This window comes from Heterodontus francisci, unplaced genomic scaffold, assembly GCF_036365525.1.
Source record: "Heterodontus francisci isolate sHetFra1 unplaced genomic scaffold, sHetFra1.hap1 HAP1_SCAFFOLD_188, whole genome shotgun sequence".
NCBI lineage: Eukaryota > Metazoa > Chordata > Chondrichthyes > Heterodontiformes > Heterodontidae > Heterodontus > Heterodontus francisci.
This window is the reverse complement of record NW_027140635.1, coordinates 59272-131360: the sequence shown is the minus strand read 5'-3', so window position 1 is coordinate 131360 and position 72089 is coordinate 59272. Positions and strand designations below refer to the sequence as shown.

Below are 72089 nucleotides of genomic sequence, written 5' to 3'. Positions count from 1 at the left end.
TTAATTTAGATGTCATCACTTAGACACAGGGGATAATATTCCAGTTAATTGATACATTAGATGTTAGCACTAACACACAGGGGATAATATTCCGGATAATTGTTAATTTAGATGTCATCACGAATACACAGGGGATAATATTCCAATTAATTGTTTAATTAGATGTCATCAATAATACAGTGTGTAATATTCTGGTTAATTGTTACATTAGAAGCCATCACCCAGACACAGGGTAGAACCTGTTTCATTGATAAATTAGATGCCATCACAACTAAACAGGGTATAATATAATTGTTAATTGTTACACTTGATGCCATCACACAGAGACAAGGTATAAATTGTTTAATTGTTAAATTGGATGCCATCACTAATACACAGTGTATAATATTCCGGTTAATTGTTACATTAGTGGCCATCACACATACACTGGATATAACCTGTTTAATTGTAAAATTAGATGCCATCAAACTGCAGTGTGTGATATTCTTGTTATCTGTTCAGATCGATGTCATCACTAAGACACAGGGGATAATATTCTGCTTAATTGTTAAATTAGATGTCATCACTAATACACAGTGCATAGTATTCTGGAGAAATGATAAAATAGATGTCATCACGAATACACAGTGCATAATATGCTGGTTAATTGTTAAATTAGATGTCATCACTAATACACAGGGGATAATATTCTAGTTAATTTTTAAATATCATGTCTTCACGAATACACAGTGTAGTATTCCGCTTAATTCTTCAATTAGATGTCAGCACTAATACGTAGGGGTTAAACTTCCAGTTAATTGTTAAATTAGATGTCATCACCAATACACAGGGGATAATATTCCGATTATGTTTAAATTATATGTCATTACCAATACACAGGATATAATATTCCGTTTAATTGTCAAGTTGGACGTCATCGCTAATACACAGGGCATAATATTCCGTTTAATTGTTAATTTATATCTCTTCACTTATACACAGGGGATAATATTCCAGTTTTTTGTTAAATTAGATGTCATCACTAATGCCCAGGGGAGAATATTCCAGTTAATTGTTAAATTAGATATAATCACTCATTCACAGTGTATAATATAGCAGTTAATTGCTAAATTAGATGTCACCACTAATACACATGGGATAATATTCCAGTTAATTGTTAAATTAGATGTCATCGCTAACACATAGGGGATAATATTCCAGTTAATTGTTTCATTAGAGGCCATCACACATACACAGGGTACAACCAGTTGAATTGTTAAATTCGATGCCATTAATTTACAGTGTCTGATATTCTGTTTATCTGTTAAATTAGATGTAATCACTAATACACAGGGGAAAATATTCTGCTTAATTGTTAAATTAGATGCCATCACTAATGCACAGTGTATAAAATTCTGGTTAATTGTTGATATGGATGTCATCACTAACACACAGTGTGCAATATTCTGGTTAATTGTTCAAATATATGTCATCACTGACACACAGGGGATAATATACTCGTTAATTTTTAAATATGATGTATTCACTAATACACAGGGGATCGTATTCTGGTTAATTGTTAAATTAATTGTCATCACTAATACACAGGGTATAATATTTCAGTTAATTGTTCGATTAGATGTCATCACTAATACACAGGCGATAATATTCTGCTTAATTGTTTAATTAGATGTCATCACTAATGCACAGTGTATAAAAATCTGCTGAATTGTTAGATTAGATGTCATCACTAATCCACAGGCGATAGTATTCTGGTTCAATCTTAAATTAGATGATATCACTAAGACAGAGTGCACAATATTCTGGTTAATTGTTAAATTAGATGTCATCACTCACACACAGTGTATAATATTCTGGTTAATTGTTCAAATAGATGTCATCACTCATACACAGGGGATAATATTCTCGTTAATTTTTAAATATGATGTCTTCACTAATACACAGGGTATAATATTCTGTTTAATTGTTAAATTAGATGTCATCACTATTAAACAGGGTTTAATATTCTGGTTAATTGTCAAATTAGATATCAACACTTATGCACAGTGCATAGTATTCCGCTTAATTCTTCAATTAGATGTCATCACTAATACACAGGGGATAATCTGGTTAAAGGATAAATTTGATGTCATCGCTAATACACCGGGGATAATATTCCAGTGAATTGTTAAATTAGATGTCATCACTAGTACACAAGATATAATATTGTGGTTAAATGTCAAATTGGATGTCATCACCAAAACACAGGGGATAATATTCCTATTATTTTTGAAATTAGATGTCATTACGAATACACAGGATATAATATTTCGTTCAATTGTCAAGTTAGATGTTATCACCAGTACACAGGGCATAATATTCCGTTTAATTGTTAATTTACATCCCTTCACTTGTACACAAAGGATAATATTCCAGTTAATTGTTAAATTAGATGTCATCACTAATACACAGTGCATAATATTCTGGTTAATGGTTCAATTAAATTTCATCACTGATACAGAGGGGATAGTAATGTAGTTAATAAATAAGATGTCATCACTATTACACAGCATATAGTATTCTGGTTAATTGTCAAATTCGATGTCATCACTAATACACAGCTGATAATATTATGGTTAATTCTTGAATTCGATGTCACCACTAATGCACAGGGGATAACATTCCAGTTAATTGTTAAATTAGATGTCATCACGAATACAATGTATAATATTCCGGTTAATTGTTAAGTTAGATGTCATCACTATTAAACAGGGTTTAATTTTCTAGTTAATTGTTAAATTAGATGTCATCACTAACACACAGTGTATAATATTCTGGTTAATTGTTCAAATAAATGTCATCACTAATACACAGGGAATAATATTCAAGTTTATTATTAAATTAGATGTCATCACTAATACACAGGGTATAATATTCCAGTTAATTGTTAAATTAGATGTCATCACGAACACACACTGTATGATATTCTGGTTAATTGTTCAAATAAATGTCATCACTAATACACAGGGAATAATATTCCAGTTTATTATTAAATTATATGTCATCACTAATACACAGGGGATAATATTCCAGTTAATTTTTAAATATGATGTCTTCACTAATACACAGAGGATAATATTCTGGTGCATTGTTAAATCACATGTCATCGCTATTAAACAGGGATTAATGTTCTTGTTAATTGTCAAATTAGATGACAAAATTAATACACAGGGGATAATATTCCAATTCATTGTTAAATTAGATGTCATCACTTATACACAGGGGATAATATTCCAGTTAATTGTTAAATTAGATGTAATCACTAATATACAGGGGATAATATTCCTATTATTTTTTAAATTAGATGTCATTACTTATACACAGGATATAATATTCCGTTCAATTGTGAGGTTAGATGTCATCACCAGTACACAGGGCATAATATTCCGTTTAATTGTTAATTTAGATCTCTTCACTTATACACAGGTGATAATATTCCAGTTAATTGTTAAATTAGATGTCATCACTAATACACAGGGGATAATCTGGTTAATTGTTAAATTGATGTCATCACTAATACACAGGGGATAGTATTCCGATTATTTTTTAAATTAGATGTCATCACTAGTATACAAGATATAATCTAATGTTTAAATGTCAAATTAGATGCCATCACGAAAACACAGGGGATACTATTCCTATTATTTTTAAATTAGATGTCATTACTAATGCAGAGAATATAATAATCCGTCCAATTGTCAAGTTAGATGTCATCACTAATACACAGTGCTTAATATTCCGTTTAATTGTTAATTTAGACCTCTTTGCAAATACCCAGGTGACAATATTTAATTTAATTGTTAAATTAGATGAAATCACCAATACACAGCGTGTAGTATTCTGGATAAATGATAAATTAGATGTCATCACTGATACACAGGCGATACTATTCCTATTATTTTTAAATTAGATGTCATTACTAATACAGAGAATATAATAATCCGTTCAATTGTCAAGTTAGATGTCATCACCAGGACACAGGGCATAATATTCCGTTTAATTGTTAATTTAGATCTCTTCACTAATGTACAGAGGATAATATTCCAGTTAATTGTTAAATTAGATGTCATCACTAATACACAGGCGATAATATTCTGGTTAATTGTTAAATTAGATGTCATCACTCTCAAACAAGGTATAATATTCTCGTTAATTGTCAAATTAGATGTCTTCACTAATACACAGCTGATAATATTCCGGTTAATTGTTAAATTAGATGTCATCACAAATACACAGTGTATAATATTCTGGTTAATAGTTCAATTAAATTTCATCACTGGTACAGAGGGGATAATAATGTAGTTAATGAATAAGATGTCATCACTGATACACAGTGTACAATCTGGTTAATTGTTTCGTTAGTTATCATCTCTAATACGCAGTGCATAATATTCTGGTTAATTGTTAAATTAGATGCCATCAATAATACACATGGGCAATATTCTGGTTAATTGTTACATTAGATATGATCACTAATACACAGGGTATAATATTCTGGTTAATTGGTAAATTAGATGTCATCACTAATACACAGTGTATAATGTTCTGGTTAATTGGTAAATTAGCTGTCATCACCAATACCCAGTGTATAATATTCTGGTTAATTGGTAAATTAGATGGCATCACTAATACACAGTGTATAATATTCTTGTTAATTGGTAAATTAGATATCATCAATAATACGCAGAGCATAATATTCTGGTTAATTGTTAAATTAGAAGCCATCAATAATACACAGGGGCAATATTCTGGTTAATTGTTACATTAGATATGATCACTAATACACAGGGTATAATATTCTGGTTAATTGGTAAATAAGATGTCATCAGTAATACACAGTGTATAATGTTCTGGTTAATTGGTAAATTAGATGTCATCACCAATACCCAGTGTATAATATTCTGGTTAATTGGTAAATTAGATATCATCTCTAATATGCAGTGCATAATATTCCTTTTAATTGTTAAATTAGATGCCATCAATAATACACATGGGCAATATTCTGGTTAATTGTTACATTAGATATGATCACTGATACACAGGGTATAATATTCTGGTTAATTGGTAAATTAGATGTCATCACTAATACACAGTGTATAATGTTCTGGTTAATTGGTAAATTAGATGTCATCACCAATACCCAGTGTATAATATTCTGGTTAATTGGTAAATTAGATATCATCAATAATACGCAGAGCATAATATTCTGGTTAATTGTTAAATTAGATGCCATCAATAATACACATGGGCAATATTCTGGTTAATTGTTACATTGGATATGATCACTAATACACAGGGTATAATGTTCTGGTTAATTGGTAAATTAGATGGCATCACTAATACACAGTGTATAATATTCTTGTTAATTGGTAAATTAGATATCATCAATAATACGCAGAGCATAATATTCTGGTTAATTGTTAAATTAGATGCCATCAATAATACACAGGGGCAATATTCTGGTTAATTGTTACATTAGATATGATCACTAATACACAGGGTATAATATTCTGGTTAATTGGTAAATTAGATGTCAACACTAATACACAGTGCATAATATTCTGGTTAATTGTTGAATTAGATGCCATCAATATTACATAGGGGCAATATTCTGGTTAATTGTTACATTAGATATCATCACTAATACGCAGTGCATAATATTCTGGTTAATTGTTAAATTATATGCCATCACTAATCCACAGGGTATAATATTCTGGTTAATTGGTAAATTAGATGTCATTACTAATACCCAGGGTATAATATTCCGGTAAATTGTTTATTTAGATATCATCAATAATGCTCAGGGAATAATATTCTGGTTAATTGTCACATTAGATGTCATCACTAATACACAGGGTATAATATTCAATTTAATTGTCCAATTAGATGTCATCACTAATGCCCATGGGATAATCTAGTTAATTGTTAAATTAGATGTCATCACTAATACACGGGGGATAATCTGGTTAATTGTTAAATTAGATGTCATCACTGATACACAGGGGATAATATTCCGATTATTTTATAAATTAGATGTCATTACTAATACACAGGATATAATATTCTGGTTAATTGTTAAAATAGATGCCATGACTAATACACAGGGCATAATATTCCGATTATTTTTTAAATTAGATGGCATCACTAATACACAGGATATAATATTCCGGTTAATTGTTAAATTGGATGTCATCACTAATACACAGCGGATAATATTCCAGTTAATTGTTAAATAAGATGTCATCACTAATACACAGCGGATAATATTCCAGTTAATTGTTAAATAAGATGTCATCACTAATGCACAGGAGATAATATTCCAGTTGATTGTTATATTAGATGTCATCACTAATACAAAGGGTATAGCATTCGGGTTATTTATTAAATTAGATGTCATCACTAATACACAGTGAATAATATTCCAGTTAATTGTCAAATTAGATGTCATCACTGATACACAGTGTATAATATTCTGGTTAATTGTTAAATTAGATATGATCACTAATAATCGGTTTTTAATATTCTGGTTTATTTTTAAATTATATATCATCACTAATACACAGTGTATAATCTGGTTAATTGTTAAATTAGATTTCATCACTTGTACACTGAATAATATTCTGGTTAATTGTTTAATTAGATGTCATCACTCAGACACACGGGCAATATTCTGGTTAATTGTTACATTAGATATGATCACTAATACACAGGGTATAATATTCTGGTTAATTGGTAAATTAGATGTCATCACTAATACACAGTGTATAATGTTCTGGTTAATTGGTAAATTAGCTGTCATCACCAATACCCAGTGTATAATATTCTGGTTAATTGGTAAATTAGATGGCATCACTAATACACAGTGTATAATATTCTTGTTAATTGGTAAATTAGATATCATCAATAATACGCAGAGCATAATATTCTGGTTAATTGTTAAATTAGAAGCCATCAATAATACACAGGGGCAATATTCTGGTTAATTGTTACATTAGATATGATCACTAATACACAGGGTATAATATTCTGGTTAATTGGTAAATAAGATGTCATCAGTAATACACAGTGTATAATGTTCTGGTTAATTGGTAAATTAGATGTCATCACCAATACCCAGTGTATAATATTCTGGTTAATTGGTAAATTAGATATCATCTCTAATATGCAGTGCATAATATTCCTTTTAATTGTTAAATTAGATGCCATCAATAATACACATGGGCAATATTCTGGTTAATTGTTACATTAGATATGATCACTGATACACAGGGTATAATATTCTGGTTAATTGGTAAATTAGATGTCATCACTAATACACAGTGTATAATGTTCTGGTTAATTGGTAAATTAGATGTCATCACCAATACCCAGTGTATAATATTCTGGTTAATTGGTAAACTAGATATCATCAATAATACGCAGAGCATAATATTCTGGTTAATTGTTAAATTAGATGCCATCAATAACACACATGGGCAATATTCTGGTTAATTGTTACATTGGATATGATCACTAATACACAGGGTATAATGTTCTGGTTAATTGGTAAATTAGATGGCATCACTAATACACAGTGTATAATATTCTTGTTAATTGGTAAATTAGATATCATCAATAATACGCAGAGCATAATATTCTGGTTAATTGTTAAATTAGATGCCATCAATAATACACAGGGGCAATATTCTGGTTAATTGTTACATTAGATATGATCACTAATACACAGGATATAATATTCTGGTTAATTGGTAAATTAGATGTCAACACTAATACACAGTGCATAATATTCTGGTTAATTGTTGAATTAGATGCCATCAATATTACATAGGGGCAATATTCTGGTTAATTGTTACATTAGATATCATCACTAATACGCAGTGCATAATATTCTGGTTAATTGTTAAATTATATGCCATCACTAATCCACAGGGTATAATATTCTGGTTAATTGGTAAATTAGATGTCATTACTAATACCCAGGGTATAATATTCCGGTAAATTGTTTATTTAGATATCATCAATAATGCTCAGGGAATAATATTCTGGTTAATTGTCACATTAGATGTCATCACTAATACACAGGGTATAATATTCAATTTAATTGTCAAATTAGATGTCATCACTAATGCCCATGGGATAATCTAGTTAATTGTTAAATTAGATGTCATCACTAATACACGGGGGATAATCTGGTTAATTGTTAAATTAGATGTCATCACTGATACACAGGGGATAATATTCCGATTATTTTATAAATTAGATGTCATTACTAATACACAGGATATAATATTCTGGTTAATTGTTAAAATAGATGCCATGACTAATACACAGGGCATAATATTCCGATTATTTTTTAAATTAGATGGCATCACTAATACACAGGATATAATATTCCGGTTAATTGTTAAATTGGATGTCATCACTAATACACAGCGGATAATTTTCCAGTTAATTGTTAAATAAGATGTCATCACTAATACACAGCGGATAATATTCCAGTTAATTGTTAAATAAGATGTCATCACTAATGCACAGGAGATAATATTCCAGTTGATTGTTATATTAGATGTCATCACTAATACAAAGGGTATAGCATTCGGGTTATTTATTAAATTAGATGTCATCACTAATACACAGTGAATAATATTCCAGTTAATTGTCAAATTAGATGTCATCACTGATACACAGTGTATAATATTCTGGTTAATTGTTAAATTAGATATGATCACTAATAATCGGTTTTTAATATTCTGGTTTATTTTTAAATTATATATCATCACTAATATACAGTGTATAATCTGGTTAATTGTTAAATTAGATTTCATCTCTTGTACACTGAATAATATTCTGGTTAATTGTTTAAGGAGATTCAGTTCAAGATGGCTCCTGGGCTGGAAGCTCCCTAGGAAGCTCCCTTGCTGTTCAACTCTATCCATGGCCATCTGCTCCCATCCCTAACGTTTTCTCCCCCAATCTGCCCTCTTAAACTGTTTAAATTCCCCTGGCTCTTTAAATCAGTTCATTTTAGCCCTATCTAAAGGCTAACAGTTAGGTTAGTGTATGTTACCTGGGCCCACTGCCCTCCCCCAGCCACACCTGCTCTTTGTTTTCTCAATGAAATTGATCCGGATGAAACTGACGAGCACAGCTGTCGTTAGTTCAATCTCCGTTCCTGCTGTCTTCACCGCCCAGAGTGTCTGCAGCCACGGCGTGCGTTAAGTCCATTGAGGTGAAGAAGGAACAGCGGGACCCGAGAGAAGTCCTGAGAAAAGGTGCCCCGAACACCAAAAAAATCCACGAAAGGCCCCCCCGGCCGCAACCTCAAAGCGCCCGCAGGAGATGGCTCGGAGAGCATCTGCAGCGCACTGTCAGCATTGCTGCATGCCTTTATTTAAACCACTGCAAAAAAAAACCCTTAGCAAATGTAATCGCCTCTCAGTCTGCCAAATGATGCTTCACCTCCCGAAGGACGTGGATGAGCTTTCCGGACGTCGATGGAGGGCACCGAGGAAATGGCTTATTACCTGCACCAGCTTCCCCCCCTCCCCCCTTTACCCCTTTTCCACCCCCGTCCCCTTCACTGCTCCACCCTCTCAGCTCACCCCCTCACAACCCCGTCCCAGCCCGCCCCCCCTCGCACCATCTTCACCCTGCTTCCCCTTCCCCTGCATCCCCCCAAACCCTCCCTCCACCCCTCCCCCTTGCATCCCCTCCTCCCACCGGCACCATCCTACACCTGTGTAGGGACCCCAACAACCCCACTGCCTTGTGGGCGTCTCGGGAGAGACCAAGGCTAAGGGAGTAAACCCTAACAGATAATCCGGAGCGGAACCCCGTAGGCGGTCATGTGTCACCTTTGGCATGTTTCCGGCAGTTCCTGCAGCCAAACTGGTGCCAAACGTCGTGTCCTGCACTCCTTTGGACCCCACCAGAAAGGCCGAGAGGGGGGTTTTGACGACCGGGCAACTCTCAACCTCCATAAATTTGCCCAGGCATGCGCCATGGAGAGGTCACTCCATAGTTGCCTCACAGCGACTAAAACAACATGGAAGGCAGCAGTTACGGGTTATAAGTCCAGATAAATTAGCGTAGAAACTGGGCGCCACGGGTTGCCTTTGTTGGTGGGAGAGGTCATTGCACCTCACTGGACAGCTACCGCCCGCCTCAAACCGGGCAGCCCCCGGTCAATAAGGTTCTGTCCCGCCACAGTCTGCCTGCTTCAATGGGTGCTTGGAGCTCAGGGTCATTGCCCGAAAGGTGGACTGATACACCGCACCAAACAACATGAAAAAAGGAAAGAAGGTACCAGCCCTTCGCTTTGCAAGCTGGAACGTCAGAACTATGTGTCCTGGCCTGTCGGAAGACCTTACACAAATCAACGATTCTCGGAAGACCGCCATCATTAACAACGAGCTCAGTAGATTCAATGTGGACATTGCAGCACTTCAGGAGACTCGCCTCCCCGCGAGTGGCTCTCTAGCAGAGCAAGACTACACCTTCTTCTGGCAGGGCTGGGATCCTGAAGAACCAAGATAGCATGGAGTGGGCTTCGCCATCAGAAACTCCTTGCTCAGCATGATAGAGCCTCCATCAAATGGCTCGGAACGCATACTGTCCATCCGACTGCTCACCACCTCTGGTCCAGTACACCTACTCAGCATCTATGCTCCAACACTCTGCTCCCCACATGAAGCTAAAGACCAGTTCTATGAACAACTCCATAACATCATTAGCAGCATCCCCAACACCGAACACCTATTCCTGCTGGGGGACTTTAATGCCAGGGTTGGGGCCGACCATGACTCATGGCCCTCCTGCCTTGGGCGCTATGGCGTTGGAAGGATGAATGAGAACGGGCAGAGACTGCTTGAGTTGTGTACCTATCATAGCCTCTGCATCACCAACTCGTTCTTTCACACTAAACCTTGTCACCAGGTTTCATGGAGGCACCCAAGATCGCGTCGTTGGCACCAGCTAGACCTCATTGTCACAAGGCGAGCCGCCTTAAACAGTGTTCAAATCACACGCAGCTTCCACAGTGCGGACTGCGACACCGACCACTCCCTGGTGTGCAGCAAGGTTAGACTCAGACCAAAGCAGTTGCATCATTCCAAGCAGAAGGGCCACCCGTGCATCAACACGAGCAGAATTTCTCACCCACAGCTGTTACAAAAATTTCTAAATTCACTTGTAACAGCCCTTCAAAACACTCCCACAGGGGATGCTGAGACCAAGTGGGCCCACATCAGAGAAGCCATCTATGAGTCAGCTTTGACCACCTACGGCAAAAGTGCGAAGAGAAATGCAGACTGGTTTCAATCTCATTAATGAAGAGCTGGAACCTGTCATAGCCGCTAAGCGCATTGCAGTGTTGAACTACAAGAAAGCCCCCAGCGATTTAACATCCGCAGCACTTAAAGCAGCCAGAAGTACTGCACAAAAACAGCTGGGCGTTGCGCAAACGACTACTGGCAACACCTATGAAGTCATATTCAGCTGGCCTCAGACACCGGAAACATCAGAGGAATGTATGATGGCATGAAGAGAGCTCTTGGGCCAACCATCAAGAAGATCGCCCCCCTCAAATCGAAATCGGGGGACATAATCACTGACCAACGCAAACAGATGGATCGCAGGGTTGAGCTCTACCTGGAACTGTTCTCCAGGGAGAATGCTGTCACTGAGACTGCCCTCAATGCAGCCCAGCCTCTACCAGTCATGGATGAGCTGGACATACAGCCAACCAAATCGGAACTCAGTGATGCCATTGATTCTCTCGCCAGCGGAAAAGCCCCTGGGAAGGACAGGATTACCCCTGAAATAATCAAGAGTGCCAAGCCTGCTATACTCTCAGCACTCCATGAACTGCCATGCCTGTGCTGGGACGAGGGAGCAGTACCCCAGGTAATGCGTGATGCCAATATCATCACCCTCTATAAAAACAAATGTGACCGCGGTGACTGCAACAACTACCGTGGAATCTCCCTGCTCAGCATAGTGGGGAAAGTCTTTGCTCGAGTCGCTCTGAATAGGCTCCAGAAGCTGGCCGAGCGCGTCTACCCTGAGGCACAGTGTGGCTTTCGTGCAGAGAGATCGACCATTGACATGCTGTTCTCCCTTCGTCAGATACAGGAGAAATGCCATGAACAACAGATGCCCCTCTACATTGCTTTCATTGATCTCACCAAAGCTTTTGACCTCGTCAGCAGACGTGGTCTCTTCAGACTACTAGAAAAGATCGGATGTCCACCAAAGCTACCAGGTATCATCACCTCATTCCATGACAATATTAAAGGCACAATTCAACATGGTGGCTCCTCGTCAGAGCCCTTTCCTATCCTGAGTGGTGTGAAACAGGGCTGTGTTCTCGCACCCACACTTTTTGGGATTTTCTTCTCCCTGCTGCTTTCACATGCGTTCAAATACTCTGAAGAAGGAATTTTCCTCCACACAAGATCAGGGGGCAGGTTGTTCAACCTTGCCCGTCTAAGAGCGAAGTCCAAAGTACGGAAGTCCGCATCAGAGAACTCCTCTTTGCTGACGATGCTGCTTTAACATCTCACACTGAAGAGTGCCTGCAGAGTCTCATCGACAGGTTTGCGGCTGCCTGCAATGCATTTGGCCTAACCATCAGCCTCAAGAAAACGAACATCATGCGGCAGGACGTCAGAAATGCTCCATCCATCAATATTGGCGACCACGATCTGGATTGGTTCAAGAGTTCACCTACCTAGGCTCAACTATCACCAGTAACCTGTTCTAGATGCAGAAATCAACAAGCGCATGGGTAAGGCTTCCACTGCTATGTCCAGACTGGCCAAGAGAGTGTGGGAAAATGGCGCACTGACACGGAACACAAAAGTCCGAGTGTATCAGGCCTGTGTCCTCAGTACCTTGCTCTATGGCAGCGAGGCCTGGACAACGTATGCCAGCCAAGAGCGACGTCTCAATTCATTCCATCTTCGCTGCCTTCGGAGAATACTTGGCATCAGGTGGCATGACTATATCTCCAACACAGAAGTCCTTGAAGCGGCCAACACCCCCAGCTTATACACACTACTGAGTCAGCGGCGCTTGAGATGGCTTGGCCATGTGAGCCGCATGGAAGATGGCAGGATCCCCAAAGACACATTGTACAGCGAGCTCGCCACTGGTATCAGACCCACCGGCCGTCCATGTCTCCGCTATAAAGACGTCTGCAAACGCGACTTGAAATCGTGTGACATCGATCACAAGTCGTGGGAGTCAGTTGCCAGCATTCGCCAGAGCTGGCGGGCAGCCATAAAGACAGGGATAAATTGTGGCGAGTCGAAGAGACTTAGTAGTTGGCAGGAAACAAGACAGAGGCGCAAGGGGAGAGCCAACTGTGCAACAGCTCCGACAAACAAATTTCTCTGCAGCACCTGTGGAAGAGCCTGTCACTCAAGAATTGGCCTTTGTAGCCACTCCAGGCGCTGCTTCACAAACCACTGACCACCTCCAGGCGCGTATCCATTGTCTCTCGAGATAAGGCAGCCCTAAAGAAAGAAAAAAAATAAAGAATAACTGAAATATTAAAGGATCTTACAATCTACCCCTGGGTTTCCTTTGGGCAGAGAAGTAAGCCCCTAATTTGTGTTATTGAATGACATACTCAAAAGTCATTTTAAATAAAATTGCATTGGAAATGCAATTCATAAGAATTTCCAGGCTTAAAACCAGTCTGCAAAATAAAACATGTGCTCCCACAATTTAAAATGATTTATTTTAATCATAACATTGACAAGATGGTTTTAAAATGTCACACGTAAGTTTTAATGCACAGCAAGTATTTATATTAGGATTTTCACATAAGCAGACATGACAAGTGGCACCAAGACTGCCAAAGCTAAACAATACAATCCAGCCCGACCCCACCCAACCCAGAATGTATGACACAGAATATAGACCAGAACCGATCCGAAACCGACACATGTATTCGTGGTTGATTGGGTTCGGTTCGGCTAACAAGGCCGAAGCTGTCCAGGAAAAGCACATTTTGTGATGTTCCTGTGGGGTGAAATGTGTTCAGTGTATGACCCTGAGCTGTCCCAGTTAGGGGACAGTTTGTGATGTCCCTGTCAGGTGCAATTTGCTAACTGTCTGGGCCTGAGCTGCCCTGGGTAGGGTATAGTTTGTTATGTCCCTGTGGGGTGCAGTGTGTTGACTGTCTGACCCTGGGCTGTCCCAGGGAAAGGACTATTTGCGATGTACCTGTGCAGTGTAAAGTGTTCAATGACTGGCCGTGAGCTGTCCCAGCGAGAGTATAGTTTGTGATGTCCCTGAAGGGTGAAATGCATTCAGAAGATGAAGTTGAGCAGACCCAGCGATGGGACGAATTGTGATGTTCCTGTGGGGTGCAGTGTGTTCAGTGTCTGACCCTGAGCTATCCCCAAGGAGGAGAAGATTTGTGATGGCCCTCTGGGATGTAATGTGTTTAGTGTCTGATCCTGAGCAGCCCTGTGAGGGGACATTATGTGATAGCCATGTGATTCGCATTGTGTTCATCATCTGACCCTGAGCGGTCCCAGGGAGGTTGGAGTTTGTGGTTTCCCTGTGTGGTGCAGTCTGTTAACTGTCTGACTCTGAGCTACCCCAGGGAAGGGACAGTTTGTGGTGTCCCTGTGGGGTGCAGTCTGTTATCTGTCTGACTCTGAGCTATCCCAGGGAAGGGACAGTTTGTGATTTCCCTGTGGGTACAGTGTGTTCAGTTTCTCAGCCAGAGCTGTCCCAGGGAGTGGCCAGTTTGTGATGCCCCTGTGGGGTACAGTGTCTTCAGTATCAGACACTGAGCTTTCCCAGGAAAGGGACAGTTTGTGATGCCCCTGTGGGGGACAGTGTCTTCAGTATCAGACACTGAGCTGTCCCAGGAAAGGGACAGTTTGTGATGTTCCTTTGGGATGCAATATATTCAGTACCTTACCGTGAGAAGACCCAAGGAGGGGGCATTTTGTGTTGTCACTATGAGGTGCAGTGCGTTCAGTATCTGACACTGAGCGCGCCTCCGAGGAGGGGGAAGATGGCGATGTCGCTGTGGGGTGCACTGTTTTCCGTGTCTGTCCCTGAGCTGTCCCAGGGAGTGGACATATTATGAAGTCCCTTTGGGTTTGCAGTGTGTTCAGTGTGTGATTCTTAGATCTCCCATGGAGGGGACAGTTTGTAATGTCTCCGTGGGGTGCAGTGTGTTCAATGTCTGGCCCTGAGCTGTCGCAGAGAAGCTCTGTATGAGGTGTTCCTGTGTGGTGAAGTGTGTTCAGTGTCTGATCGTAAGCTGTGACAGGGACGGGGACAGCTTGTGATCTCCATGTGGAGTGCAGCGTGTTCAGTATCAGTTCCTGAGCAGTCCCGGGAGGGGTCAGTTAGTGATTTCCCTGCGTGGTTCAATGTGTTCACTGTCTGACCCTGAGCTGCATCGGGGAGGGGACATTTTGTCATGTCTCTCTGGGGTGCAGTGTGTTCAGTTTCGGGCACTGAAGTGCCCAAGGGAGGTGACAGATTATACGGTTTCTGTGGGGTGCAGTGTGTCTAATGACTGACCCTGTGCTTCCCCTGGGAGGGGACAGTTTTTGATGTTCCTGTGAGGTTCACTGTGTTCAGTGTCTGACCCTGAGCCGTACCAGTGAGGGGATAGTTTGTGATTTCCCTGTGGGCTGCAGTGACTTCAGTATCAGATCATGAGCTTTCCCTGGAAGTGGGCAGTTGGTGATGTCCCTGCGGGGTGCACTGTGCTCAATATCAGAACCTGAGATGTCCCAGGGAGGGCACATTTTGTGATTTCCCCGTGGCTTGCAGTGAGAGGTCAGATTGTGAGGTCCATGTGGGGTGCTGTGTGGTCAGTGTCTTACCTGGAGCTGTCCCTGGGAGGCGACAGTTTGTTATATCACTGTGGGTTGCAATGTGTTCAGTGTCTCATCCTGATCTGCCCCAGGGAGGGGACAGTTTGTGATATCCCTGTGAGGTACAGTGTGTTCAATGTCTGACCCTCAGCTGCCTCATGGAGGGGACAGATTGTGATGTCCCTGTGGGGTGCCCTGTGTTCAGGGTCTAACCATAAACTATCCCAGGGAGGGGACACATTGTGTTAAGCTTATGGGGTGCATTGTGTTCAGTGTCTGTCCCTGAGCTGCTCCAGGGAGGGGATAGTTTGTTTTAACCCTGTGGGGTGCTGTGTGTTCAGTGTCTGACCCTGAACAGCCCCAGGGAGGGGACAGTTTGTTTTAACCCTGCGGGGTGCAGTGTGTTCAGTGTCTGTCCCTGAGCTGCTCCAGGGAGGGGATAGTTTGTTTTAACCCTGTGGGGTGCTGTGTGTTCAGTGTCTGACCCTGAACAGCCCCAGGGAGTGGAAAGCTTGTTTTAACCCTGCGGGGTGCAGTGTGTTCAGTGTCTTATCCTGAGGCGTCAAGGAGGGGACATTTTGTGACGTCCCTGTGGAGTGTAGTGTGTTTCCCGTCTGACCCTGAGTTTTCCCAACAAGGGCACAATTGGTGATGTCCCTTTGCGGTGCATTGTGTTCAGTGTCTGACCAGGAGCTGTCCCAGGGAACAGACATATTGTGAGGTCCATGTGGGCTGCAGTGTGTTCCGTATCTGACAATGAGCTCTCCCAGGTCGGGGAGAGTTTGTGAGGCCCCTGTGGGGTGCAGTGAGTTCAATGTCTGACCCTCAGCTGTCTCAGGGAGGGTACAGATTGTGATGTCCCTGTGGGGTTCAGTGGGTTCAGTAACTGTCCCTGAGCTGTCCTAGGGAGGGGACAATTTGTGTTGTCCCCGTGGGGTGCAGCGTGCTCACTGTCTGACCCTAAGCTGTCCCGGTGAGGATGCGGTTTTTGAAGTCCCTGTGGCATGCAGCAGGTTTAGTATCTGTCCCTGAGCTGTCCCAGGAAGGGGAAAGTTTGTGATGTCCCTGTAGGATGTAGTGTGTTCAGTGTTTGACCCTGAGTTGTCCCTCAGAAGGGACATTTCCCTGGGAGTGTTCGGTGTTGACACTGTGTCAAAATTGGAAGCACATTTTCTGGCTAATCCAGAGGGAGTGCTGTATTGTAGCTGCCTTGGGATTGCTCAGTGTTGAAGCTGGGTATTAAATGTAGGTACAGTGTCAGAGTAATGTGGAATGAGCTCACTGTTTTACCTTCCCTGGCAGTGATCTGAACTGTCGCAAATGTGGGGGTATGCCATTAGGTTACATAGGCCGACCTTTGTATTCTCACTGTCTTGCTTCTGTTTGATGCTGTCATTTTGTGCAATGTGGAGTCACACCGTTCAGCTTATTTTGAGGGAGCATTGCATTGGACCTGCCCTGGGGGAGCTCGATGCTAAAAGCGGGCATAAAGTGGATATATAGTGTTAAGTTTAGTTTAGTTCAGTTTAGAGATACAACACTGAAACAGGCCCTTCGGCCCACCGAGTCTGTGCCGACCATCAACCACCCACTTATACTAATCGTACACTAATTCCATATTCCTACCACATCTCCACCTATCCCTATATTTCCCTACCACCTACCTATACTAGGGGCAATTTATAATGGCCAATTAACCTATCAACCAGCAAGTCTTTGGCATGTGAGAGGAAACCGGAGCACCCGGAGGAAACCCACGCAGACACAGGGAGAACTTGCAAACTCCACACAGGCAGTACCCGGAATTGAACCCGGGTCGCTGGAGCTGTGAGGCTGCGGTGCTAACCACTGCGCCACTGTGCCGCCCGTTAAGGTAATGTTGAGTGTGCTCTGTTCAGTACCTGCCCTGGGAGAGCTCGATACTGGCACTGCGTATCACGTTCAGGCAGGAACATAGGAACGGGAGAGGGCCATTCAACTCCTGGATACATTACACCACTCATTGAGTTCATGGCTGACTTGTATCCTAACTCCATTCACCTGTCTTGGCTGCATTGTACCCACTACTTTGTTTGGTGAAAATCTATCAGCAGCATATTTATATTATTTCTTGAGCTCGTTTCTACTGCTTTTGTGGGAGACAGTTCCACATTTAAAGCACAATTTGTGTGAAGGACTGTTTCCGATTTCCTCTCCTTCGTTGACTCGCTGTGATTATACGAATATGTCCCCTTATTTTTGACTCTCAGCACAGCTGATTAAAGTTTCTATCTGCAGTCTCAATACTTTCAAAGCCCTAAAACCTCACTCAGTTGGCATCACCTTTGCACCTTTGACATTCCAGAGAATACGAGCTACAAGGCTAATTTCTGTAGACTGGCCGCACAATTTAACCCTTGATGCCCTCATAATATTCGGGGGAATTAGCGTTGCACTCCTGTGATGGTCAATAAACATTTTCTAAGGTGCCCAGGATCTAGACACAGGCCTCCAAGTGTGATCTAACCAGTGTTTTGTATTGCTGCAGGAAAATATCCTCACCTTTATATTTTCTTGCCATATGTAAATGTACTAGGGCAGAGAGAATGTAATTTCAAACAACTGACAGGAGGAGTTGGCGCCACAAATACCCCATCCTCAAAGATGGAGGAGCCCGGCGCATCAGTTCAAAAGATACGGCTCAAGCATTGGCAACAATCTTCAGTCAGAAATGCCGAGTGGATGATCCTTTTCGGCCTCCTCCTGGAATCTCCAGCAACACAGATGCCAGTTTCACCCAATTCGAGTCACTCCGTGTGACATCAAGAAACGACTGAAGGCATTGGATATTGCAAAGACTATGGACCCTGACAACATTCCAGTAAATGTACTGAAGACCTGTGCTCCAGAACTTGCTTCATCCCGAGCCAAGCTGTTCCAGTACAGCTGCAGTACACTGGCAGCGACTCGGCATTTTGGAAAATTACCCAGGTATATTCCTGTGCACAGAAATAAACAGGACAAATCCATGCTGGTCAATTACCACCCTATCAATCTACTGTCGATCATTAGTAAATTGATGGAAGGTGTCATCGAGAGTGCCATCAAGCGGTACTTGCTCAGCAATAAACTGCTCAGTGACACTCAGTTTGGGTTCCACCAGGGTCACTCAGCTCCTAATCTCATTCCAGCCTTGGTTCAAACATGGACAAAAGTGCTGAACTCCAAAGGTGAGGTGAGAGACACTGACCTCGAAATCAAGACAGCATTTGACCGAGTTGGCATCAAGGAGCCCGAGAAAAACTGGAGTCAATGGGAAAAAGGTAGAAAACTCTCTGCTGGTTGCAGTTGTGGTTGTTGGATGTCAGTCATCTCAGTCACAGGAAATCACTGCAGGAGTTACTCAGGCTAGTGTCTTAGACACAACCATCTTCAGCTGCTTCATCAATGAGCATTCCTCCGTTATAAGGTCAGAAGTGGGGATATTCCTTGATCATTGTGATATGTTCAGCACCATTCGTGACTCCTCAGTTACTGAAGCAGCTCAAGTCCCGATGCAGCAAGAGCTGGGCAGCATCCAGGTTTTGGTTGATTTTCAGCAATTAACATTTGCCCCACACAAATGCCAGGCAATGACTATTTCAAACAAGACAGAATCTAACCATCTGCTCTTGATGTTCAATGGTAGGATCAACACTATCAACATCCTGGCGATAACCATGGGCCAGAAAGGGAACTGGAGCAGCCACATAAATACTGTGACTGAAAGAAGAGGACAGAGTCTGGGAATTCTGTGGCGACTAACTCACCTCCTGACTCCCCAAAGCAAGTCCATCATCTACAAGGCACAAGTCAGGAGTGTGATGCAAGACTCTCCACTTGCTTGGACGGGTCCAGTTGCAGCAGCACTCAAAAATTTGACACCATCCAGGACATAGAAGCCCGCTTGATTGGCACCCCATTCACCACATTCAACATTTACTCCCTTCAACACTGATGCACAGTGGCAGCAGTGTTTACCATCTAGAAGAAGCATGCAGCAACTTACCAAGGCTCCTTCGGTAGCAGTTTCCACACCTGCGACCTTTACCACATAGAAGGGCAAGGGCAGCAGATGTATGGGGACACCGACACCTGCAAGTTCTCCTCCAATTCACACACCATCCTGACTTGGAACTATATTGCAATTCTTCACTGTCACCAGGTCTAATTCCTGGAATTCCCTTACCAAAAATACTGTGAGCGGACCTAGACCCCACGGACAGCAGATGTTCCAGGAGGCAGCTCACCACAACCTTCTCAAAGCCAGTCAACCATGCTATCTGCATCAAACTTCGCTATTGCTTCATCAACAAAACTCAATCAAGGTTGCCTAACATTATTTGACATTACTACATCCATGCTGCTTGTCATTTTCCAAGCCACACAATTTTTGCCACAGATTATAGAATCTGAATTTTACAGCACGTGTCACCGAGATTAAACTAACAGACCTGTAACTACTGCGTTTAACTCCATCTCTTCTTGTTATGCAACATGTATAGCCAACCAGCTCTCTAAAACCATTCCTTTATCCAAGGTAGAATGACAGATTCTGTCCAGTGCTTTTGCTATTTGTATCTTTCCTTTCCTAAGCAACCCACATACATTCCATCTGGAGTAATTGGTGTACTGTAGTGAGGTGGAATGAGGCGGATAAGTAGTGGTATTATCACTGCACTAGTAACCCAGAGACACAGTGTGTTGATCTGGAGACTTGGGTTCGAATCCCACGACAGCAGAAGGTGGAATTGGATTGTAATTAACAAACCTGGAATTAAAAGCTATTCTAATGATGGCCATGAAACCATTGTCGATTGTTGTGAAAACTCATCTGGTTCACTAACGTCCTTTCGGGAAGGCAATCTGCTGTCCTTACCTGGTCTGGCCTACATGTGAGTCCAGACCCACAGCTGTGTGGTTAAATCTTACATGCCCTCTGAAAAGGTACAGCAAGCCAATCAGTTGTACCTAACCACTACGAAGACAATAAAAAGGAATGAAATCGGGATGCCCCACCCAGCATCGACCAAGGCACAGGAAACGACAACGGCAAACCCAGCACTGACGACCTTGCAAAGTCCTCCTTACTAACATCTGGGGGCTTGTGCCAACGTTGCGAGAGCTGTCCCACAGACTAGTCAAACAACAGCCTGACATAGTCATACTCACGGAATCATACCTTACAGACAATGTCCCAGAAACTGCAATCACTGTCCCTGGGGATGCCTTGTCACACCGAAAGGTCAGACCCAGCAGAGGTGGTGGGACTGTGGTCAACAGTAGGGAGGAAGCTGTTCTTGGAGTCCTGAACATCGACTCTGGGCCCCATGAATTCTCATGGCATCAGGTCAAACATGGACAAGGTAACCTCCTACTGATTACCACCTACCGCCATCCCTCAGCTGATGGGTCTGTATTTCTGCATGTTGAACACCACTTGGAGGAGGCACTGAGGGTGGCAAGTGCACAAAATGTACTCTGTGTGGGGGACTTCAATGTCTATCACCAAGTGCAGGACCACTACTGTCCGAGCTGGCCGAGTCCTAAAGGTCATAGCTGCTAAACTGGCTCTGCAGCAGGTGGTGAGGGAACGAACTAAAGGGAAAAACATACTTGACCTTGTCCTCAACAATCTGCCTGCCGCAGATGCTTCTGTTCATGAATGTATTGGTAGGAGTGACCACCGCACAGTCCTTATGGAGACGAAGTCCCGCCTTCACATTGAGGATAGCGCCCATCGTGTTTGTGGCACTATCACCGTGCTAAATGGGATAGATTTCGAACAGATCTAGCAATGCAAAACTGGGCATCCATGAGGAGCTGTGGGCCATTATCAGCAGCTGAATTGTACTCAACGACGATCTGTAACCTCATGGCAAACTGGCATATCCCCCACTCCAGTATTACTATCACGCCAGGAGTACAACACTGGTTCAATGAAGATTGCAGAAGGGCATGCCAGGAGCCGCACCAGACATACCTCAAAATGAGTTGTCAACTGGGTGAATCTACAACACAGGACGATTTGCGTGCCAAACTGCATAAGCAGCTTGCAGTAGTCACAGCTCAGCGATCCCATAATCAAAGGATCAGATCGAAGCTCTGCAGTCCTGCCAGATTCAGCCGTGAATGGTGGTGGACAATTAAACAACTAAATGGAGAAGGTTGCTCCACAAATATCCGCATCCACAATGATGGGGGAGCCCAGAACATCAGTGCGAAAGATAAGGCAGAAGCATTTGCAACAACTTTCAGCCAGAAGTGCCGAGTTGATTACCACCTACAGCATTACAGATGTCAGACTTCAGCCAATTCGATTCACTCCGCATGATATCAAGAAACGACTGAAGGCAATGGATACTGCAAAAGGCTATGGGTCCTGACAATTTTCCAGTAATGGTACTGAGGACCTGTGCTCCAGAACTTGTCGCACTCTAGCCAAGCTATTCCAGTGTAGCTACAACACTGGCATCTATGCAGCAATGTTGAAAATTTCCCAGGTATGTCCTGCACACAAAAAGAAGGACAAGTCCAATCCGGCCAATTACCGCCCCATCAGTCTACACTCAATCATCAGCAAAGTGATGGAAGGTGTCATCTACAGTGCCATCAAGCATCACTTCCTTAGCAATAACCTACTCAGTGATACACAGTTTGGGTTCTGACAAGGCCACTCAGCACGTGATCTCATTACAGCCTTGGTTCAAACATGGACAAAAGTGCTGAACTCAAGAGGTGAGGTGAGAGTGCCTGCCCTTGACATCCAGGCATCATTTGACTGAGTATTCCATGAAGGAGCACTAGCTAAACTGGAGTCAATGGAAATCACGGAGAAAGGTCTCTGCTGTTTGGAGTCATTCCTAAAACAAAGAAAAATGGTTGTGGTTGTTAGAGATCAATCATCTGAGCTCCAGGACATCACTGCAGGAGTTCCTCAGGGTAGTGTCCTGGGCCCAAACATCTTCAGCTGCTTCATCAATGACCTTCTTTCAATCAACGTCAGAAGTCGGGATGTTCGCTGATGATTGCGCAATGTTCAGCACCATTCGTGACTCCTTAGATACTGAAACAGTCCGTGTAGAAATGCAGTAAGACTTGGACCCTATCCAGGCTTGGGCTGACAAGTGCCAGGCAGTGACCATCTCCAACGAGAGAGAATCTAACCATCTCCCCTTGACATTCGATGGCATTATGATCATGGAATCCCCCACTATCAACATCCCAGGGGCTACCATTGACCAGAAACTGAACTGGATTAGCCATATAAATTCCGCAGGTGAAAAAGCAGGTCAGAGGCTCGGAATACCGAGGCGAGTAACTCACCTCCTGACTCCCCAAAGCCTGTCCACCATCTACAAGGCACAAGTTAGGTGTGTGAGGGAACGCTCTCCACTTGCCTGGATGGGTGCAGTTCCAACATCACTCAAGACGCTTGACACCACACAGGACAAAGCAGCCCAATTGATTGGCACCCCATCTACAAACATTCACTCCCTCCACCACAGATGCACAGTGGCAGCAATGTGTACCATCTGCAACATGCAGTGCAGCAACACACCAAGGCTCCTTAGACAGCACCTTCCAAACCCCGACCTCTACCAACTGGAAGGACAAGAGCAGCAGATGCAGGGGAACACCACCACCTGCAAGTTCCCCTCCAAGTCACACGCCATCCTGACTTGGAACTGTATCACCATTCCTTCAGTGTTGCAGGATCAAAATCCTGGAACTCCCTTCCTAAGAGCACTGCGGTGTAACTATCTCACATGGACAGCAGCGGTTCAAGATGGCAGTTAACCACCACCTTCTCAAGGGAAATTAGGGATGGGTAATAAATGCTGGTATAGCCAGTAACGCCCACATCCCATGAATGAATAAACGGTACATAATGCTTTGGATTAAAAGGGGTTAATTGAACCTGTTTGTTCAGTGACTGTGATTAATGTTAGTCTCAATGAAAACTAATTGTGTCACTGGAGGATCTTCATCTCATTTCAATAACTGACTGCTTTCAATGTGTCATCCCAAAGTGTCAGCGGGAGCATCACCGTCGGTACTAACAAGGATCAGCAGCTCCAGAGAGAGGAGTGGATCGGTCAGAATCTGAGAACATAGATTGGAACGCAACAACAATGGGTCAGAATTTAATAAGAATCGATTCGAATATTACAACAATGAGTCAGAATCTGAGAATAATAAATTGGAATGTTACTACATTGGACAGGAGTTTATCCGATTGGTTTGCCTTTTTTACTGCGCATTATGATTGGATAATATTACCTGATCAGATTTTTTGGGCACTGAAGATAATTCAATTCTTTTACTATCCCATCCTCGCTATTGTTGGTGTCACTGGTAAGTCTCTCTCACCGAATCTAATTATTACAGACTTTATGTCCTTTTCATTTCCTGTCTCATCTTTGCTGTTGTCAGGGTTCCTGTTCAGCCTATGTGTCCAGCTATTCAATGTAGTCGTGCTATTGTTATTTAAGTATTAGCAAGGTGGAAGTCATTGTTTTTAGTCCCCATCACAAATTCTCTTTCCACCGACTGCCATGCCCCTGTCATACCTGACACTGAAACAGACTGTTCATTACCTCACTTATGCCTTTGACCCCGAGCTGAGTTCCAATATGTATCCTGTCCTTCAAAAATCCTGCCAGCTGTCACCACCGGCATATCTTTCCCTGCCTTAGCAAATCTGCTTCTTAAACTACCATCCATGGCTTTGTTAAATCCAGACCCGACTATTCTAATGCTGCCCTGACAAGACTCCCGGTTACAAAACTTCATAAACCACAGCCAGTCGGAAACTCTGCTGCACATATCCCAACTTACACCAAATCCCACTCAGCCAACACTCATGTGCTCACTGACCTACGTTGGTTGCTGATCTGATAAAAGCACAGTATTAAAATTCTTATTCTTGGGTTAAAATCCCTGCATGACCCCACTCTTCCAAGTAGTTCCACTTCTGTTACCCATATTCCTGCAAAATGTTTCCCTCAAACAATTATCCTATTCACTTTTATAAGTGATTTATTTTCTCCCTCCGTATCTCTTGTTGACCTTAATTCTGGACTCCGTAGATCCACTGGTGCCAAGGCTATGACGATTATATATTTTTATATTGTGGGGATGCACTGACAGCCACTTATGACTTCTCGTGCATGCTGTTGCATGGTGCACTCGGCGTTCTGGCAGCATTGGCACACGTCTTTCAAACCTGGTCTGTGCATGTCCTCTGACCACCTGTGCTACTCACTTTCAGGCAAACATGTTTTCAGCAGCACAGGAACTCGCTCTAGTTTTATTCAAAATGACCAGTCATCCAAATTGCATGTGAGGGATTTTGAAAGACTTCTGCTAATGTAAAGTTGTGGGCGGTGCTATGGATGGTTTTCTGGAGGTTGTGTTGTAAGTTGCTGCAGACATTCAGGGAGGGCAGGAGATTTGGTGACTCAACTCTGGGCGAGGTATGGGGACTATAGTTACAGTGTCTCTGAGTCTGTAACATGACCAAGAAATGGTGCAGAAGCTGCAGAGAAGAGAAGCTCTGTAAAGAGAGGGGACAGGTGGAGAGGGGTTGGGGATGTGCCATGCCACCCCGGGATTAGCAGCAACACCTTTCTTTTTTTATTTTCTTTTATTCATTCAAGAGATGTTGCATCACACACCAGTAATGGCGCTAGCTGCCTGTGCACAGATGCTGAAGCCATTTTTTAAAAAGCTGCTAGCCCTACCAGCTTATTTAAATATTTAAATACAGAGTTAATAAAAGTAAAATAAATTCATTTCCTTTGTCCCTCTCCCAACACCAATGACAACTAAATAAATTATTTACCGCTTTTCTCCAAAACGGTTAACCATATAACCTTCCGCCCAACACCCCCCCCCCCCACCGCCTCCCCTCCCCCAGCCCCATCATCCGCCAGTATGCACAAACCTGCATCTACAACCCCTCTCATCGTCATACGACATCCATGACGCTAATTTGGCACCGTACCCCCAATTTCACTCTGAGAAATTTGCCTCCTCCCCCCGCCCGACCAATGAGGCACCTCATCCTCTCAGACGGGGATCTAAAGGTGCGGGACTACAGGCCACTGGGCCGGAGATAGAGAGCTCAATCCAGATGAGATATAAGTATACGTAAATCTATTAAGTATTTTAGTTTGCATATGCTGATTGTGATCCCTTCACTGAGAGATGGAGAGGTGCCAGTGAGCCTTACTACAGCTGGGATAATCAGTCTGGGACCAGCTAGCGCCGAGGTCTGTGGTAGGTCTCATCTGGGGACATCTTCAGGCCCCACCTCATATCCACGCTATGGATAAGGAAATATAGGGCTCCTTGAAATTCAGCCGTTGTTTTCAGTTGCTGTTCCAAACTCCATTCTCTAGCTACCGATTCCATCCCTCTTCCTGGCATCTGTGTGTGACTGTTCATAACCTTGGTCTCATATTTGACCCCAAGATGAGTTTAGGACCACATATATGCACAGTCACTAAAATGGCCTATTTCTACCTCTGTAACATCGCCTGACTTCGCCTCTGTGCTCAAAACCTTCATTCATTCCTTCATTCCCTTTCGGCTTGACCATTCCAATGTCCTCCTGCTGATCTCCCACAGTCTACAGCCTGTAAACTGCAGGCCATCCAAAACGTTGCTGCTGACGTGTTAACTCACAGTAACTCCCGTTCCCCTATCACTCCTGTGCTTGCTGACCTACATTGGCCATCGATTAAGAAACAGTTTGATTTTAAAATTTGCATCACCATTTTTAAATTCCTCCATAGCTTCACCACTGGATTTTATGGTACCCCCGAAGTGAGGTCAGAGGCGGGACCGACGGGTGATTGTGGTGGAGGGCCGATGGTCACCCCATCGTCAAGTGATCTTTCTGGGGACGAGATAGGCCGACGATGACATTACCGCCCAGCGGCCAAATGAGGCACTTTAATGGCCACTAAAGGGCCGCTTTCTGCCATCGCTTGGATCTAACCTATGGAGGGGGTACCTCTGCTATGTGGGGAGGGTATCTTGAAAAGTGTGGAACCCTCCATCGGGCTTGGGGCCTTTCCCTCTCCATGGGCAAACTGTGGCCAACGCAGCACCCTGACTGTGAAACAATGAACCTCCCAGGACACCCCTCCACCTGGACTTTAGGACCACCAGTTCCCCTCAGCAGGAGCTTCCGGACCTGTACCGTTGACCCCGTCTCAATCACGTGGGTCCACATTCTAGTGCAGGGCCTAGGTCCATGATCTCTGCAGTGCTGACAGTGACCAGACCTCCTGGCGACACTGCCTCACTAACCTGGAGTCCAGGGTGCAGCGCTGGGCCTGGGTCGAGACCTCTGCAGTACTGAAAGAGACAACCCCTCCTGGTAACCCCACTGCACACAACTTAAGTCAAGATTCCAGCACAGTGACTGCACCCAAGGCCTCTGCAGTACTGACATTGTTCACTCCTCCAGGTGAACGCACTGCACTCACCTTGAGTCCAGGTTCCAGCACTGTGACTGGGTCCAAGACCTCAGCAGGACTGACAGTGACCATGCTTCCTGGTAACTCTGCCTCCCTCACTGCGGTCCCAGGTTCCAGCACTGTGACTGGGTCCAAGACCTCTGCAGTCCAGTCAGTGACCACCCCTCCCGGTGACCCCAATGCACTCACCTTGGGTCCAGGTTTCAGTGGTGTGACTGGCACAAAAACCTCAGCAGTACTGACAGTGACAGCCCCTCCCGGTGACCCCACTGCCCTCACCCTGTGTCCGCTGTGAGGGGGTCCAAGACCTCTGCAGTACTGACAGTGACCTCCCCTCCTGGTGATGCCAATGCACTCACCTTGGGCCCAGGTTCCAGTACTGTGAGTGAGTTCAAGACCTCTGTAGTACTGACAGTGACCACCACTCCCAATGAACCCACTGCACTCCCCTTGGGCCCAGGTTCCAGCACTGTGACTGGGTCCAAGACCTCTGTAGTACTGACAGTGACCACCACTCCCGGTGAACCCACTGCACTCACCTTGGGCCCGGGTTCCAGCACTGTGACAGGGTCCAAGACCTCTGCAGTACAGACAGTGACTAGCCTTCCGGATGATCCCACTGCACACACATTGGTCCCAGTTTCCAGCACTGTGACCGCGTCCAAGACCTCTGCAGAACTGAAATTGACCACCCCTTCCGGTGAAATTACCATTTCTGCTGATCTGTTGGCCCTCTGATTGGCCAGCAGCTCTAGGAGGCAGGAATGCCATCGTCAAAGGGAAAGGGATTCCAGGCTCAGGTCACTGAGATAGCGGGCTGAATCCTGAAGTCCTGAAATCAGGAACAGCCTCTGCGCACTGCGAATTGAGTCAATTGTTTATGGATAGGCATAGGTACTATATTTTAAAGCGGTTACCCGCTCAACTAAATCAAAATTGCATATTGTCCGACCACAACAATGCAAGTTGACACTTTTCCCTCCGCCTGCATTTCTTTGTAAATGCACTGTTTCACCTTTACCACCTTGGTGGCGCCAGTTTTCCCTGGACGGGAAAGTTGAGGCACGTGAGTTCCAACCATCACACTGAACATCTGGAACTGCAGTCATATCGCTACAGTTTTCATTTTAACTCAGGCAAACAATTTATTTAAATATGTGAAGTCGGGTCCTGTCACAGAGCGGTGGAGGGTTTGTCACCAAGGTTCGCCACCACTGTGAATATCGGGCCTGGTAAACACGGCATTTCCTGGCGGGCTGCTGCCACACTAAACATCCATGCAATCTGCCACGGAGCACAATGTCGATAAAAGAACAAGATCCAAGTCAGAAAATCAACACAGGACTCTCTGGTGGACAGGCTGGATGGCACAAAAACGCCAAAGTGAGGATCCCCTCCTCTCTGGCCCGGTGCTGGGAATCCCGCCTCCTGCACATGTCCTTTTCCCATCTCTGTAATCTCCTCCTGCCTCACAATACACTAAGATATCTATTTTCATCTAATGGTGGCCTCTCGTACAACCCTAATTTTAGTGTCTTCGCCATTGGTGGCCATACCTTCAGTTGCCTGGGCCCTAAGATCTGTAATACCTTCTCCAAACGTCTCCAACTCGGTTTCCACATTTAAGCCATTCCTTAAATCCAGCTTTTCTCCATCTTACCTCCAATCTCCTTGTGTGACTTGGCGTCTTACTTTTGTTATATAATGCACCTGTGACGCATCTTGGGATCTTTTAATACATTAAAGGCGCAATATAAATGCATATTGTTGTTGCTTCGACACAGTCTACCCCCCTGTCTATGTCCTCTTGAATTCTATTGCCGTCTTCATCGCCCGTCACTATACTTCCACACTTCATGATTTCTGCAAATTTCAACATTGTGGTCTGATATCTGAAGTCTAAGTCATTAATGTATATCAGAAACATCAGTGATCCTCATACTGAAACCTGGGGAACAGCACAGTAAACATCCCTCCAGTCTGAAAAGCAGCAGCGTTCCTGGTACTGAACCCTCTAGAACAGCACTGTATACCTTCCCACAATCTGAAAAACAACAGCAGTGCTCCGAGTGCTGACCCCTGGGGAACAGCACTAGATACCTCGTTCCAGTCTGAAAAGGACAACAGTGATCCTCGTACTGAAACCTGGGGAACAGCACAGTAAACATCCCTCCAGTCTGAAAAGCAGCAGCGGTCCTGGTACTGAACCCTCCAGAACAGCGCAGTATACCTTCCCACAATCTGAAAAACAACAGCAGTGCTCCGAGTGCTGAACCCTGGGGAACAGCACTAGATACCTCATTCCAGTCTGAAAAGGACAACAGTGATCATAGTACTGAAACCTTGGGAACAGCACTGTGTACCTCCCTCCAGTCTGAAAAACAGCAGTGGTCCCAGTACTGAACCCTGGGGAACAGCACTGTATACCTCGCCCAAAGTGAAAAACAGCAGTGGTCCTTGTACAGAATTCTGGGGAACAGGACTGTAAACCTCACTCCAGTCTGAAAAACAGTATTGATCATAGCACTGAACCCTGGGATCAGCACTGTATACGTCCCTCCAATCGGAAAAACAGTAGTGATCCTAGTACTGAACCCTGGGGAACAGCACGGTATACCTCACTCCAGTCTGAAAAACAGCAGTTATGATAGTACTGAATCCTGGGGAATAGCAGTGTATACCTCACTCCAGTCTGAAAAACAGTAGTGATCCTAGTACTGAACCCTGGGGAACAGCAATGTAAACCTCCTTCCAGCCTGAAAAACAACAGTGGCCCGAGTAGTGAACCTTGGGGAACAGCACTGCATACCTCACTCCAGTCTGCAAAAAACAGCGCAGCTCCAAGTACTGAACACTGGGGAACAGCACTTTACATCTCACCCAGTGTCTGACAAACAGCATTTGGAACAGTATTGAGCACTGGGGAAGAGTGCTGTATACCTCCCTCCAGTCTGAAAAACAGCAGTGATCCGAGTACTGAAGCCTGGGGAACAGCACTGTCTACCTAACTCCAGTCTGAAAAACAGCAGTGATCCTGGTACTGAACCCTGGGGAACAGCACTATATACCTCCCTCTAGTCGAAAAACAGCGCTGGTCCTAGTACTGAACACTGGTAAACAGCACTGTACACCTCCCTCCAGTCCGAAAAACAGCAGTGATCCTAGTACTGTACCCTGGGGAACAGCAACGTGTACCTCCCTCCAGTCTGTAAAACAGCAGTGAACCTAGTACTGAACCCTGGGGAACAGCACAGTAAACCTCCCTCCAGTCTGAAAAACTGCAGTGAAGCAAGTGCTGAACCCTGGTGAATAGCACTGGATAGCGAACTCCATTCTGAAAGACAGCAGTGGTCCAAGTACTGAACCTTGGGGAACAGCACTGTACACTTACCACCGGTCCGAAAAACAACAGTGGCCCGAGTATTGAACCCTGGGGAACAGCACTGTATACCTCGTTCCAGTCTGCAAAAAACAGCGCTGGTCCTCGTACTGAACCCTGGGGAACAGCACTGTATACCTCACTCGAGTCTGAAAAACAGCAGTGATCCAAACACTGAAACCTGCGGAACAGCATTGGATAGCTCCCTCCAGTCTGAAAAGCAGCAGTGATCCTAGTACTGAACCCTGGGGAACAGCACTGTGTACCTCCCACCAGTCTGAAAAGGAAAGCAGTGATCCTCGTACTGAACCCTGGGGAACAGCACTGTATACCTCCCTCCAGTCTGAAAAGGACAGCAGTGATCCTAGTACTGAAAACTGGGGAACAGCACTGTCTACCTCCCTCCAGTCTGGAAAACAGCAGTGATCAAAGTACTGAACACTGGGGAACAGCACTGTATACCTCCCTCCAGTGTGAAAAACAGCAGTGATCCTAGTACTGTACCCTGGGGAACAGCACTGTATACCTCGACCAAACTGAAAAATAGCAGTGGTCCTTGTACCGAATTCTGGGGAACAGGCCTGTAAACCTCACTCCAGTCTGAAAAACTGTAATGATCCGAGTACTAAACCCTGGGGAACAGCACTGTATACTTCCCTCCGGTCCGAAAAACAGTAGTGATCCTAGTATTGAACCCTGGGGAACAGCACTGGATACCTCACTCCAGTCTGCAATAAACAGCGCTGGTCCTAGTACTGAACCGTGGGGAACTGCACGTTACACCTCCCTCCAGTCTGACAAACAGCAGTTGTAACATTATTGAACCCTGGGGCAGAGTACCGTTTCCCTCCTTCTGGTCTGAAAAACAGCGCTGGTCCTACTACTGAACCCTGGGGAACAGCACTGTATACTTCACTCCGGTCCAATAAACAGTAGTGATCCTAGTACTGAACCCTGGGGAACAGCACTGCAAACCTACTTCCAGTCTGAAAAACAGAAGTGATCCCAGTACTGAAACCTGGGGAACAGCACTGTATACCTCCCTCCAGTCTGAAAAGGACAGCAGTGATCCTAGTACTGAAAACTGGGGAACAGCACTGTCTACCTCCCTCCAGTCTGGAAAACAGCAGTGATCAAAGTACTGAACACTGGGGAACAGCACTGTATACCTCCCTCCAGTGTGAAAAACAGCAGTGATCCTCGTAAAGAACCCTGGGGAACAGCACTGTATACCTCGACCAAACTGAAAAATAGCAGTGGTCCTTGTACCGAATTCTGGGGAACAGGCCTGTAAACCTCACTCCAGTCTGAAAAACTGTAATGATCCGAGTACTAAACCCTGGGGAACAGCACTGTATACTTCCCTCCGGTCCGAAAAACAGTAGTGATCCTAGTATTGAACCCTGGGGAACAGCACTGGATACCTCACTCCAGTCTGCAATAAACAGCGCTGGTCCTAGTACTGAACCGTGGGCAACTGCACGTTACACCTCCCTCCAGTCTGACAAACAGCAGTTGTAACAGTATTGAACCCTGGGGCAGAGTACCGTTTCCCTCCTTCTGGTCTGAAAAACAGCGCTGGTCCTACTACTGAACCCTGGGGAACAGCACTGTATACTTCACTCCGGTCCAATAAACAGTAGTGATCCTAGTACTGAACCCTGGGGAACAGCACTGCAAACCTACTTCCAGTCTGAAAAACAGAAGTGATCCCAGTACTGAAACCTGGGGAACAGCACTGTATACCTCCCTCCAGTCGGAAAACAACAGCAGTGATCCTAGCCACAACAAAAACAAGAAATGCTGGAATCACTCAGTAGGTCTGGCAGCATCTGTGGAAAGAGATTCTGCCAGACCTGCTGAGTGATCCTAGTACTGAACCCTGGGGAACAGCACAGGAAACCTACTTCCAGTCTGAAAAACAGCGGTGATACTGGTACAGAACCCTGCAGAACAACACTGTATACCCCGCTCCAGTCTGAAGAGCAGCAGCTGTCCTATTATTGCACGCTTGGGATCAACACTGTGTACCTTCCCGAAATCTAGGAAAAACAGCAGTGCTCCTCGTGCTGAACCCTGGGGAACAGCACTGGATACCACCCTCCACTCTGAAAAACAGCAGTGGTCATAGTACTCAAAACTGTGGAACAGCACTGTGTACCTCACTCCAGTCTGAAAAACAGCAGTGATTCTAGTGCTGAACCCTGGGGAACAGCACTGTATACCTCACTCCAGTCTGAAAAACAACAGTGAACCTAATACTGAACCCTGAAGAGAGCACTGTTTCCGTCACTCCAGTCCGAAAAACAGTCTTGATCCTAGTACTGAACCCTGGGGAAGAGTACTGTATACCTCCTCCAAAATGAAATACTGCAGTGAACCAAATACTGAACCCCGGGGGAAGAGCACTGTATACCTCACACCAGTCCGAAAAACAGTATTGATCTAATTAGTGAACACTGGGGAACAGCACTGCATACCTGATTCCATTTAGAAAAAAAAACAGCAGTGTTCCAAACACTGAACATTGGGGTGCAACAATGTATACCTCCCTCCATTCTGAGAAATTAACAGCAGGGTTCCTTGTACTGAACAACGGGTGTTAGCACTGTATACCTCACCCCAGACAGAAAAGCAGCAGTGATCCGAGTACTGAACCCTGGGGAACAGCACTGTATACCTCCCTCCAGTCTGAATAACAGCAGTGATCCTAGTACTGAAACCGGGGGAACAGCACTATATACCTCCCTCCAGTCTGAAAAACAGTAGTGATCCTCGTACAGAACCCTCGGGAACAGCACTGTATACCTGATTCCATTCTGAAAAAAAACAGCAGTGTTCCAAACACTGAACATTGGGGTGCAACAATGTATACCTCCCTCCATTCTGAGAAATTAACAGCAGGGTTCCTTGTACTGAACAATGGGTGTTAGCACTGTATACCTCACCCCAGACAGAAAAACAGCAGTGATCCGAGTACTGAACCCTGGGGAACAGCACTGTATACCTCCCTCCAGTCTGAATAACAGCAGTGATCCTAGTACTGAAACCGGGGGAACAGCACTATATACCTCCCTCCAGTCTGAAAAACTGGAGGGAGGTATATAGTGGATATATCAAGATGGCTCCTGGGCTGGAAGCTCCCTCGGAAGCTCCCTTGCTGTTCAACTCTATCCATGGCCATCTGCTCCCATCCCTAACGTTTTCTCCCCCAATCTGCCCTCTTAAACTGTTTAAATTCCCCTGGCTCTTTAAATCAGTTCATTTTAGCCCTATCTAAAAGTTAACAGTTAGTTTAGTGTATGTTACCTGGGCCCACTGCCCTCCCCCAGCCACACCTGCTCTTTGTTTTGTCAATGAAATTGATCCGGATGAAACTGACGAGCACAGCTGTCGATACTTTAATCTCCGATCCTGCTGTCTTCACAGTCCAGAGTGTCTGCAGCCACGGCATGCGGTAAGTCCATTGAGGTGAAGAAGGAGCTGCGGGACCCGAGAGAAGTCCTGTGAAAAGGTGCCCCGAACACCCAAAACATCCACGAACGGCCCCCCCGGCCGCAACTTCAAAGCGCCCGCGGGAGATGGCTCGGAGAGCATCTGCAGCGCACTGTCGGCAATGCTGCATGCCTTTATTTAAACCACTGCAAAAAAAAAACCCTTAGCAAATGTAATCACCTCTAAGTCTGCCAAATGATGCTTCACCTCCCGAAGGACGTGGATGAGCTTTCCGGACGTCGATGGTGGGCACTGAGGAAATGGCTTATTACCTGCACCAGATTCCACCACCCCTCCCCCCCTTTACCCCCCTTCCACCCCCCCACCCCCGTCCCCTTCCCTGCTCCACCCTCTCAGCTCACCCCCTCACAACCCCGTCCCAGCCCGCCCCCCCCCTCGCACCATCTTCACCCCGCACCCCCTTCCCCTGCACCCCCCCCACTCCCTCCCTCTACCCCTCCCCCTTGCATCCCCTCCTCCCACCGGCACCATCCTACACCTGTGTAGGGGCCCCAACAACCCCACTGCCTTGTGGGCGTCTCGGGAGAGACCAAGGCTAAGGGAGTAAACCCTAACAGAAAATCCGGAGCGGAACCCCGTAGGCGCTCATGTGTCACCTTTGGCATGTTTCCGGCAGTTCCTGCAGCCATACTGGTGCCAAACGTCGTGTCCTGCACTCCTTTGGACCCCACCAGAAAGGCCGAGAGGGGGGTTTTGACGACTGGGCAACTCTCAACCTCCATAAATTTGCCCAGGCATGCGCCATGGAGAGGTCACTCCATAGTTGCCTCACAGCGACTAAAACAACATGGAAGGCAGCAGTTACGGGTTATAAGTCCAGATAAATTGGCGTAGAAACTGGGCGCCACGGGTTGCCTTTGTCGGTGGGAGAGGTCATTGCACCTCACTGGACAGCTACCGCCCGCCTCAAACCGGGCAGCCCCCGGTCAATAAGGTTCTGTCCCGCCACAGTCTGCCTGCTTCAATGGGTGCTTGGAGCTCAGGGTCATTGCCCGAAAGGTGGACTGATACACCGCACCAAACAACATGAATAAAGGAAAGAAGGTACCAGCCCTTCGCTTTGCAAGCTGGAACGTCAGAACTATGTGTCCTGGCCTGTCGGAAGACCTTACACAAATCAACGATTCTCGGAAGACCGCCATCATTAACAACGAGCTCAGTAGATTCAATGTGGACATTGCAGCACTTCAGGAGACTCGCCTCCCCGCGAGTGGCTCTCTAGCAGAGCAAGACTACACCTTCTTCTGGCAGGGCAGGGATCCTGAAGAACCAAGACAGCATGGAGTGGGCTTCGCCATCAGAAACTCCTTGCTCAGCATGATAGAGCCTCCCTCAAATGGCTCGGAACGCATACTGTCCATCCGACTGCTCACCACCTCTGGTCCAGTACACCTACTCAGCATCTATGCTCCAACACTCTGCTCCGCACATGAAGCTAAAGACCAGTTCTATGAGCAACTCCATAACATCATTAGCAGCATCCCCAACACCGAACACCTATTCCTGCTGGGGGACTTTAATGTCAGGGTTGGGGCCGACCATGACTCATGGCCCTCCTGACTTGGGCGCTATGGCGTTGGAAGGATGAATGAGAACGGGCAGAGACTGCTTGAGTTGTGTACCTATCATAACCTCTGCATCACCAACTCGTTCTTTCACACTAAACCCTGTCACCAGGTTTCATGGAGGCACCCAAGATCACGTCATTGGCACCAGCTAGACCTCATTGTCACAAGGCGAGCCGCCTTAAACAGTGTTCAAATCACACGCAGCTTCCACAGTGCGGACTGCGACACCGACCACTCCCTGGTGTGCAGCAAGGTTAGACTCAGACCAAAGAAGTTGCATCATTCCAAGCAGAAGGGCCACCTGCGCATCAACACGAGCAGAATTTCTCACCCACAGCTGTTACAAAAATTTCTAAATTCACTTGTAACAGCCCTTCAAAACACTCCCACAGGGGATGCTGAGACCAAGTGGGCCCACATCAGAGACGCCATCTAAGAGTCAGCTTTGACCACCTACGGCAAAAGTGCGAAGAGAAATGCAGACTGGTTTCAATCTCATAATGAAGAGCTGGAACCTGTCATAGCCGCTAAGCGCATTGCACTTTTGAACTACAAGAAAGCCCCCAGCGATTTAACATCCGCAGCACTTAAAGCAGCCAGAAGTACTGCACAAAGAACAGCTAGGCGTTGCGCAAACGACTACTGGCAACACCTATGCAGTCATATTCAGCTGGCCTCAGACACCGGAAACATCAGAGGAATGTATGATGGCATGAAGAGAGCTCTTGGGCCAACCATCAAGAAGATCGCCCCCCTCAAGTCTAAATCAGGGGACATAATCACTGACCAACGCAAACAGATGGACCGCTGGGTTGAGCACGACCTAGAACTGTACTCCAGGGAGAATGCTGTCACTGAGACTGCCCTCAATGCAGCCCAGCCTCTACCAGTCATGGATGAGCTGGACATACAGCCAACCAAATCGGAACTCAGTGATGCCATTGATTCCCTAGCCAGCGGAAAAGCCCCTGGGAAGGACAGCATTACCCCTGAAATAATCAAGAGTGCCAAGCCTGCTATACTCTCAGCACTACATGAACTGCTATGCCTGTGCTGGGACGAGGGAGCAGTACTCCAGGACATGCGCGATGCCAACATCATCACCCTCTATAAAAACAAAGGTGACCGCGGTGACTGCAACAACTACCGTGGAATCTCCCTGCTCAGCATAGTGGGGAAAGTCTTTGCTCGAGTCGCTCTGAACAGGCTCCAGAAGCTGGCCGAGCGCGTCTACCCTGAGGCACAGTGTGGCTTTCGTGCAGAGAGATCGACTATTGACATGCTGTTCTCCCTTCGTCAGATACAGGAGAAATGCCGTGAACAACAGATGCCCCTCTACATTGCTTTCATTGATCTCACCAAAGCCTTTGACCTCGTCAGCAGACGTGGTCTCTTCAGACTACTAGAAAAGATCGGATGTCCACCAAAGCTACTAAGTATCATCACCTCATTCCATGACAATATGAAAGGCACAATTCAACATGGTGGCTCCTCATCAGAGCCCTTTCCTATCCTGAGTGGTGTGAAACAGGGCTGTGTTCTCGCTCCCAGACTTTTTGGGATTTTCTTCTCCCTGCTGCTTTCACATGCGTTCAAATCCTCTGAAGAAGGAATTTTCCTCCACACAAGATCAGGGGGCAGGTTGTTCAACCTTGCCCGTCTAAGAGCGAAGTCCAAAGTACAGAAGTCCGCATCAGAGAACTCCTCTTTGCTGACGATGCTGCTTTAACATCTCACACTGAAGAGTGCCTGCAGAGTCTCATCGACAGGTTTGCGGCTGCCTGCAATGCATTTGGCCTAACCATCAGCCTCAAGAAAACGAACATCATGGGGCAGGATGTCAGAAAAGCTCCATCCATCAATATTGGCGACCACGCTCTGGAAGTGGTTCAAGAGTTCACCTACCTCGGCTCAACTATCACCAGTAACCTGTCTCTAGATGCAGAAATCAACAAGCGCATGGGTAAGGCTTCCACTGCTATGTCCAGACTGGCCAAGAGAGTGTGGGAAAATGGCGCACTGACACGGAACACAAAAGTCCGAGTGTATCAGGCCTGTGTCCTCAGTACCTTGCTCTACGGCAGCGAGGCCTGGACAAAGTATGCCAGCCAAGAGCGACGTCTCAATTCATTCCATCTTCGCTGCCTTCGGAGAATACTTGGCATCAGGTGGCAGGACTATATCTCCAACACAGAAGTCCTTGAAGCGGCCAACACCCCCAGCTTATACACACTACTGAGTCAGCGGCGCTTGAGATGGCTTGGCCATGTGAGCCGCATGGAAGATGGCAGGATCCCCAAAGACACATTGTACAGCGAGCTCGCCACTGGTATCAGACCCACCGGCCGTCCATGTCTCCATTATAAAGACGTCTGCAAACGCGACATGAAATCGTGTGACATTGATCACAAGTCGTGGGAGTCAGTTGCCAGCATTTGTCAGAGCTGGCGGGCAGCCATAAAGACAGGGCTAAATTGTGGCGAGTCGAAGAGACTTAGTAGTTGGCAGGAAAAAAGACAGAGGCGCAAGGGGAGAGCCAACTGTGCAACAGCCCCAACAAACAAATTTCTCTGCAGCACCTGTGGAAGAGCCTGTCACTCCAGAATTGGCCTTTATAGCCACTCCAGGCGCTGCTTCACAAACCACTGACCACCTCCAGGCGCGTATCCATTGTCTCTCGAGATAAGGAGGCCCAAAAGAAAGAAGAAGTCTGAAAAACAGTAGTGATCCTCGTACGGAACCCTCGGGAACAGCACTGTATACCTAACTCCAGTTGGAAAAGCAGCAGTGGTCCATTTACTGAACCATGGGGATCAGCACTGTATACCTCCCTCCAGTCTGAAAAGAACAGCAGTGATCCTAGTACTGAATCCTGGGGAACAGCTCAGTAAACCTACTTCCAGTCTGAAAAACAGTGGTGATACTGGCACAGAACCCTCCAATACAATACTGTCTTCCGCCCTCCAGTCTGAAAAGCAGCAGCTGTCCTATTATTGAACCCAGGGGATCAGCACTGTATACCTTCCCGCAAACCAGAAAAAACAGCAGTGCTCCAAGTGCTGAACATGCGGAACAGCACTGGATAACACCCTCCAGTCTGATAAACAGCAGTGCTCATAGTACTGTAACCTGGTGAACAGCACTGCATACTTCCCTCGAATTTGAAAAAAACGGCACTGGTCCTGGTAATGAACACTGGGGCAAAGCACTTTTCCCTCCCTCCTGTCTAAAAAAACAACAGTTGTCCCTCTATTGAATTGTGGGGAAGAATGCAGTATACCTCCCTCCAGTCTGAATAACAGCAGTGAACCTAGTACTGAATCCTGGGGAACAGCACTGTATACCTCCCTCCAGTCTGAAAAAACAGTAGTGATCCTGGTACTGAAACCTGGAGAACAGCACTGTATACCTCTCTCCAGTCTGAAAAACAGTCGTGATCCTAGTACTGAAACCTGGGGAAAAGCAGCGCATACCTCACTCCAGTCTTAAAAACAGTAGTTATCCGAGTACTGAACCCTGGGGAACAGCACAGTAAACCGCCTTCCAGTCTGCAAAGCAGCGGTGATCCTTTCATTGAACCCTGGGGAACAGCACTGTATCCCTCTCTACGGTCCGAAACACTGTAGTGATCCTCGTACTGAACGCTGGGGAACAGCACTGTCTACCTCACTCCAGTCTGATAAACAGCAGTGATTCTACTACTGAACCATGGGGAACAGCACTGTAAACCTCACTCCAGTCTGAAAAACAACAGTGAACCTAAAACTGTACCCTGAGGAAGAGTGTATACAGCACTGTATACCTGATTCCAGTCTGAAAAAACAGCAGTGTTCCAAACATTGAACCTTGGGGTGCAACAATGTATACCTCCCTCCAGTCTGAGAAAAAAAACAGCAGGGTTCCTTGTACTGAACAATGGGTGTTAGCACTGTATACCGCAACCCACTCAGAAAAACAGCAGTGATCCTAGTACTTTAACCTGGGGAACAGCACTGCATACTTCCCTCGAATTTGACACAACGGCACTGGACCTCGTACTGAACACTGGGGCACAGTACCTTTCCCTCCCTCCTGTCTAAAAAACAACAGTTGTCCCAGTATTGAACTGTGGGGAAGAGTGCAGTGTACCTCCCTCCAGTCTGAAAAACAGCAGTGATCTTGGTACTGAAACCTGGGGAACAGCAATGTTAACATCTCTCCAGTCTGAAAAGCAGCAGTGATCCTAGTACTGAACACTGGGGAACAGCACTGAATACCTCCCTCCAGTCTTAAAAACAGCAGTGATCCTGGTACTGAAACCTGGGGAACAGCACTGTATACTTCTCTCCGGTCCGAAAAACAGTCGTGATCCTAGTACTGAACCATGGGGAACAGCACTGTATACTTCTCTCCGGTCCGAAAAACAGTCGTGATCCTAGTACTGAAACATGGGGAACAGCACTGTATACCTCCCTGGAGTCTGAGAAGCAGCAGTGGTCCCAGTACTGAGCCCTGGGGAACATCACAGTAAATCTCCTTCCAGTCTGATAACCAGAGGTGATACTGGTACAGAACCCTCTGGAACAACACTGTATGCCGCCCTCCAGTCTGAAAAGCAGCAGCTGTCCTATTATTGAACCCAGGGGATCAGCCCTGTATACCTTCCCGCAATCGAGAAAAAAACAGCAGTGCTCCCAGTGCTGAACCCTGGGAACAGCAATGGATACCTCCATCCAGTCTGAAAAGGACAGCAGTGATCAAAGTACTGAAACCTGGGGAACAGCACTGTGTACCTCCCTCCAGTCTGACAAACAGCAGTGATCCGAGTACTGAACCCTGGGGAACAGTACTGTAAACCTCCCCCAAACTGAAAAACTGCAGTGAACCTAATACTGAACACTGGGGAACAGTACTGTACACCTCCCCCAAACTGAAAAACTGCAGTGAACCTAATACTGAACCCTGGGGAACAGTACTGTAAACCTCCCCCAAACTGAAAACTGCAGTGAACCTAATACTGAACACTGGGGAACAGCACTGTATCCCTCCCTCTGGTCCGAAAAACAGCAGTGATCCCAGTACTGAACACTGGGGAACTGCACTTTACACCTCCCTCCAGTCTGACAAACAGCAGTTGCAACAGTACTGAACCCTGGGGAAGAGTACTGTATCCCTCCCTCTCGTCTGAGAAACAGCGCTGGTCCTAGTGTTGAACCCTGGGTTGCAGCACTGTATACCTCCCTCCAGTCTGAAATACAGCAGTGGTCCTGGTACTGAACCCTGGGGAACAGCAGTGTATACCTCACTCCTGTCTGAAAATTAGCAGTGAACCTCGTACTGAACCCTGGGAAACAGCACTGTCTACCAACCGCCAGTCTGAAAAACAGCAGTGAAACGAGTACTGAACAATGGGGAACAGCACTGGATACCCCTCCAGTCTGAAAATCAGCAGTGGTCCAATTACTGAACCCTGGGGAACAGCACTGTATACCTCACTCCAGTCTGAAAAACTGCAGTGAACCTAATACTGAACCCTGGGGAACAGTACTGTATACCTCCCTGTAGTCGGAAAAGCAGCAGTGGTCCATTTACTGAACCAAGGGGATCAGCACTGTATACCACCCTCCAGTCTGAAAAGAACAGCAGTGATCCTAGTACTGAACCCTGGGGAACAGCACAGTAAACCTACTTCCAGTCTGAAAAACAGCGGTGATCCTAGTACAGAACCCTCTAGAACAACACTGTATACCTCCCTCCAGTCTGGAAAGCAGCAGCTGTCCTATTAATGAACCCTTGGTATCAGCACAGTATACCTTCCCGCAATCTAGAATAAACAGCAGTGCTCCGAGTGCAGAACCCTGGGGAAGTGCACTGGATACTTCCCTCCAGTCTGAAATACAGCAGCGGTCATAGTACTGAAACCTGGGGAACAGCACTATATACCTCACTCCAGTCTGAAAAACAGCAGTGATTCCAGTACTGAACCCTGGGGAACAGCACTGTTTACCTCACTCCAGTCGGAAAAACAGTATTGATCCTGGTACTGAACCCTGGGGAACAGTGCTGTAAACCTCCCCCAAACTGAAAAACTGCAGTGAACCTAATGCTGAACCCTGGGGAACAGCACTGTATACCGCCCTCCAGTCCGAAAAACAGCAGTGATCCCAGTACTGAAACCTGGGGAACAGCACTGTATACCTCCCTCCAGTCTTAATACCAGCTGTGAGCCAAGTACTGAACCATGGGGAATAGTACTGTATACCTTCTCCAAAATGAAAAACTGCAATGAACCAAATACTGAACCCTGGGGAAGAGCACTGTATACCTCACTCCAGTCTGAATAAAACAGCCGTGTTCCAAACACTGAACCTTGGGTTGCAACAATGTATACCTCCGTCCAGTCTGAGAAAAAAGCAGCAGGGTTCCTTGGACTGAACAACGGGTGTTAGCACTGTATACCGCACCCCAGACAGAAAAACAGCAGTGATCCTGGTACTGAACCCTGGGTAACAGTACTGCATACTTCCCTCGAATTTGATAAAACGTCACTGGTCCTAGTACTGAACACTGGGGCACAGCATTTTTCCCTTTCTCCTCTCTAAAAAACAACAGTTGTCCCAGAATTGAATCCTGGGGAACAGCACTGTATACCTCTCTCCAGTCTGAAAAACAGCAGTGAACCGTGACCTGAACACTGGGGAACAGCACTGAACACCTCAGTCCAGTCTGAAAAAAAACAGCAGTGTGCCGAAGACTGAACCCTGGGGAAAAACATTGTATACCTCCCTCCATTCTGGAAAAATACAGAAGTGTTCCTAGTACTGAATCCTGGGGAACAGCACTTTATACCTCTCTGCAGTCTGAAAAGCAGCCGTGATCCTGGTACTGAACCCTGGGGAAAAGCACTGTATAGCTCCCTCCAATCCGAAAAACAGTATTGATCCTAATACTGAAACCTGGGGAACAGCACTGTACACTTCTCTCCGGTCCGAAAAACTGCAGTGATCCGAGTACTGAACCGTGGTGAACAGCACTGTATCCGTGCTTCCGGTCCGAGAAACAGGAGTGATCCTGGTACTGAACCCTGGGGAACAGCACTGTATCCCTCCCTCTGGTCCGAAAAGCAGCAGTGATCCTAGTACTGAACACTGGGGAACTGCACTTTACACCTCCCTCCAGTCTGACAAACAGCAGTTGCAACAGTACTGAACCCTGGGGGAGAGTACTGTATCCCTCCCTCTCGTCTGAGAAACAGCGCTGGTCCTAGTACTGAACCCTTGGTTGCAGCACTGTATACCTCCCTCCAGTCTGGAAAACAGCAGTGAAGCTAGTACTGAACAATGGGGAACAGCACTGGATACCCCTCCAGTCTGAAAATCAGCAGTGGTCCAATTACTGAACCCTGGGAACAGCACTGTATACCTCACTCCAGTCTGAAAAGTAGCAGTGATCCAATTACTGAACCCTGGGGAACAGCACTGTATACCTCCCTCCGGTCTGAAAAGCAGTAGTGAATCTCGTACTGAACCCTGGGGAACAGCACTGCAAACCTCCTTCCAGTCTGAGAAACAGTAGTGATCCTAGTACTGAACCCTGGGGAACAGCACTGTATACCTCGCTGCCGTCTGAAAAACAGTACTGATCGTAGTACTGAAACCTGAGGAACAGCACTGTATACTTCCCTCCGGTCCGAAAAACAGTAGTGATCCTGGTACTGAATCCTGGGAAACAGCACTGAATACCTCCCTGGAGTCTGAAAAGCAGCAGTGGTCCATTTATTGATCCATGGGGATCAGCACTGCATACCTCACTCCAGTCTGAAAAGAAAAGCAATGATCCTAGTGCTGGACCCTGGGGAACAGCACAGTAAACCTCCTTCCAATCTGAAAAACTGCGTTGATACTGGTCCAGAACCCTCCAGAACAACACTGTATACCGCCCTCCAGTCTGAAAAGCAGCAGCTGTCCTATTATTGAACAATGGGGATCAGCACTGTATACCTTCCCCTATCTCGAAAAAGCAGCAGTGCTCCTTGTGCTGAACCCTGGGGAACAGCACTGGATACCTCCCTCCAGTCTGAAAAACAACAGTGATCCTAGTACTGAATCCGGGGGAACAACACTGGATACCTCTCTCCAGTCTGAGAAGGACAGCAGTGATCATAGTACTGAAACCTGGGGAATAGCACTGTCTACCTCCCTCCAGTCTGAAAAACAGCAGTGATCCAGTACTGAACCCTGGGGAACAGCAGTGTATAACTCCCTCCAGTCAGTAAAACAGCAGTGGTACCAGTATTGAGTCCTGGGAAACAGTACTATATACCGCACTCCAGTCTGAAAAACAGCAGTGGTACCAGTATTGCGTCCTGGGAAACAGTACTATATACCGCACTCCAGTCTGAAAAACAGCAGTGGTACCAGTATTGAGTCCTGGGAAACAGTACTATATACCGCACTCCAGTCTGAAAAACAGCAGTGGTCCAAGGACTGAAACCTGAGGAACAGCACTTTATACCTATTATTGCTTTGAAATAATTGAATTCCGTGCTGCCTGTCACAAGTGAGGGAATCTCTCAGTCAGTCCAACATCTAACTTTTTATACAAGAGCAAAGTGCTGCAGCTGCTGCAAATCTGAAATAAAAACAGAAAAAGCTGGAAATAGTCAGCAGGTCTGGCAGCATCTCTGGAGAGAGAAACCGAGATAATATTTCATTTAAGTGACCCTTAATCAGAACTGGGACAGATTAGATATGGAATCAATTTTTAAACTAAACAGCGAAAGGAGGGAGAGGGAGGATTATGTTTAACAATTTCGGTATCATCCTTTTGTTACTTAATCTCTCCTGCCTTCCACCATATCGTAGACCATCCCGTTTGTTCTTTCACTCTCAATCATGTTAATACATTACTGGATACAGGAACATATTTGTTAAACTCAATAAGTCCTCAATCGAACTGTTAACTTTGCTCCAGCCTGATGTATAATTTCTCTGTTTATTTCCCTTCCTCACAGTTAACTTGCTGACGATTGGGATCCTGTCTCGGGGAAAGTGCGGTCTATCCAAATGTGTCACTTGTTACCTGGTGGCCATGTCAGCGGCGGATCTACTGGTCATTATCCTGGACCTGATTTTGAGGCACATTCCGATTGTTTATAAGGAACAGTTTCAGTTCCTGCGGTCCATCCCCGTGTGTAATATTCACGCCATCCTGCTTTATGCAGCCACAGACGGTTCTGTCTGGTTCACCGTCACTTTCACCTTTGATCGATTTGTGGCCATTTGTTGCCAGAAGCTGAGCAGTAGATATTGCAGTGAGAAAATGGCGTCTGTGGTACTTGGAGCCGTGACTGTGCTGAGCTGTTTAAAGAACATCATCTGGTATTTTATGTTAACAGGTCCTTATGGACTGATTAACATGCCCTGGTTTTGTGATGCAACACCGGATGTTCTGCTTTCTCGGGTTTGGGGAACAATCCGGTTGCTCCACAACATTCTAACTCCTGGGCTCCCATTTGTGTTGATCCTGCTGCTCAATGCTCTCACCGTCAGACACATTTCAGTGAGCAGCAGAGGACGCAGGAGACTCCGAGATCACAGCACTGGGAAGAGTCGAAGAGATCCAGAGATGGAGAGTCGAAGGAAATCCATCATTTTACTGTTAGTTATCTCGCTGAATTTCATCCTGTTATGGGCAGCGTTAATGGTGTATTCAATATGGTTCCGGATGTGGTTTTTGGACACTACATTTGCTTATCCACATGTTTTCCTGCAGGAATTGGGCTTCATGCTGCAGCTCCTGAGTTGCTGCACAAACACTACTATTTATGCGGTGACCCAAACTCGGTTCAGAGAGCAGTTGAAGAATGTGCTGAAATATCCCTTTACTGCAATTGTTCAATTCATTGGATGATGAAAGAAACTGATTGACCATTTCCAGCAGCCGGGGGGTCGACAGTCGCTGTGGTGAGGGGAGAGTTCGGCTGGGCCTGTCGTGATGGCGAAAGGCGGTGACCGTACCTGTAGTACTGATGCCACAGGGATTGGGGCCTAGCCTGTTGCTATGGTGACAAAGCAGCGCGGGGTCTGCCGCTGTGGTGTGAAAGTGGGGCAGGGCCCACCACTATGGTGACAAAGCGGGGCGGGGCCTATCACTGTGGTGACAAAGCTGGACGGGCCGATCAATATGGTGAACAAGGGAGGCGGGCCCTATCGCTATGGTGAATGATGCTGGTGGGGCCTGAGCCCATTCGTAAAGTTGAGTATTCGCTATTTTGGTGGGGAGGTGGGTGTCGGGCCTCATTCACATGGGGACGGGCAGACGGGGCGAGTGCGGTTCCCCGTGGTTATCAGACATGGGGTTTTAGCCTGTTCCCATGGTGACACTACACTGGAAAGATCGAAGTGCCTGACCACTGGCGGCCCCACCCACCACGATCAGCATCAGCAGCGGCCCCACCCTTCACCCTCAGCATCAGCAGCGACCCCGCCCAGCACCCGCAGCATCAGCAGCGACCCCGCCCAGCACCCTCAGCATCGGCCGCGGCCCCACCCGCGACCCTTCAGCAATGGCAGCCGCCCAACCCACCACCTCTGCATTGGTAGTGGTCCCACCCTCCACCTACTGATTGGCAGCGGCCCCACCCTCCACCCTCAGCATCGGCAGCGACTCCACCCACCACCCTCAGCATCGGCAGCGGCCCCACCCACCACCCTCAGCATCAGCAGCGGCCCCACCAACCACCCTCTGCATTGGTAGTGGTCCCACCCTCCACCCTCAGCATCGGCATCGGCCCCACCCACCATCCTCAGCATCGACAGCGGCCCCACCCACCACCCTCAGCATCGGCAGCGACTCCACCCACCACCCTCAGCATCGGCAGCGGCCCCACCCACCACCCTCAGCATCAGCAGCGGCCCCACCAACCACCCTCTGCATTGGTAGTGGTCCCACCCTCCACCCTCAGCATCGGCATCGGCCCCACCCACCATCCTCAGCATCGACAGCGGCCCCACCCACCACCCTCAGCATCGGCAGCGACTCCACCCACCACTCTCAGGATAGGCAGCGGCCCCGCCCAGCACCCTCAGCATCGGCAGCGGCTCCGCCCACCACCCTCAGCATAAGCAGCGGCCCTACCCTCAGCATCGGCAACGGCCCCGCCCACCACCCTCACCAACAGCAACGGCCCCGCCCACCACCCTCAGCATCAGCGGTCGCACCGCCCAGTACCCTCAGCAGAGTCAGCAGCGGCACCGCACTGGACCCTCAGCATGAGGAGCGGCCGCGCCCACCATCCTCAGCATGAGGAGCGGCCCCGCCCACCACCCTCAGCATGAGGAGCGGCCGCGCCCACTACCCTCAGCATGAGTAGCGGCCCCGCCCACCACCCTCAGCATGAGGAGCGGCCACGCCCACTACCCTCAGCATGAGTAGAGGCCCCGCCCACCACCCTCAGCAGCATTAGCTGCCGCCCCGCCCTCCGGCCGCAGCCTCAGTAGCGGGCCCGCCCACCACCCTCAGCATCAGCAACGGTCCCGCCCACCGTACTCAACATCAGCAATTGCCCCGCCCACCACGATCAGCATCAACAGCGGTCCCGCCTACCACCATTAGCGTCAGCAGCAGCCCCCGCCCACCACCCTCATCATCAGCAGCCGTCCGGTCCACCACCCTCATTATTAACAGCGTCCCCGCCCACCACCCTCATCAGCAGCAGCGGCATGAGGAGCGGCCCCGCCCACCACCCTCAGCATGAGGAGCGGCCGCGCCCACTACCCTCAGCATGAGTAGAGGCCCCGCCCACCACCCTCAGCATCGGCAGGAACCCCGCCCACCAACCTCAGCATGAGGAGCGGCACCGTTCACCACCCTCAGTTTGAGGTGCGGCCCCGCCCACGAACCTCAGCATGGGCAGCGACACCGCCCACCACCTTACGCGAACCTTATCTCAGTGGTAGGGAAACTATTAGAGAGGATTCTTCGGGACAGGATTTACTCCCATTTGGAAACAAATGAACTTATTAGACAGAGACAGCATGTTTTTGTGATGGTGAGGTCGTGTCTTACTAATTTTTGGGGAAGTGACGAAGATGATTGATAAAGGAAGGGAAGTGGATGTTGTCTATGTGGACTTTAGTAAAGCCTTTGACAAGGTCCTGCATGGCAGACTGGTACAAAAGGTGAAGTCACATGGGATCAGAGGTGAGCTGGCAAGATGGATACAGAACTGGCTCAGTCACAGAAGACAGAGGGCAACAGTGGAAGGGTGTTTTTCTGAATGGAGGGATGTGACTAGTGGTGTTTCGCAGGGACCAGTGCTGGGACCTTTGCTGTTTGTAGTATATATAAATGATTTGGAGGAAAATGTAGCGGGTCTGATTAGTAAGTTTTCGGACAACACAAAGGTTGGTGGAGTTGCGGGCAGTGATGAGAATTGTCAGAGGATACAGCACGATATAGATCGGTTGGAGATTTGGGCAGAGAGATGGCAGATGAAGTTTAATCCAGACAAATGTGAGGTAATGCATTTTGGAAGGTCTAATGCAGCTGGGAAGTAGACAGTAAACGGCAGAACCCCTCGGGGTATTGAAAGGCAGAGAGATCTGGACGTACAGGTTAACAGGTCACTGAAAGAGGCAATGCAGGTGGATAAGGTAGTTAAGAAGGCATTCGGCATGCTTGCCTGCATCGGTTGGGGCATAGTGTATAAAAATTGGCAATTCATGCTGCAGCTGTATAGAACTTTAATTTGGCCACACTTAGATTATTGCGTGCACTTCTGGTCACCACACTACCAGAAGGACGTGGAGGTTTTGGAGAGGGTACAGAGGAGGTTTACCTGTATGTTACCTGGTCTAGAGCGGATTAGCTATGAGGAGAGGTTGCAAAAACTTTGATTGTTTTAACTGGAACGACTGAGGTGGAGGGGCGACAAGACAGAGGTTTACAAAGTTATGAGCGAATGGACAGAGTGGAGAGCCAGAAGCTTTTTCCGAGGGTGGAAGAGTCAGTTACTAGGTCACATACGTTTAAGAGTGAAGGGTAAAGTTTAGAGGGGATGTGTGAGGCAATTTCTTTACACAGATGGCGATGAGTGCCTGGAACCTGCTGCCGGCGGAGGTGGTGGAAGCAGATACAATATCGACGTTTCAGGGGCATCTTGACAAATGCATGAATAGGAAGGGAATAGAGGGATATGGGTCCCGGAGGTGCAGAAGGTTTTAGGTTAGGCAGGCATCAAGATCGGCGCAGGCTTGGAGGGCCGAATGGCCTGTTCCTGTGCTGTACTGTTCTTTGTTCTCGTTCTTTGTTCACGCTCAGCATCAGCAGCGGCCTAGCCCAACAACCTCAGCATCAGCAGCGGCGTGGCCCACCTTCCGCAGCATTAGCTGCCGCCCCGCCCTCCGGCCGCAGCATCAGTAGCGGGCCCGCCCACCACCCTCAGCATCAGCAACGGTCCCGCCCACCGCACTCAACATCAGCAATTGCCCCGCCCACCACCATCAGCATCAACAGCGGTCCCGCCTACCACCATTAGCGTCAGCTGCAGCCCCCGCCCACCACCCTCATCATCAGCAGCCGTCCGGTCCACCACCCTCATCATTAACAGCGGCCCCGCCCACCACCCTCATCATCAGCAGCAGCGCTGCCCACCACCCTCATCAAAAGCCGCGGCCCCGCCCACCATCCTCAGCATCAGCAGCAGCCCCGCCCACCACCCACAGAAGCAGCGGCGCTGCCCTCCACACTCCGCATCAGCAGCGGCCCCGCCCACCACTCTCCGCATCATCAGCGGCCCCGCCCACCACCCTCCGCATCAACAGCAGACCCGCCCACCACGCTCGTCAAAACAGCGGCTCCGCCCACCACCCTTCGCATCAGCAGCGGCCTCGCCCACCACCTTCAGCATGAGCAGCGGCCCCGCCCACCACCCTCATCATCAACAGCGGCCCCGCCCACCTCCCTCATTATAACATCGGCCCCGCCCACCACCTTCAGCATCAGAAGCAGCCTCGTCCACTTGCGTTTCCAGCACAACCAGAATAACAACTGTCCGAGAAAATCTGGTTTGAGCTCAGCCTGACTTTTTCATGACAATTGATAAAATTTTAATGCTTTATTTTCCTTTATAAATCTTTACATTTTTATAACACGTTGCAATAATTTATAACTTTGTAATGCGTTATTATCCATTATACATCTGTATATTCCTTTATTGCACTTGGTAATGTAGAACCATTTACAATACTTTATAATGGTTTATCTACTTTACTGACATTTGTAATGCTCCTTACCTCTTTAAACAACTACATAACAATGTTGAATCCTACACCAATATTTAGATACCTAGATAATCCTTTATATCCCATTACAGTAATTTATCACCTTTTATAATACTTGATGAACCTATCTTATTTTTTATATTCATTTATATTGCTTTACAACAGTTTATAACCCTTTACAATTCTTCATAATACTTTAAAGCCTGCGAAACAAAACCGTTTCTAATGCTTCAGAATCTGACATAAAGATTAATATCCATTTATCATCCTTTATGTCCCTTGAAAACATTCACAATATTTCCTAACTCTTTAGAATGTTCAGTAATCCTTTATAACGCTTCCTGACATATTAACCGGGATTTCCTTGCCCTCCTGCTCTTTGGCAGTGACACAAGATCGCACTGGCATCAGCCCGACATGGAGCATTCGGCCTGGCAGAATCCTCTGGCTGCAGCAGCCCGACATGGAGCATTCCGCCTGGCCCAATCCTCCGGCTGCAGCAGCCCGACATGGAGCATTCCACCTGGCCCAATCCTCTGGCTGCAGCAGCCCGACATGGAGCATTCTGCCTGGCCCAATCCTCCGGCTGCAGCAGCCCGACATGGAGCATGCAGACCCTCAAATTAATGCAGACCCTCAAAGTAAGGCAGTTTCTCAAACTTATGCAATACCTCAAATTAATGCAGCCGCTCTTAATAATGCAGACCCTCGAACTATGGCAGTCTCTCAAACGTATGCAGTACTTCAAATTAAAGCAGCCCACAAAATAATGCAGCCCCTCAAACTAAGGTGGCCTCTCAAACTTATGCAGCCCCTCAAACTAAGGCAGACTCTCAAACAAACGGCAGACCCTCAAACTTCTGCAGGACCGCAAACTAATGCAGAAACTCAAACTAAGGCAGCAACTCAAACTAAGGCAGACCCTCAAACTAATGCAGACCCTCAAACTAATGCAGACCCTCAAACTAAGGCTGACCTTCAAACTTATGCAGCCTCTCAAACTAATGCATCCACTCAAATAAATAACTTCAGTCAAACGAATGACTTCACTCAAACTAATGCAGCCCCTCAAACTAATGCAGCCGCTCAAATAAAAAACTTCAGTCAAACTAACGACTTCACTCAAACTAATGCAGCTCCTCAAAGCAATACAGCCCCTCAAACTAATGCAGCCACTCAAGCTAATGCAGCTCCTCAAACTAATGCAGACCCTCAAACTAACGCAGACCCTCAAACTAACGCAGACCCTCAAACTAAGGCAGCCTCTCAAACTAAGGCAGCCCCTCAAACTAATGCAGCAACTCAAACTAAGGAAACCCCTCACTCTAAGGCAGACCCTCAAACTAATGGAGCCCCTCAAACTAATGCAGCCCCACAAACCTATGCAGCCCCTCAAACTTATGCAGACCCTTAAACTATTGCAGACCCTTAAACTAAGGCAGAGCCTTAAACTAAGGCAGCCCCTGAAACTTATGCAGCCCCTCAAACTAATGCAGCCCCTCACACTAATGCAGCCGCTCAAACTAACGCAGCCCCTCAAATAAATAACTTCAGTCAAACTAATGACTTCATTCATACTAATGCAGCTCCTCAAAGTAATGCAGATCATCAAAATAAGGGAGCTCCTCAAACTAAGACAGCCCCTCGAAATAAGGCAGACTCTCAAACTTTAGTTCAGTGATACAGCACTGAAACAGGCCCTTGGGCCCACCCTGTCTCTGCCAAGCATCAACCACCCATTGATACTAATCCTACACCAATCCCATATCCCCACCTGTCCCTATGTTTCCCGACCACCTGGCTATACTAGGGGCAATTGATAATGGCCACTTAACCTATCAACCTGCAAGTCATTGGCATGTGGGAGGAAACCGGAGCACGAGGAGGAAACCCATGCAGACACAGGGAAAAGTTGCAAACTCCACACAGGCAGTACCCAGAATTGAACCCGGCTGGCTGGAGTTGTGAGGCAGCGGTGCTAACCACTGCGCCACTGTGCCACCCCGTTATTTGGCCCCTCAAACATATGCAGCCCCTCAAACTAAGGCAGACACTCAAACTGAGGCAGCCCCTCAATCTAAGAAAGCCTCTCAAACTATTGCAGTCCCTGAAACATATGCAGCCCCTCAAACTAAGGAAATCCCTCACTCTAAGGCAGACCCTCAAACTAATGGAGCCCCTCAAACTAAGGCAGCACCTCAAACCGAGGCAGCTCCTCAAACTGAGGCAGCCCCTCAAACTAATGCAGACCCTCAAACTAATGCAGACCCTCAAACTAAGGCAGCACATCAAACTAAGGCCAACTCTCAATCTAATGCAGCTCCTCAAGCTAAGGCAGCCCATCAAGCTGAGGCAGCCCCTCAATCTAAGGCAGCCCCTCAATCAAAGGGAGACCCTCAATCAAAGGGAGACCCTCAAACTAATCCAGCTCCTCAAACTAAAGCAGCCCCTCAAACTAATGCAGACCCTCAAACTAATGCAGCCCCTCAAATTAATGCAGCCCCTCAAATTAATAACTTCAGCCAAACTAATGACTTCACTCAAAGTAATGCAGCCCCGCAAACTAATGCAGCCCCTCAAACTAATGCAGACCCTCAAACTAATGCAGACCCTCAAACTAATGCAGCACCTCAAACTAATGCAGCACCTCAAACTAATGCAGCACCTCAAATAAATAACTTCAGTCAAACTACTGAATTCACTCAAACAAATGCAGCTCCTCAAACTAATGAAGCGCCTCAAACTAATGCAGATCATCAAACTTATGCAGATCATCAAACTTATGCAGATCATCAAACTACGGCAGCCCCTCAAACTGAGGTAGCCCCTCAATCTAAGGCAGTCCCTCAGTCTAAGGCAGCACCTCAAACCAACGAAGAACCTCATTCTAAGTCAGCCCCTCAATCCAAGGCAGCCCCTCAACCAAAGGCAGCCTCTCAACTTAAGGCAGCCCCTCAAACTTATGCAGCCCCTCAAACAAAGGTACCCTCTCAAACTTCTGCAGCACCTCAAATTAAGGCAGCCCCTCAATCTGAGGCAGCCCATCAATCTAAGGCAGCCCCTCAATCGAAGACAGTCCCTCAATCTGGGCATCCCCTCAATCTAAGACAGAACCTCAAACCAAGGAAGACCCTCATTCTAAGTCAGCCCCTCAATCTAAGGCAGCCCCTCAACCAAAGGCAGCCTCTCAACCTAAGGCAGCCCCTCAAACTTATGCAGCCCCTCAAACTAAGGCACCCGTTCAAACATCTGCAGCACCTCAAATTAAGGCATCCCCTCAGTCCAAGGCAGTCCCTCAGTCTAAGGCAGCCCCACAATCCAAGACAGTCCCTCAATCTAAGGCAGCACCTAAAACCAAGGAAGACCCTCATTCTAAGTCAGCCCCTCAAACTAATGCAGACCCTCAAACTAATGCAGCCCCTCAAATCTCTGCAGCCCCTCAAACCTCTGCATCCCCTCAAACGAAGACAGACCCTCAATCAAAGGCAGGCCCTCAATCAAAGGCAGCACCTCAAACCAAGGAAGACCCTCAATCGAAGGCAGCGCCTCAAACTAATGCAGATCTTCAAACTAATGCAGCCCCTTAAACTTATGCAGACCTTCAAACAAATGCAGCCCCTCAAACAAAGGCAGACCCTCAAACTAATGCAGCCTCTTAAACTAAAGCAGGCCCTGAATCTAATACAGCCCCTCAAACTAATGCAGCCCCGCAATCTAAGGCAGCCCCTCTTACCAAGTTAGACCCTGAAAGTAATGCAGACCCTCAAACTCATGCAGATCGTCAAACTAAGGCAGCCACTCAAACTAAGCCAGCCCCTCAAACTAAGCCAGCCCCTCAAACTACAGCAGCCCCTCAAACGAATGCAGCCATTCAATCTAAAGCAGCCCCTCAAACTAATGCAGAACCTCAAACTAATGCAGAACCTCAAACTAATGCAGATCCTCAAACTAATGCAGACCCTCAAACTAATGCAGACCCTCAAACTAATGCAGTATCTCAAACTAACGCAGCCCCTCAAACTACGGCAGACCCTCAAATTAAGGCAGACCCTGAAATGAAGGCAGACCCTCAAACTAAGGCAGCCTGTCAAATTTCGGTAGACCCTCAATCGAATGCAGCTTCTCAAACTAATGCAGCCCCTCAAATTAATAACTTCATTCAAACTAATGACTTCAAACCAAGGAAGACCCTCATTCTAAGTCAGCCCCTCAAACTAATGCAGCTTCTCAAAGTAATGCAACCCCTCAAACAAAGGCAGCCCCTCAAATTAAGGCAGACCCCCAATCGAATGCAGCTTCTCAAACTAATGCATCCCCTCAAAGTAATGCAGCCCCTGAAACTAAGACAGCCCCTCAAACTAATGCAGCCCCTCAATCCAAGGCATCCCCTCACACTAAGGAAGACTCTCAAACAAAGGCAGACCCTTAAACTAAGGCTGCCCCTCAATCTAAGGCAGCCACTCAAACCTGTGCAGCCCCTCAACCGAAGGCAGCCCTTCACAAACTATGCAGCCCTTCAAACTAAGCCAGCCCCTCAAACTAAAGCAGCCCGTCAAACTAATGCAGCCCCTCAAACCAAGGCAGCCCCTCATACTAAGGAAGACCCTCAAACAAAGGCAGACCCTCAAACAAAGGCAGACCGTCAAACAAAGCCTGCCCCTCTACTAAGGCACCCATTCAAACCTATGCAGCACCTCAACCTAAGGCAGCCCCTCAAACTTATGCAGCCCCTCAAACTGAGGCAGCCCCTCAAACATTTGCAGCCCCTCAAACAAATGCAGCCCCTTAATCTAATGCAGCTCCTCAAATAAAGAGCTTCAGTCAAACTAATGACTTCACCCAAACCAATGCAGCCCCCCAAACTAATGCAGCCGCTGAAATAAATAATTTCAGTCAGACTAATGACTTCACTCAAACTACTGCAGCTCCTCAAACTAATGCAGCCCCTCAAATAAATAACTTCATTCAAACTAATGACTTCACTCAAACTAATGCAGCTCCTCAAAGTAATGCAGCCCCCAAAACTAATGCAGCCCCTCAAATTAATAACTTCAGTCAAACCATTGACTTCACTCGAACTAATGCAGCCCCTCAAACTAATGCAGCCCCTCAAACTAAGGCAGTCCCTCAAACTAAGGCTGACCCTCAATCTAATGCAGCTTCTCAATCTAAAGTAGCCCCTCAAACTAAAGTAGCCCCTCAAACTAAAGTAGCATCTCAAACTAAGGCAGCCCCTCAAACTAAGGCAGCCCCTCAATCGAATGCAGCCCCTCAAATAAATAACTTCAGTCAAACTAATGACTTCACTCAAACCAATGCAGCTCCTCAAAGTAATGCAGCCCCTCAAACTAATGCAGCCCCTCAAATAAATAACTTCAGTCAAACCATTGACTTCACTCGAACTAATGCAGCCCCTCAAAGTAATGCAGCCCCTCAATCTAAGGCTGACCATCAAACTAAGGCAGCCCCTCAATCGAATGCAGCCCCTCAAATAAATAACTTCAGTCAAACTAATGACTTCACCCAAACTAATGCAGCTCTTCAAATAAATAACTTCAGTCAAACTACTGACTTCACTCAAACCAATGCAGCTCCTCAAAGTAATGCAGCCGCCCAAATTAATGCAGCCCTTCAAATAAATAACTTCAGTCAAACTAATGACTTCACTCAAACTAATGCAGCCCTTCAAATAAATAACTTCAGTCAAACTACTGACTTCACTCAAACCAATGCAGCTCCTCAAAGTAATGCAGCCGCCCAAACTAATGCAGCCCTTCAAATAAATAACTTCAGTCAAACTAATGACTTCACCCAAACTAATGCAGCCCTTCAAATAAATAACTTCAGTCAAACTACTGACTTCACTCAAACTAATGCAGCTCCTCAAAGTAATGCAGCCCCTCAATCTAATGCAGACCATCAAACTAATGCATCCCATCAATCTAAGGCAGACGCTCAAACTAATGCAGACCCTCAAAGTAATACAGCCCCTCAAACTAATGCAGCCCCCAAAAATAAATAACTTCATTCAAACTAATGACTTCACTCAAACTAATGCAGCTCCTCAAAGTAATACAGCCCCTCAAACTAATGCAGCCCCCAAAAATAAATAACTTCAGTCAAACCATTGACTTCACTCAAACTAATGCAGCCCTTCAAACTAATTCAGCCCCTCAAACTGAGGCAGTCCCTCAAACTGAAGCAGCCCCTCAAACTGAGGCAGCCCCTCAAACTATTACAGTACCTGAATCTAAGGCAGCCCCTCAATCTAAGGCAGCCCATCCATCTAAGGCAGCTCCTCAAACTTATGCAGCCCCTCAACTTTTGCAGCCCCTCAAAGTAAGTCTGACCCTCAATCTAATGCAGCCCCTCAAACTAAGGCAGCCCCTCAAACTATGTTAAGACCTCAAACTAAGGCAGTCCCTCAAACAAAAGCAGCCCCTCAAACTAAGGCAGCCCCTCAAACTAAGCCAGCCCCTCAAACTAAGCCAGCCCCTCAAACTAAGCCAGCCCCTCAAACTACAGCAGCCCCTCAAACGAATGCAGCCATTCAATCTAAAGCAGCCCCTCAAACTAATGCAGAACCTCAAACTAATGCAGAACCTCAAACTAATGCAGATCTTCAAACTAATGCAGACCCTCAAACTAATGCAGACCCTCAAACTAATGCAGTATCTCAAACTAATGCAGACCCTCAAACTATGGCAGACCCTCAAATTAAGGCAGACCCTGAAATGAAGGCAGACCCTCACACTAAGGCAGCCTGTCAAACTTCGGTAGACCCTCAATCGAATGCAGCTTCTCAAACTAATGCAGCCCCTCAAATTAATAACTTCATTCAAACTAATGACTTCAAACCAAGGAAGACCCTCATTCTAAGTCAGCCCCTCAAACTAATGCAGCTTCTCAAACTAATGCATCCCCTCAAAGTAATGCAACCCCTCAAACAAAAGCAGCCCCTCAAATTAAGGCAGACCCTCAATCGAATGCAGCTTCTCAAACTAATGCATCCCCTCAAAGTAATGCAGCCCCTGAAACTAAGACAGCCCCTCAAACTAATGCAGCCCCTCAATCCAAGGCATCCCCTCATACTAAGGAAGACCCTCAAACAAAGGCAGACCCTTAAACTAAGGCTGCCCCTCAATCTAAGGCAGCCACTCAAACCTGTGCAGCCCCTCAACCGAAGGCAGCCCTTCACAACTTATGCAGCCCTTCAAACTAAGCCAGCCCCTCAAACTAAAGCAGCCCGTCAAACTAATGCAGCCCCTCAATCCAAGGCAGACCCTCATACTAAGGAAGACCCTCAAACAAAGGCAGACCCTCAAACAAAGGCAGGCCGTCAAACAAAGCCTGCCCCTCTACTAAGGCAGCCCCTCAAACTTATGCAGCCCCTCAACCTAAGGCAGCCCCTCAAACTTATGCAGCCCCTCAAACTAATGCAGCCCCTTAATCTAATGCAGCTCCTCAATTAAATAGCTTCAGTCAAACTAATGACTTCACTCAAACCAATGCAGCCCCCAAACTAATGCAGCCGCTGAAATAAATAATTTCAGTCAGACTAATGACTTCACTCAAACTACTGCAGCTCCTCAAAGTAATGCAGCTCCTCAAACTAATGCAGCCCCTCAAATAAATAACTTCATTCAAACTAATGACTTCACTCAAACTAATGCAGCTCCTCAAAGTAATGCAGCCCCCAAAACTAATGCAGCCCCTCAAATTAATAACTTCAGTCAAACCATTAACTTCACTCGAACTAATGCAGCCCCTCAAACTAATGCAGCCCCTCAAACTAAGGCAGTCCCTCAAACTCAGGCTGACCCTCAATCTAATGCAGCTTCTCAATCTAAAGTAGCCCCTCAAACTAAAGTAGCCCCTCAAACTAAGGCAGCCCCTCAAACTAAGGCAGCCCCTCAATCGAATGCAGGCCCTCAAATAAATAACGTCAGTCAAACTAATGACTTCACTCAAACCAATGCAGCTCCTCAAAGTAATGCAGCCGCCCAAACTAATGCAGCCCTTCAAATAAATAACTTCAGTCAAACGACTGACTTCACCCAAACTAATGCAGCCCTTCAAATAAATAACTTCAGTCAAACTAATGACTTCACTCAAACCAATGCAGCTCCTCAAAGTAATGCAGCCGCCCAAACTAATGCAGCCCTTCAAATAAATAACTTCAGTCAAACTAATGACTTCACTCAAACTAATGCAGCTCCTCAAAGTAATGCAGCCCCTCAAACTAATGCAGCCCCTCAAATAAATAACTTCAGTCAAACCATTGACTTCACTCGAACTACTGCAGCCCCTCAAAGTAATGCAGCCCCTCAATCTAAGGCAGACCGTCAAACTAAGGCAGCCCCTCAATCGAATGCAGCCCCTCAAATAAATAACTTCAGTCAAACTACTGACTTCACCCAAACTAATGCAGCCCTTCAAATTAATAACTTCAGTCAAACTAATGACTTCACCCAAACTAATGCAGCCCTTCAAATAAATAACTTCAGTCAAACTACTGACTTCACTCAAACCAATGCAGCTCCTCAAAGTAATGCAGCCGCCCAAACTAATGCAGCCCTACAAATAAATAACTTCAGTCAAACTAATGACTTCACCCAAACTAATGCAGCCCTTCAGATAAATAACTTCAGTCAAACTACTGACTTCACTCATACCAATGCAGCTCCTCAAAGTAATGCAGCCCCTCAATCTAAGGCAGACCGTCAAACTAATGCATCCCCTCAATCTAAGGCAGACGCTCAAACTAATGCAGACCCTCAAACTAAGGCAGACCCTCACACGAAGGCAGACCCTCAATCGAAGTCTGCTTCTCAAACTAATGCAGCCCCTCAAATTAATAACTTCATTCAAACTAATGACTTCACTCAAACTAATGCAGCTCCTCAAAGTAATACAGCCCCTCAAACTAATGCAGCCCCCAAAAATAAATATCTTCAGTCAAACCATTGACTTCACTCAATCTAATGCAGCCCTTCAAACTAATTCAGCCCCTCAAACTGAGGCAGTCCCTCTAACTGAGGCAGCCCCTCAAACTATTACAGTACCTGAATCTAAGGCAGCCCCTCAATCTAAGGCAGCCCGTCCATCTAAGGCAGCTCCTCAAACATATGCAGCCCCTCAACTTTTGCAGCCCCTCAAAGTAAGTCTGACCCTCAAACTAAGGCAGCTCCTCAAACTAAGGCTGTCCCTCAATCTAATGCAGCTTCTCAAACTAAGGTAGCCCCTCAAACTAAGGCAGCCCCTCAAACTAAGGCAGCCCCTTAATCTAATGCACCTCCTCAAAGTAATGCAGCCCCTCAAATTAATAACTTCACTCAAACTAATGCAGCTCCTCAAAGTAATGCAGCCACTCAAACTAATGACTTCACCCAAACTAAGTCAGCCCCTCAAATAAATACCTTCATTCAAACTACTGACTTCACTCAAATTAATGCAGCCCCTCAAACTAAGGCAGCCCCTCAAACTATGTTAAGACCTCAAACTAAGGCAGCCCCTCAAACAAAGGCAGCCCCTCAAACAAAGGCAGTCCCTCAAACTAATGCAGCGCTCAAACTATTGCAGCACTCAAACTAATGCAGCACCTCAAACTAATGCAGTACCTCAAACTAATGCAGCTCCTCAATCTAAGGCAGCCCCTCAGTCTAAGGCAGCCCCTCAAAATAATTCAGCCCCTTAAACTAATGCAGCTCCTCAAATTAATGCAGCCCCTCAAATTAATAACTTCACTCAAACTAATGCTGCTCCTCAAAGTAATGCAGCCCCTCAAATTAATGCAGCCCCTCAAACTAAGGCAGAGCCTCAAACTAAGGCAGAGCCTCAAACTAAGGCAGCTCCTCAATCTGAGGCAGCCCCTCATACGAAGGCAGCCCCTCAAACGAAGGCAGAGCCTCAAACTAATACAGCCCCTCAAACTAATGCAGCCACTCAAATATATACCTTCATTCAAACTACTGACTTCACTCAAATTAATGCAGCTCCTCAAACTAAGGCAGAGCCTCAAACTAAGGCAGAGCCTCAAACTAAGGCAGCTCCTCAATCTGAGGCAGCCCCTCATACGAAGGCAGCCCCTCAAACGAAGGCAGAGCCTCAAACTAATACAGCCCCTCAAACTAATGCAGCCACTCAAATATATACCTTCATTCAAACTACTGACTTCACTCAAATTAATGCAGCTCCTCAAACTAAGGCAGAGCCTCAAACTAAGGCAGAGCCTCAAACTAAGGCAGCTCCTCAATCTGAGGCAGCCCCTCATACGAAGGCAGCCCCTCAAACGAAGGCAGAGCCTCAAACTAATACAGCCCCTCAAACTAATGCAGCCACTCAAATATATACCTTCATTCAAACTACTGACTTCACTCAAATTAATGCAGCCCCTCAAACTAAGGCAGCCCCTCAAACTAAGTCAGGACCTCAAACTAAGGCAGCCCGTCAAACAAAGACAGCCTCTCAAACAAAGTCAGCCCCTCAAACAAAGGCAGCCCCTCAAACAAAGGCAGCACTCAAACTAATGCAGTACCTCAAACTAATGCAGCCCCTCAAATTAAGGCTGTCCCTTAAACTAAAGCAGCCCCTCAATCTAAGGCAGCCCCTCAGTCTAAGGCAGCCCCTCAAAATAATGCAGCCCCTCAAAATAATGCAGCCCCTCAAAGGAAGGCAGCCCCTCAAACTAAGGCAGCCCCTCAAACTAAGGCAGCCCCTCAAACTAAGGCACCCCTTCAAACTCATGCAGCCCCTCAAACGTATGCAGCGCCTAAACTTATGCAGCCCCTCAAACGAGGGCAGCCTCACAAACTAATGCAGACCCTTAATCTAATGCAGCTCCTCAAATTAAAGCAGCCCCTCAAATTAATGCAGCCTCTCAATCGAATGCATCCCCTCAAACTAATGCATCCCCTCAAACTGAAGCAGCGCCTCAAACTAAGGCAGCCCCTCATACTAAGGCAGCCCCTCAAACTAAGGCAGAGCCTCAAACTAAGGCAGAGCCTCAAACTAAGGCAGCTCCTCAATCTAAGGCTGCACCTCAAACTGAGGCAGACCCTCAATCTAAGGCAGGCTCTCAATTTAAAGCAGCCCCTCAAATTAATGCAGCCTCTCAATCGAATGCATCCCCTCAAACTAATGCATCCTCTCAATCTAAAGCAGCGCCTCAAACTAAGGCAGCCCCTCATACTAAGGCAGCTCCTCAAACTAAGGCAGAGTCTCAAACTAAGGCGGAGCCTCAAACTCAGGCAGCTCCTCAATCTGAGGCAGCACCTCAAACGAAGGCTGGCCCTCAATCTAAGGCAGCACCTCAAACTGAGGCAGACCATCAATCTAAGGCAGGCCCTCAAACTAAGGCAGCCCCTCAAACTAAGGCAGCCTCTCAAACAAAGGCAGCCCCGCAAACTAATGCAGACCCTCAATCTAAGGCAGCCTCTCACACTTATGCATCCCCTAAAGTTATGCAGCCCCTAAAATTATAAAGCCACTCAAATTTATGCAGCCCCTCAAACGAAGGCAGCCTCTCAAACTAGTGCAGACCCTTAATCTAATGCAGCTCCTCAAATTAAAGCAGCCCCTCAAAATAATGCAGCCTCTCAAATAAATTATTTCAGTCAAACTAATGACTTCACTCAAACTAATGTCTTCACTCAAACTAATGCAGCTCCTCAAAGTAATGCAGCCCCACAAACTAATGCAGTCCCTCAAATGAATAACTTCACTCAAACTACTGACTTCACTCAAATTAATGCAGCCACTCAAACTAATGCAACCCCTCGAAATAATGCAGATCCGCAAACTAAGGTAGCCCCTCAAACTAAGGCAGCCCCTCAAACTAATTCAGGGCCTCAAACTGAGGCAGCCCCTCAAACAAAGGCAGCCCCCCCAAACTAATGCAGCCACTCAAACTAATGCAGTACCTCAAACTAATGCAGCCCCTCAAATTAAGGCAGTCCCTTAAACTAAAGCAGCCCCTCAATCTAAGGTAGCCCCTCAATCTAAGGCATCCCCTCAATCTAATGCAGCCCCTCAAACTAATGCAGTCCTTCAAATGAATAACCTCATTCAAACTACTGACTTCACTCAAATTAATGCAGCCACTCAAACTAATGCAACCCCTCGAAATAATGCAGATCCGCAAACTAAGGCAGCCCCTCAAAATAATGCATCCCCTCAAACTAAGGCACCCCTTCAAACTTATGCAGCCCCTCAAACTAAGGCACCCCTCAAACTAATGCAGCCCCTCAAACGTATGCCGCGCCCAAACTAATGCAACCCCTCAAAGGAAGGCAGCCTCTCAAACTAATGCAGACCCTTAATCTAATGCAGCTCCTCAAATTAAAGCATCCCCTCAAATTAATGCAGCCTCTCAAATAAATAACTTCAGTCAAACTAATGACTTCACTCAAACTAATGCAGCTCCTCAAAATAATGCAGCCCCTCAATCTGATGCATCCCCTCAAACTAATGCATCCCCTCAAACTATAGCAGCGCCTCAAACAAAGACAGCCCCTCATACTAAGGCAGCCCCTCAAACTATGGCTGAGCCTCAAACTAAGGCAGCTCCTCAATCTAAGGCAGCACCTCAAAATAAGGCTGGCCCTCAAACTAATGCAGCGTCTCAAACTGAGGCAGCCCCTCAAACTAATACAGACCCTCAAACTGAGGCAGCCTCTCAAACAAAGGCAGCCCCGCAAACTAATGCAGACCCACAATCTAATGCAGCCTCTCAAACATATGCAGTCCCTAAACTTATGCAGCCCCTAAACTTATAAAGCCCCTCAAATTTATGCAGCCCCTCAAAGGAAGGCAGCCTCTCAAACTAATGCAGACCCTTAATCTAATGCAGCTCCTCAAATTTAAGCAGCCCCTCAAATTAATGCAGCCTCTCAAATAAATTACTTCAGTCAAACTAAAGACTTCACTCAAACTAATGCAGCTCCTCAAACTAATGCAGCCCCTCAAACTATTGCAGCCACTCAAACTAGTCATAAGATCATAAGATCATAAGAAGTAGGAGCGGGAGTAGGCCGTCCGGCCCCTTGAGCCTGCTCTACCATTCAATAAGATCATGTCTGATCTTTTCGTGGACTCAGATTCATGTACCCGCGTTCTCACCGTATCCCTTAATTCCTTTATTATTCAAAAAGATATCTACCTCAGCTTTAAAAACGTTTCCTGAAGTTGCATCAACTACTTCACTGGGCATGGAATTCCACAGATTAACAATCCTCTTGGTGAAGAAGTTCCTTCTGAATTCAGTCCTAAATCTGCTCCCTCTAATCTTGAGGCTATGCCCTCTTGTCCTAGCTTCACCTGCCAGTGGAAACATCCTCTCTACTTGTATCTTATCTATTCCCTTCATAATTGTATATGTTTCTGTAAGATCTCCCTTCATTATTCTAAATTCCAATGAATAAAATCCCAATCAACTCAGTCTCTCCTAATAAGCCAACCCCCTCAACTACGGAATCAACATAGTGAGCCTCCTCTGCACCCCCTCCAGTGCCAGTACTTCCTTTCTCAAGTAAGGAGACCAAAACTGCACACAGTACTCCAGGTGCGGCCTCACCAGTACCTTATGCAGCTGCAACATAACCTCTCTGCTTTTGAACTCAATCCCTTTAGCAATGAAGGACAAAATTCCATTTGCTTTCCTAATTACTTGCTGTACCTGCAGACCAACCTTCTGCGATTCATGCACAAGGACACCCAGGTCCCTCTGCATAGCAGCATGCTGCAACTTTTTACCAATCAAGAAATAATCCTTTTTACTGTTACTCCTACCGAAATGAATGACTTCACATTTATTAACATTGTATTCCATCTGCCAGTCCTTTGCCCACTCACTCAATGTACCTATGTTCCTCTGCAAAGTTTCACAGTCATCTGCACACTTTGCTCTGCCACTCATCGTAGTGTCATCTGCAAACTTTGACTCCCTACAAGTGGTCCCCAACTCCAAATCATCTATATAAATTGTAAATAATTGCGGACCCAACACCGGTCCCTGAGGCACACCACTAGTGACTGATTGCCAACCATATTAGCACTCATTTTATCCCCACTCTCTGCTTCCTGTCAGTCAACCAATCCTCTATCCATGCTAATACTTTACCCCGAACTCCATGCATCCTTATTTTATACAGCAGCCTCTTGTGTGGCACCTTGTCGAAGGCTTTTTGGAAATTTAGGTACACCACAGGTAAGGCAGATGAGCTCAGAGCATGGACCGCTACATGGGATTGTGACATTATAGCTATTGTGGAAACGTGGTTGAGGGATGGGCAGGACTGGCAGCTCATTGTTCCGTAGTCCCGATCCTTCTGGCTCGACAGAGGTGGAAGTAAGAGAGGACGGGGATTTGCACTATTGATTTGGGAGGACATCACGGCAATACTTAGAGAGGATATCCCGGGGGGAATGTCCAGCTAGGCCATATGGGTAGAGCATCGAAATAGGAATGGGGTTGATCACTTTTATGGGATTATACTATAGGCCCCCCAATAGTCAGAGGGAAGTGGAGGAGTATATATGTAGGAAAATCACAGATAGGTGTAGGAATTATAGGGTTGTAAAAGTAGGTGCCTTCAACTTCCCTAATATTGACTGGGACTGCTTTAGTGCTAAGGGATCAGATGGGGAAGAATTTGTTAAGTCTGTCCAGGACAGTTTTCTGAAGCAGTATGTGCATGGCCTTACTGGAGAAGGGGCTACACTCGACCTCCTCTTCGGAAATCAGGATGTGCAGGTGGTTGATGTGTCAGTGGGGGAGCACTTTGGGATCAATGACCATAACTCTATTAGCTTCAAGATAGTTATGGAAAAGGATAGGACTGGTCCTCAGGTTGAAGTCCTAAATTGGGGGAAGGCTAATTTCGATGGCATCATACAGGAACTCTCAAAAGTTAAAGGGGAGAGGCTATTTACAGTTAAAGGGATGTCTGGCAAGTGGGAGGCTTTCAAAAGTGAGATAGTAAGAGTTCAGGGCCGGAATGCTCCTGTTAGATGGAAGGGCAAGGCTGGCAGGTTTAGGGAACCTTGGGTGGTGAGGGATTTTGAGGGTCTGGTCAGGACAAAGAAGGAGTCATATGTCAGGTATAGGCAGCTGAGAATGAACGAATCCCTCGAGGAGTTTAGGGGATGGAGGACTACACTCAAGAAGGCCATTAGGAGGGCGAAAAGGGGCCATGAGATTTCTCTGGCAGATAAGATAACGGAGAATCCTAAAAGATTGTATATTAAGAGTAAAAGGGTAGCTCGGGAAAGAGTAGGTCCCCTTAAGGATCAGTGTGGCAATCTATGTGTGGAGCCACAGGAAATGGGCGACGTCTTAAATGAAAATTTCTCGTCCGTATTTACCATGGAGAAGGTCAGTGGAAGCTACTGACTTCAAGGGAGGGAACACCGATATCCTGGAGCATATCAACGTTACAAAGGAGGATATGTTGTTGGTTTTGAAGCGCATTGAGGTTGATAAATCCCCAGGGCCTGACCAGGTTTATCCTAGAATGCTATGGGAAGCAAGGGAGGAGATTGCTGGGACCCTGACAGAGATTTTGTATCATTGTTAGCCATGGGTGAGGTACCAGAAGACAGGAGGATCGTTAATTGTGTGCCTTTATCGAAGAAGGGCAGCAGGGATAAGCCAGGGAACTGCAGGCCGGTGTGCCTTACATCAGTGGTGGGAAAGTTATTGGAAGGGAATCTGAAAGACAGGATTTATATGCATCTGGAAATGCATGGTCTGAATAGGGATAGTCAGCATGGCGTTGTGCGTGGGAAATCATGTCTCACGAATTTGATTGAGTTTTTCGAGGAGGTGACCAAGAGGATTGACGAGGGCAGGGCGATGGACTTTGTACACATGTACCTTAGCAAGGCCTTTGACAAGATCCCGCATGGTAGGCTGGTCCAGAACGTTCAATCATATGGGATCAAGTGTGAGCTGGCAAATTGGATCAAGATTGGCTTGGTGATAGGAGGCAGAGGGTAGTAGTGGAGGGTTGTTTTTCAGATTGGAGGCCGGTGACCAGTGGTGTGCTGCAGGGATTGGTGCTGGACGCTCTGTTGTTTGTCATTTCAATTAATGACTTGGATGCGAATGCAAGGGGCATGATTAGTAAGTTTGCAAATGACACCAAAATTGGTGGTATAGTGGACAGTGAAGAAGGTTGTCTAAGGTTACAACAAGATATAGATCAACAGGGAAAGTGGGCAAGGGAGTGGCAAATGGAATTTAATGCAGACAAGTGTGACGTGATTCATTTTGGGAACTTAAACCAGGGCAGGAAAATACACAGTGAATGGCAGGGCCCTTGAGAGTGTTGTTGAGCAGAGAGACCTTGGGGTGCAAGTACGTAGTTCCCTGAAAGTGGCAACACAGGTAAATAGGCTGGTGAAGAAAGCGTATGGCATGCTAGCCTTCATCAGCCGAGGCATTGTGTACAAGAGTTGCGACATCATGTTGCAGTTGTACATAACGTTGGTTCGGCCGTATTTTGAGTACTGTGTGCAGTTCTGGTCGCCACACTACAGGAAAGATGTGATTAAGCTAGATAGGGTGCAGAAAAGATTCACAAGGATGTTGCCTGGTTTGGAGGGCTTGAATTATAAAGAGAGATTGGATAGGCTGGATCTGTTTTCCCTGGAGCGAAGGAGGCTGACAGGAGACATGACAGAGGTATGTAAAATTATGAAAGGCATAGATAGGCTCGATAGCCAGAGTCTGGTTCCCATGGTCGGGGTGACTAAATCTGGAGGGCATAGATTCAAGGTGAGAGTTAGGAGGTTTAAAGGGGATCAAAGGGATACATTTTTCACACAAAGAATAGTGGGGAACTGGAATGAGATTTCTGAGGAGGTGGTGGACAGGAACAGTAGGGACATTTAAGAGGCATCTGGACAGGTACGTGAATGAGCAAGGCATAGAGGGATATGGAATTAATGCTTGCAGGTGGGATTAGTATCGATAGGCATTATGGTCGGCATGGACCCAGTGCACCGAAGGGCCTGTTTATCTGCTGTACGACTCTGTGACACAAGAACGCAATTCACTCTACATTAAATCAATAAATGGCCCTAAGCAAAGCAAAGGCTTTGAGCTCTGACAACATCCTGGATATAATACTGAAGATATGTGCTCCAGACCGAGCCAAGCCCCTAAAGAAGGGACAATATCTGAAAATGTGGAAAATTTCACAGGTATTCCCTGTCAACAAAAGCAGGCCAAATCCAACCTGGCCAATTATCCCTCCATTAATCTAATCTCAATCATCACCAAGGTCAAGGATTTTGTCGTTGACAGGATTACCTTTGACACGTGCACTTACACCAGCTTACCGTTGCTCAGTTTGGGTTCTGCCAGACCTCGGCTTAAGACCTCATTACAGCCTTGGTCAAACATGGACGAAAGAGCTAACTTTCATAGGTGAGGTGAGAGTAACTGCCTTTAACTTTAAGGCAGTGTTTAACCCAGTGTGACATTACGAAGCCCTATCAAATTGAAATAAATGGGAAGCAAGGGGAAAACTCTTCACTTGTTGGAGTCATACCAAGCACAAAGGACGATGAATGTTCTTGCTGGAGGCCAATAATTACGGCAAGAGTTCCTCGGGGTTGTGTCCTCGGTCCAACCATCTACAGCTGCTTCATCAATGACCTTCCTTTCGACAAAATGTCTCAGCATGGATGTTCCACTGACGATTGTACGGAGTTCAATACCAATTGCAACTCGTCAGGTGCTGAAGCTAACTGTTCGTGCATGCAACAAGACCTGGACAACATTCAGCATTGGGATGATCAGGAGCAAGTAGCAGGGCATGACAGAGAATAGGATATTTCCTCTGGCTGCTGGGTCTAGAACAAGGGCACACAGTCTCAAAATAAGGGAATGTCTATATAAGACTGAGGTGACGAGGAATGTATTTACTCATAGGGTGGTGAATCAGTGGAAATATGCACCTCAGAGTGCTGTGGAAGCTCAACCATTGAGCATGTTCAAGACAGAAGTCGATAGATTGCTGGATACTGGTGACATCAAGTGATTTGGGGATAGTGCAGAAAAATGGCATAGAGGTGGATGCCCATTCTGTTTGAATGACAGAGCAGGCAGCTCAGTGGGTCGAATGGACTACTCCTGCTTATATTTCTCGTGACCCTATGATACTAGACTGCTTACAGTAACTACAACACGAATCTCATCTCCTGTGGACTTTATTCATCATTCACAGGCTAGGCAACCAGCTACAAAACAACAACAGCTGTCTCACAGGCAAAGTTATGACTTATACAAAGAAGGTTTCCACTGTTGCAGTGTTTACCCACACTGCATAAAGTGTTCGGCTTCTGGTAAACAGAGTAAAGCCTACGGAAAACCTGCACTTTACTCGTTTTTGTCGCTCATCAGGAAAATCAACTATTAATCCCAATATCAACAGAAGGGTGCCACGTATGCGTACCAGAGCACAAAGGTGACAGAATGTACCTAACATAGAGCCGGACGACCCTGAACACACTTTTGGGTTCTCCTCAGACACAGCACACAGTCACGTGTGAAAGTAACCACTGGCTGCTCGGATGTCGGCGCTCTCATCGATAAGGAGCGTCTGGCAGTGTCTGGGAGGCAATATATTAAACAAACTTCAATATTGCTGCCTTCTCTGCAAACCAGGGAACATGAAAATCTTCCCTTACAACAGTGACAAACCATTAAAAATTGTTGGAAGTTTTGAAATATCTGTCTCATTCAAAGCCACTACAATGAAAGCATTCTCTGGAGCATGTGACATGATTATCATTTTCCACACAGCAACATATCTGTAAATCCTTGCAGTCACATATGCACTTCCTTCACATAACAAAAACATTCTGAACATATGCCACTGATCACTTCACTGGTATCAGATAGCTGAAAGGTGTCACATGCAAGCTGCATGTAGATCCTAATGTGCCCCAGTTGCACATCAATGGCGAGGAATACCATTTCATGTTAGGAAACAGGCAGAGAAGCAACTTCAACACGAACTTGACCTTGACTTTATTGAGAAAGTTGAGGATGAGCCTATCCCTTCAGTCTCACCCACACAAGTCATCAAGGCACCCAAACGCAAGAACCAGATTAGAGGCCACATTGATATGCGATCACCAAACCAAGTGTACAACGAGAAAGACACAACACCGACAATTAAGTACATCATAGGAAAAGTGATGGTGCAAAGCACTTGGCTAACCTTGAGCTCATTGCAGCCTACTATCAAATCGAGCTTGCACAAGAATCAAGATATCTTACGGTATTAGCTATTCACATCGAACTTCTCCAATCCAAGAGGTTCAACTTTACAGTCAGCTCAACAGCTGAGGTATTTCACCACTGGATTCAGTCTGCACTCCAAGGACTTGAAGGCAGGCTGAACATCAGTGATGACATTCTCATATATGGTCGCACTGAAAGGGAACTTGAGATGTGACTGCATACATGTCGACAATGTCTCAGAGAATGTAACCCCACCTTGAAGAAAGACAATTATGTATTTAATGAAAGGAGAATTGAATTCTTCTGTCACGTGTTCAGTGTTGAAGGAGTATCACCAGATCCACGGAAATGTGAAGCCATTGCAAACTTTGAAGATCCTACAAATGTAGAAGAAGTCCTGAGTCTGCAAGGACTCATTACATACTGTAGTCACTTCATTCCTCACCTCGCTACGCTATCTGTCCCCAAGGCAATCTGCCAAAAGAGACAACCAACTGGGAATGGACTAAATGATACAAACAGGAGGTACACCAGATCAAACGACGTTTGTCTGCAAGTCCCACAAGCGCCTATTTGGACACTGAAAACATACTCAGCTAAACGTGGATGCAACCGGGCTAGCAAAGGTGCAGTCCTCGCGTAGAAAGACAAGACAGGTAACATCAATCATCGCGATGGAAAGCCGATTGCTAACGCCTGTAGAGCAACATTATTCACAAAAAGAAAGAAGCTCTCTCAGTCACATGGGATATCTTCCACTTTCTTCTCTTTCTATATGCAAGTGAGTTTAAAGTGATAACCAATCATAGACCGCTGGTAAGCTTGTTCAACAATCTACATTGCAAACCACTTACTCCGATAGATTGTTGGATACTCAAACTATAAGAGTACAGGTGGCATGTTGAATATCAGCCAGATGAGTTCAACCCAGTGCATTACCTTTCACAACCTCCATTACCTACATTCAGTCCTCCTAGTTGGGAGGAAAAGTTTGCTGAACAACATCATATGATGTAAGCATAAATGCGGTGCCAAACTCGCTAAAACTAGTGAACAGAAAAGCAGCCACAAAATAAGATGAGTCTTTGTAATTATGTCTGGAAGCTATAGAATCATGAAGCAGGAAAGACGTGATAGGGTAAACATTTAAAAAAGAAATCGCTCCCACAGTACCAAGTTTGCACAATTTTCGAAATGACCTCACTGTTACAACCGCATCTGATCTAATATTATGCAACAATTGTATTGCCATTCCACACTCAATGAGGGAATATGGTATCGATATAGCACACGCAGGCATGTCATGTTTCCAGCAAATATCGTGGGGCCTGAGGATTCCGAAGGGACAGTTGCCTCTGTCACACTCTGCTTCACTCCTCAATCACCCACAACAATCCCTCCCCTTGCCAGGTTAACCCAGGTTAATAGCACATTTCCGTGCAAGCACACGTGTTTCAAAACCTACCCTTTTCCATCCTCTCTTCTCACCTTCCAGGGCCCCAAACAATCCTTTCAGGTGAAACAGCATTTTACATGGTCTTCTTTCCGCTTAGTATACTTGTTACGAACAGGTGAGAAAGGGGACTAAGGGTTCCCTCTCAGCTTTCACCTGGTCTTACTGTAATCGGGTTTAATTTAAAAACACGGTGTTTTTAGCTCCCCCTTGGTGAATCCTGGTTTACTGCTTTCCAAGTGCAAGGCAAATAAACCAGCCAAACATGCTTGTTTAGGTTTAAAGAAGAAAGGCTGAACGTTATTAAACTTAAATTCTATTTCGTTAACGCATACAGATATGCAACCTTCCCCCTCGAACATGCAGATACAATACACATATGCAGATAGAGAAAGAAAAGAGCAAAAGGCGTTTGATAAGGTTCCCCACGGTAGGCTATTGCAGAAAATACGGAAGTATTGGATTGAAGGTGATTTAGAGCTTTGGATCAGAAATTGGCAAGCTGAAAGAAGACAGAGGGTGGTGGTTGATGGCAAATGTTCATCCCAGAGTTTAATTACTAGTGGTGTACCGCAAGGATCTGTTTTGGGGCCACTGCTGTTTGTCATTTTTATAAATGACCTGGATGAGGGTGCAGAAGGGTGGGTTAGTAAATTTGCGGATGACACGAAGGTCGGTGGAGTTGTGGATAGTGCCGAAGGATGTTGTAGGTTACAGAGGGACATAGATAGGCTGCAGAGCTGGGCTGAGAGATGGCAAATGGAGTTTAATGCGGAAAAGTGTGAGGTGATTCATTTTGGAAGGAGTAGCAGGAATGCAGAGTACTGGGCTAATGGGAAGATTCTTGGTAGTGTAGATGAGCAGAGAGATCTTGGTGTCCAAGTACATAAATCCCTGAAAGTTGCCACCCAGGTTAATAGGGCTGTTAAGAAGGCATATGGTGTGTTAGCTTTTAGTAATAGGTGGATCGAGTTTCGGAGCCACGAGGTCATGCTGCAGCTGTACAAAACTCTGGTGCGGCCGCACCTGGAGTATTGCGTGTAGTTCTGGGCACCGCATTGTAGGAAGGATGTGGAAGCTTTGGAAAGGGTGCAAAGGAGATTTACTAGGATGTTGCGTGGTATGGAGGGAAGGTCTTACGAAGAAAGGCTGAGGGACTTGAGGTTGTTTTCGTTGGAGAGAAGGAGGAGGAGAGGTGACATAATAGAGACATATAAGATAATGAGAGGGTTAGATAGGGTGGATAGTGAG

The 72089-nt window shown here is 46.2% G+C and overlaps 1 protein-coding gene across 1 annotated transcript; it reads left to right on the top strand.

Annotated features, from left to right (window-relative positions):
* Positions 1-24088: 24088 nt before the first annotated feature.
* LOC137360359 (probable G-protein coupled receptor 139) lies at positions 24089-45757 on the top strand. The gene is made up of 2 exons (XM_068025821.1): positions 24089-24269; positions 44859-45757. Exons 1-2 carry the CDS (start codon positions 24089-24091, stop codon positions 45755-45757), a joined length of 1080 nt encoding a protein of 359 aa, XP_067881922.1.
* The last annotated feature ends 26332 nt before the right edge of the window (positions 45758-72089 follow it).

Bases quoted from the DNA above. Each gene is read 5' to 3' on its own strand.
- LOC137360359 (XM_068025821.1), top strand. From the start codon at position 24,089: ATGAGTCAGAATCTGAGAATAATAAATTGGAATGTTACTACATTGGAC. The intron at 24,270-44,858 runs GTAAGTCTCTCT...CCTTCCTCACAG, and splicing joins CGCTATTGTTGGTGTCACTG to TTAACTTGCTGACGATTGGG.